Source organism: Octopus sinensis, linkage group LG1 (genome assembly GCF_006345805.1).
Source record: "Octopus sinensis linkage group LG1, ASM634580v1, whole genome shotgun sequence".
NCBI classification, from domain to species: Eukaryota; Metazoa; Mollusca; class Cephalopoda; order Octopoda; family Octopodidae; genus Octopus; species Octopus sinensis.
Genome location: NC_042997.1, coordinates 162,298,046 through 162,370,134, shown reverse-complemented (window position 1 = coordinate 162,370,134; position 72,089 = coordinate 162,298,046). Strand labels below are relative to the sequence as shown.

Below are 72,089 nucleotides of genomic sequence, written 5' to 3'. Positions count from 1 at the left end.
AAAATTAGAGTGCCAGAAAATTAGAATGTCAGAAAATGCGACCGGCCCCTAAGGTAAATGCGACCGGCAAGAGAGGGCACCAGCTGAAACAGTGTGACTTCGGGAATGGGGATGCTTATTTGCTAATATAGGCAGAAACCTTAAATTTAGTGGGAAATTATTTAGTACTAAATTTGTACTCTATTTCATCAATTCTAGATGGAGTAAAATTGATTTAGCCTTGGTGTGATTTGAACTAGGAAAGATGAAAGCGAAAAATATACCAAAAAGGCATTTTGTTCGACGCAGTAATGAGTCTACCAACCTACTAAATACTCCTTTCTATTACAGGCATAAGATGGGTAGAAGGCCTGAAATTTTGTGGGTGGCGGAGCAGTCGATCATATCGGATCCAGTGCTCAACTAGTGCTTATCTTATTGTCCCAAAAGGGATGAACAGCAAAGTGGACCTCAGCGGAATTTGAACCGAGAATGTAAAGTCGGACGAAATATTGCTATGCATTTTGTTTAGCGCGCTAGCAATTCTGCCAGAGCTCACTACCTCTTCTACCCATCTTATTGGTTTTAAATTTTGACACAAGGGCAGCAATTTCACGGAAGACGGTAAGTTGTTTACACCGACCCCGGTGCTCAACTAATACTTAGTTTATCGGCCCCGAATGGGATAAAACGCAAAGTAGACCTCGGCGGAATTTGTACTCAGAACGCAAAGGCAGACGAAATGTCGTTAATCATTTTTGCCCTGCGTGCTAACAATTCTGCCAGCTCGCCACCTTCTACCAAGGGCACAATAAAAATATTTTGTACAATAATCCCCTAAGGTGGTGAGCTGGTAAAATCTTTAACACACCAGGGAAAATGCTTAACGACACGTCTATCTTTACGTTCTGAGTTCAAATGTCGTTGGGGTCGACTTTGTCTTTTATTATTCCGGAATCGATCAAATAAGTACCATTTGAATACCGGGGTCAATGTAATCGACTTACCCCTCTCTCTGAAATTGCAGGCCTTGTGCCAAAATGTGAAACCAGTATAATAATCCTCTGATTACTCTATTCTCTGACAGATACGAAGATTGTTCCTTCTCGAGCCATGCTTGGCTCAATAGTGCCGGTTTCCCGGATTCCTTAGCGTGTAGGTTCCCAACCTGGACGAGACGCCGGTCCGTCGCAGGTGAGTTGCAATATGCAGGAGGAAAGCGTGAGAGAAAGTTGTGGCGAAAGAGTCAGCAGAAGTTCGCCATTACCTTCTGCCGGAGCCGCGTGGAGCTTAGATGTTTCGCTCATAAACACACACATCGCCCAGTCTGAGATTCGAAACCACGGTCCCTCGACCGCGAATCCGCTGCTCTAACCACTAGGCCATGTGCCTCCACGATACGAAGATTATTTCACAAATGTTGCTAGAGCGAAACAGATATTTGCAAACAAAAATTAAACAATAAAGGTAGAATTATCTCACTGAGATAAGAAGAAAGTGCAAAGTACAGTAAGTGTTATGAAGAAGGAAAACCGAGAGAACGGAAACGAATGTAAGTCGCAGCGTTGAATATGGATTCTGAAACAGAATTTTTATGAGCAACGTAGTTTTCCAGTTAGGTGTTTTCTATTCCGTTCAGTGAAGGACCTAATCCTTCGGGTAATATTCCTAAACCCTGACAAAACCAACAAACATAAATGACATGTGACTTAGCTTTGTACACACACATACATACATATATATATATACACACACACACATATACATATATGTACATATATATATATAATATATATATATATATATATATTATATATATATATATATATATAGTTAATCCAAACAAGAAAGCACAAAAAAACACAACAACGCGAGGACGTGGAACAAATATAGTATTATTGGACGCTCAGGAAAGAAGGAAAGAAGGAGGGTTTAACGTTTCGAGCGGAGCTCTTCGTCGGAAACATAGGAGAAGGAAAGATCCAGAGAAGGGAAGACAGAGGAAAACAAATCGCCAACGGTACACACGAGGTCACATTATATATATATATATATATATATATATATATATAATATATATATATATATATATATGATTAGATTCAGACGTGAATATACTAATCGCTGCTTTTAAAGTCAATGCAGAACAAGTTTCAGATCATAGCATATTGGGTTTTTGGGGTTTTTTTTTTAAGTAAGGAGGCATTCAGGCACCGCGCTGTTTCATCATGGTTGTGCCTCTTCAATTGAAGCTATTCGAAGATTAAAGAATGTAAATAAGAATTCTAGATCTTGTTAATACAATTTTGACTGAACAAATCTATGATCAACAGTGATTAGTTCAAGATTCTCTAACTAAATAATATATATCTAGAACTACATTACCCAAGCAAGCTCTTCTTTTGGATAAGGGAGATTTGGCTGTTATTTCTAGCAGGTCAAATGACTTCGTAAAGGCTCTTCCGTTAAGTTTGTTTTATGCACATTAAATCTATTGCTCCCCTATATCGGAAAACAGACTGCGGATTTAATCACCTTTGAATATTTGAAAATTCTACAATATTGACACATTGATTATTATCTGAAAAAAATATCTTTATATATAAAAGTGAAGTTGTGTGTCTGTCTCCTACGATTTAGATTCCTAACTACTCCCACATTTTGCGGTGCAGTTTAACCAAAAGCGGGTATCTTGTAGTCGTGATTCATATCGAGCCCTACTGGGTATTAGCGCGTCTACGACGAGTCTACGATTTTTTAAAAAAATTACCATCATTTTTTCCCATTTTTAATGCATTTTCTTGCTATTATATAAGGGAAGTAACTCTCTAAAAATGCTTATATAGGTATTTCCCTTACAAACCCGAGCAACGCCGGGCGATACTGCTAGTTAATAAATAAAGTAGCGATTAAAACAAGATATAGACTAAAGAAGAAGTCTGTGGTAGCATTGTATTATTGCGAAACATAAATAAATCTGCGAGGAAGATGTGCTGACTTAAGAGAACTTGGAGCAGAAGGTAGTCACAGAGTACTAAAAACTTTGCGTTTTATACTTTCCTTTGCCTATGACAGGACTTAGACAAACTATTTTCAGCTAATTGATTCACGGCAAACAATTTTTTTTTTTTTTTAGCTTTTCCACTTTGAACATTAGCATAAAGTTTGTTCTTGCTTCCTACACGTGAACATATAACAAGTAACCTCCAACTGCAGCCAGCTACCGTCAATATGTGACACAAGGATTTATTGACGGACACAGCAAATAGGAATTTGGCAAAGATATAGGAATGACAAAAATTCCGGTAATCAATACACACACACACACACACACATAAACAATCAAAATAAGCAACAAGGCTATCTTTGCTTATTTTGATTTTAATCACCTTGTTTTGAAATTGTATGGATAATACCGTACTAAATTCTAGTGCTTCAGCTTAAGTACATATTCATGCCCCGCCGCATTGTTTTAATCTTGAAGTAAGAACGCTCATTATGCTCACTCGTAAGCTGGGTCCCATCATGCTTATTTACTGAAATCTGACTAGCAAAAAATCTCATGCTCTACACCATTGAAGTTTCGATACTTACTAGATGTATATATGTATATATACTTACTGGATTATATATATATATTATATATATATATATATATATATATATATATATATATATATACAAAATTTAGAAGACTGACCACTAAAAGTGAACAGCCTATATGCTAAACATAGACGTCAAATCGCCATTTACCACGAAGCATCTCGGCAAAAACCAAAGTGTAAAAGTAAGCAAGACACATGAAAATATACGAAATAAAAAAACGATTACCTATGTACCACTTTTAGTGGTCAGTCCTCTAAATTTTGTAGGTAAAACAATTTTTAATCTTCGGATTTTTTAAAATATACTAAGCCACTGGTTTTAATTGATTAATATCAATTTCTATCCTTATTTAATTTTATATATATGTGTGTGTGTGTGTGTATGTGTATGCGAACGCGTGTGTATATGAATAATGAGAGACACAGAAGCTAGAAGATACGAGAATGTTTATTAATCACTACAATTGTTTCGACCTATCTAGCATCTATCCCTCATGGGTTGGATACTTAACAACTGGTTTAGATGTGGCCCTTCAGGTAACTCCATCTTCCGTCTCTCTCTCATTATTTAAATACCCAACGAACACTGTGAAAGTGAACGAGCATCACTGGTAAGCTTCCAGGTGTATAGCATACGATTTATTATCTAATATATATATATATATATATATTTCTTTATTGCCCACCGGGGCTAAATATAGAAGGGAAAAACAAGGGATTAAGGCGATTACATCGGCCCCAGTGCGAAACTGGTACGCCGAAAGGATGAATGGCGGAATTCGAATTCAGAACGTAACGGCAGTCGAAATACCTATTTCTTTACTACCCACAAGGGGCTAAACGCAGAGGGGACAAACAAGGACAGACACACGGATTAAATCGATTACATCGACCTCCAGTGCGTAACTGGTTCTTAATTTATCGACCCCGAAAGGATGAAAGGCAAAGTCGACCTCGGCGGAATTTTAACTCAGAACGTAACGGCAGACGAAATACCTATTTCTTTACTACCCACAAGGGGCTGAACACAGAATGGACAAACAAGGACAGACAAACGGATTAAGTCGATTATATCGACCCCAGTGCGTAACTGGTACTTAGTTTATCGACCCCGAAAGGATGAAAGGCAAAGTCGACCTCAGCGGAATTTGAACTCAGAACGTAGCGGCAGACGAAATAAGGGCTACGCATTTCACCCGGCGTACAAACGATTCTGCCATCTCACCGCCTTCCACGAACTGTGTAAATTGACGCGTAAAAGTAGTTCTTACCAGGGAGCTGCTGTAAAGCCTTAACGTTGACAATATTAACAGCATTGTTCTTTAGAGCTTATATTGTCTTTTGACTCAGGCGCCCGCAATTCTACTAGTATTCAGAAATGTTTGAAAACAATATTTCTTTCAATTCATGTGGTAAGTAGCTTGCGTACCAACGACATGGTTCCGAGTTCAGTCCCACTGCGTGGCACCTTGGGCAAGTGTCTTCTACTATAGCCTCGAGCCGACCAAAGCCTTGTGAGTGGATTTGGTAGACGGAAACTGAAAGAAGCCCGTCGTATATATGCATGTATGTATATATATATATATATATATATATATTATATATATATATATACATATATATATATATATATGTATGTGTGTGTGTGTGTGTGTGTGTGTGTGTGTGTGTGTGTATCTGTGTTTGTCCCTCCCAACATCTCTTGACAACCGATGCTGGTATGTTTACGTCCCCGTAATTTAGTGGTTCGGCAAAAAGAGACCGATAGAATAAGTACTAGGCTTACAAAGAATAAGTCCTGAGGGTCGATTTGCTCGACTAAAAGGTGGTGCTCCAGCATGGTCGCAGTCAAATGACTGAAACAAGTAAAAGAGTAAAAGAGATGATGCTTATATACAGATTATTTCCATACCAGTTCTTCCTTTCCTATCTAGTTTCACTATTCAATTACCTTATTTTGAAATCGCCTTGAAAATGTATCTCCATCAAAATGAGCTCACGTATTGGTTGAGATGAGTGATTTCCTTATATTTCTCTAAAGATGTGAGAGCGTTAAGGAAATTTTGATCGTATACATCTTGCAAAAATATGCCACGTTTATCTGAAATCTCTGGACAAACCTCAAGAGGATCCTTTCTACTACTTTTTATTTGTTTTAGTCATTAGACTGCGGCCATGCTGGAGTAGCGCCTTGAAGAATTTTACTCGAGCGAATCAAACCTAGTACTTACTTTTGTTTTAAAACCTGGTACTTATTCTACAGAGACGTAAACACACCAACACTGGTTGTTAAGCGGTGGGGGTGGGGGTGGGACGAGCATATATCCATCCATCCATCTACATACATACATACATTCTTACATACATACATACATACATATATATATGTGTGTGTGTGGAGGCGCAATGGCCAAGTTGTTAGGGCAGCAGACTCGCGGTCGCAGGATCGTGGTTTCGATTCCCAGACCGGGCGTTGTGAGTGTTTATTGAGCGAAAACACCTAAAAGCTCCACGAGGCTCCGACAGGGGGGGGGTGATCCCTGCTGTACTCTTTCAACACTCTTTCTCCCACTCTTTCTTCTGTTGGCCTGCTCGCTTAGCCAGCGGGGTGGCGTCATTCGAAGGCTAAAACAATGCGAACGCATTGTGACCAGCGATGTGTAACAACATCTGATGGTCTGGTCGGTCACGTGATCACGTGATATATATACATATATATATATATATATATATATTGATAGAAATGGCAAGACAACAAATGAATGAAAGAGACCGCGATATTATGCAAATAGAGGAATTTATCTGTCAATAGGATATGTGACAATTATTCGGTAGCCATCGGTGTTTTATCATGGCTACCGAATAATTGTTACATATTATATTTACAAATATATATATATATATATATATATATATATATATAATCCGAGCTGGCATGTCGGATCTACTTCTTTAGTTCAAATTTGCCGAGATCATCTTGGTCTCTCAGCCTTTCGGGGGCGATAAAATACCAGTCGAGCACTGGGGTCGATGTAATTGACTAACACCCTCACCAAAATTTCAGGCCTTGTACCTATAGTAGAAATGGTGTGTGTGTGTGTGTATTAGTATGGAGAATTTGTTAAATATCTTAAAACCATATATGATATGTAAAAGTTTTGAGTAAGTACTATAAATTGCTCTACAATGGTCATCCAAGTTGTCATTGTTGTAGTTTAACTGTCACAAAGACAAAATCGGCCTGCGCTAATGAACCAACATGCAATGGGATGACTAACATCATAAGTGTCCAGGAAGAAAAGGAAAAGAAAATGAGAAAACTTCAAGAGGATATCGGCTCACACTGATCATATAATTCTATCTGGTAACCGTTATGTTGCGTACAAGCACTCTTGTTTTCTTTTTTCTGCCTGCTCCTGGCGTGTCCAGAAGCATCACATCGAGACGGAGCTGGTTCTCATTTGTTCTCTCTCTCTCTCTCTCTCTCTCTCTCTCTCTCTCTCTCTCTCTACCAATTTTGAGTCACTTTTCATGTCTCATCGTGAATATAGATTTTGCTGTCAATTTTCACTTACTGACTGAGATCAAAAACTAAAAGATATTTTTAATGGAATAGCAAAGAAATAATACAAAGGAAATTATCTTTAAATTATTATGAAAGAACGAGAAAGTTGGAATAAACTATGAGCAACTATTCGTGGAAAGGGAAAAATAATTTCAAGAAATCATGGATGAAATGTGTAGTGTCACAAAATACATGCTTTTTACATATTGAACAAAAATGACTTAATAAACTGGGAATATATTTTACGACCCGATTAAGAATATTTTAGAAGCGAATTCAAACACATACAGGATGTACAGATAGAAATTAATGTTATAGATATATTCAGTATGGAATGGTAAATAATAACATATATGATTTTGTTGGTGTTCGATTTGTAATTTTTTAGTCAAACGGACATAGACGAAGAACCATATATTCCTAATGAAATTATGAAGGAAAAAGTTACTGATACAAAAAGAAATAAACAAAAATTTGGAGGTATCAACTGAAATTTGAAGTGAGAAATAAATAGTAATGCTTTAAATTAACAACAGAAATATGTATATTTTAGAATGGAGTTGAAACACAGAGTAAATATAGATAAAGCAAAACAGGTGCAATAGAAACAACCAGAGTGAGATTATGAAAGAGAAGAGGATTGCAACTGAAGGAAATAAACAAAAATAAAATTGTCGGTTTGATGGAGATTTGTAACGGCAAGTGATTATGAGTTTTATTACTACTTAAATGGCTAGAAATTGTCCAAGTATTTTAATGAATGATAGGGAAAATAACACAAGAGAAATTATGTTACGAGTGAGAATAAATATTACTGAATCAAGGTGTTTAATTTTTCAGCAGAAGATTAGGAAGAAATATATCTAATGGCAGGTCAGTGTAGGAGTCGAAGGAAACAAATAATTGGACGGAGATTTCATATTTTACCACCGGATTACGAATATCTCTGAATTATAAAACATTGGTGTGTACAAATCCAAATTACTATCAAAGAAATATCCAGTATGAGCTCGTAAGAGATAAGATATGTGCTTGGGTAGGTGTTTGAAGACTTCCATATTTTAAGCATATTAATGACTACAAATCTCGTCATTCTTGTTGTAGGAAGATTTTAGAAGTTATTTATTTCAAGAAAAATGCTAAATTCCTTATTTGCATTCATGATGGTATCAGATTTCTGGGCGGGAAGAAAAGAAACCTCACAATATATGTGAAGTAAAATTGTTCTTGTTGATAATCGAAACCTGCACGTTAGAAACTTTGCGTAGCATTCATTTTAGATTAAGCTGATAATTACAAATGTATTAATATATATGCGTGTGTGTGTATATGTGTGCGTCTGTGTATACGTGTGCGTGTGTATATGAGTATGAGTGTGAGTGTGTGTGTTTAAGTGCAAAGAAATATTTATACATAAATAAATTAATCAATTAAGCAAAATCCCGAATCTTTTACGCCTTATAATTGAATCAGCACAAAACCAGGTAACGGAATGTTCAGAGAATGAAAAGAATGCCAGAGAGTCATTTTCAGGGAAGCTAATTTGAGCAGAATCATTCAGAACAAATATTCCTCACCAGCTTCAGAGACATTCAAAGTAAGAAATAAGTATTGGCCCACATTCCAGATAATCCGCCTATGGTAGGCATAGCGCCTATGGTAGGTTTTGTCTACGTGATAATTTAAATACAACAATGGAGGACAATAAACCATACGTCGACAGGCTTACATCCTAACGACTTAAACAGCTGTGTGAAACAGAATATAAAATTATCAGTTATTGTCTCAGAGTTTAATCAACAATGTGAAAATCATTAAATGTTATAGTTGGCTTTTTACTCGCTTTCTCTCATTAACTTTACATCCTTTTATCCTTTTTGTTTTTTTTATTGCTTTCGGTCATTGAACTGCTGACGTGCTGATGTACAAAATTAATGTTGAAAGCGATCGTACTGATGATATCTTTTCGAATTGATATAATGGACCACATCTCGCCATACTGCTTTATGCCTGTAAACAAGCGCACATACATACATACATACATACATACATACATACATACATACATACATACATACATACATACGTGCATACGTACGTACATACATACAGACACATATACATACATACTCTCAATTAGTGTTTAATACTTGTTTATTTCAATTAGTGCTAAGTCCATATGTTTTAAAAGAAGAAACGGAATTTTGTAATGCCCGTTTCTTTCCTAACTACGTTCATGTATGTAAATGAAGACATAAAAATACTTTTAGCCAGAAATTCTTTTCTACTCTAGGCGCAAGGCCCGAAATTTTGAGGGAAGAGCCAGTCGATTAGATCGACCCCAGGACGCACCTGATACTTAATTTATCGACCCCGAAAGGATGAAAGGCAAAACCACCGAGGTCGACTTTATCTTTCATCCCTTCGGGGTAGATAAATTAAGTACCAGTTGCGTGCTGGAGTCGATCTAATTGACTGACCCTCTCCCCCAAAATTTCGAGCTTTATGTATAGAGTAGGAAAGAAAATTTTCAGCCAGAAATTGAAACAATCACGAGGCAGGTTTAAATAGTTTTTTTTTCTTCCATGTAAAGGATAATTTGTATATAGAATGCGTAGCCATTGTCCGTTTCATTCAAATTGAATCAAAAAAGTGCAAAGGAGTAATGTCTTTCTTCGAAAAAGAATTCTTCTTATAAGGATAAACCTTAATAGTCTCTCTAATAATTAGGAGTAAGTTATACTGTTAAATTTTACAGTCCTTAGATTTTTCCCTTCTCTTCCTGCAGAATTCAATAATTTTCCTGTTAATCAATAGCTATTGTTTATGATCTTACATCGTCTTTTTTAACTCAGCTGCTGCTCTTCCAGTAAGAGGTGTTATCGATATACTGACCTTTGTATATTTTTGGCGAATAGTGTCTATTGCTTTGTAAATTTAGGGGTTTCCTGGTGTATGTGGGTCAATACAGTTTTCTCCTCTCATAATTCTGGTATTGCTTTAATAATTCACAGAGAACTGTTGATACAGGATATGTACTTTAATCAAGAATTTTCAGAAATGTACAGCCAGTTTTGTCTTTCTATTCCAATTCTAATCGTGCGGTTTGACTGCAGAAAGTTTTCATTCTTACCATTTTTTCCATCGTCGATGAAAAAATTTTTCAGTATTTCAGATAACGAATGCGTGTGTGTATATGTGTGCGTCTGTGTATACGTGTGCGTGTGTGTATGAGTGTGAGTGTGTGTGTTTATGTGCAAAGAAATATTTAAACATAAATAAATTAAGCAATTAAGCAAAATCCAGAATCTTTTACGCCTTATAATTGACTGCTTGCTTTTCGGTGCATCTTACTCCGCATGACTTTTACTAAGATATTTAAAGTTTCCTCATTTTTTAATGATATATTTTCTTCATATTTAGTTTTGCTTTTGGTTTTTTTTTTTGGTTTTTTTTTTTAGTTTTTATATAATACTCCTCTCTTTCTCTGTCGCACAGTGAGAATTGCTTCTCCCGGGTTTGCTTTCAATGTTATATAACATGTTTTTCCTACTTTTTGTGGTTTGAGAAGCTTGACTGAAGCAAATCTTATTGTTATAAATGAAACCATTTTTCCTCTACATTATCGTGACTTCAGAATAGATTAAAAGTGTTAACATACACAATGCTGGGAGTTTTAAAAAGTTAACTAGAAATAATTATACGTTGATCTAAAAATAATATTAGTCGTTGACTAATTATTTTAATTATTTCGGCAAGTACGAGTAACAACGCCACGCGTATCGCAGCCACTTCATTGATGATGTACAAACTTTACCATACTTGGCGAAATGGTAATGAGAGAATGACCAAGTAAATGTACAGTATTGCACATTGGCTATGTAGAAAAATTTAATTGTTTATAAAATAAATTACCCTGAGCATCCACATAGAAAACGATTAAGTTAATGCTAATATAATTAATACAGGAGAGTATTAAAAACCTAACAAGATATATTTATGCATTGTGGAAAAAGCAATATTAGTAATTGGCTAATGGTATTTTAATTGCTCTAGCAGATCTGAGAAACATTTCAGAACATGTTTCAATCTTATTATTACTTCATCAGCGAAAGTGAGACTTCACCTTACTTGCCGAACCAGCTCTGAGATAATCACTAAGTGAATGATGCCAATCAGCCTGTTAATGTTCAGGTTTGTTTCTTTGAAGCTAGGGAAATGCTTAGCGGTATTTCGTGCCTCATTACGTTCTGAATTCAACTTCCACCGAGTTAGATTTTGCCTTTCATACTTTCGGGATCGATAAATTAAGTACCAGTTGAGCACTAGTGTCGATGTAATCGACTATCCCATCCCCAAAAACTTTAGTCCTTTTACATATAGTAGAAAGGATAATTTATAGCTTTATGGTCTTCCACATCAAGTACTCCAAAGAAGATATATATTTGTGATTGGAGTCTTTGATATTTTTATATCACTGTTTCATGTTTTTGTTCTTTTTTCTCCAACCTCGCATTTCGTTTCGGTATGATGCCTTTGTCCTTCTCATGTGTGATGCGATATTTCAATGTATTCTGAGGGTTATTATTATTATTATTATTATTATTATTATTATTATTATTATTATTATTATTATATTATTATTATTATTATTATTATTATATTATTATTATTATTATATTATTATTATTATTATTATTATTATTTGCATTATTTTCTTCTATTGTGGGATTTTATGAGAAATTCTTTTAAGCAGCTTACATTGCGTGTGATAATGGGTGGATGGGTATTTGGTTGCATTTTATTATATTTCATAGGTATTCTTTGCATGGGTTCTATTTTTTCTGGGATATTTTTATTGCTGTAAATTCGCAGACATTTGCTAATATATTCAAGTTTAGTTTTATCTTACATTTCCAACTTTTTTTCTCACTAGCTCGTATATGAAGAATATTGTTGCAGTGTAGGATGCGTGTAACACGTTAGAGATATTGTTCTTTAATTCATTAATCCCTTATAGTTTTCGTTTTATCATGGTGGATATTATTTTTTAGAAACGAGACCTTGTTAATATTATTGAATCTTTTCTGTTCATGTAAAAACTTTTCACCGTCCATGCTGTTTCAACACCAATTTGGTTGTTTTTTTCAGTTTGAAACTTTTAACTTTTCGATTATTAGTAAGAGATCGTGACTAACGAAGTGTAGTTCTCCTATAAATCTCCTGAAAGTGGGTGAGAACAGAAAGCCTGATGTGATTCTTTGGTTTCGCTCTCAACTTTCGGGAGCAATTTTATAACAAGAAGGTACTCACTTTAGCATTGAAGAGCATTTGGGGATACGCAGACATTCTATTTTTTTCTGATTAACTGTCATTGTGTTGGGACATAGGAGGTCCGTTCAAAAAGTATTCAACTTTATTTTTCCCGCCAAAATTAATGTTGTGTGGGTAAAATCCTTTGAGTGGATGGTGACGCCACCCTTCCTGCGCATGCGTGAAAAGTTTCGCACCAGTACGTCGCATCAGTTCCCGGCTGTTACGCATGAAGTACAGGCATGTAGTGCGCGCTAGTCGGATTTTCGTTTTCCCGCAAGACGACCCAACGCATCGAACACAGGCTATAAACCCATGTCTTATCATCAGTGATAATGGTCTTCATGAAGTCTGGGTCGTGGTTTGCACAGTCTAGCATGTCCTAAGCGATTTCCATGCAGAGATGCTTCTTTTGCTCCACCAGCACCTTGAAGATGAGTTTCGCCAACGCTCTCCACATGCACAAATCTTTCGTTAAAATGGAATGCACTGATCCTGTACTTATTCCCGCTCCGTGAGCAATATCTTGGACGGTCGTATTTGCCGAACCTTCTGAATCGTCTCCTCGTTTCTACTTGTGAGTAGCATGCCTGGGCGTACCTCACTCCCCACTAGGGTACAGCTATGTTTGAAACGGTTGTACCACTCCATGAACTCTTTCACCAAAAGCCTGTTGAATCTTCTGGATGGCTTGGGCTTGAGTATCACAAAGCTTTTGGCAAAACTTGATGCAATATTTCTGCTCGATGGGTTCGGTGAAAATGAATATCCAACGAAGGTGCACTACACGTCTGTACTTTAGATGCAACGGCCGGAAACTGACACGGCCAGCCAGCGCGAAAATTTTCATACATGTTCAGGAAGGGTGGTGTCACTTTCCGCACAGAAAATTTTACCCCCGCAATATTAGTTTTGGTGGGAAAAAAGTCGGGCACTCATTGAACGCCCCTTGTATGTAATATACTTTTAAATATTTATATATTTGTATATTATTCATTTCGATTCATAAAAATACTGTTAATGTTCTTTTTCTTTTCTTTTTTACTTGGTGTTTAAAGAACAGTTTCTAAAAACCTGTCTTTGCATTTTGCATCATTCATCACCCTATTACAAATAAAGAAACTCTTCTTCTTCTTCTTCTTCTTCTTCTTCTTCTTCTTCTTCTTCTTCTTCTCTTCTTCTTCTTCTTCTTCTTCTTCTTCTTCTCCTTCTTCTTCTTCTTCTTCTTCTTCTTCTTCCTTCTTCTTCTTCTTCTCTTCTTCTTCTTCTTCTTCTTCTTCTTCTTCTTCTTCAGTCTCATCATCAACATCTTAAGAAGAAGCTTCTGTCTGACGGGACATAACCTCTCGAGACAATGATATCTCAGAATCTCTCGTACTAATGAATTGAGTGCGTTATTCGTCAGAAAGAAGTTGCTATCCTATGACAGACACAACAACGATTAGCATATTCACTTGAGAATCTACCAGAACGTATTAAGAATAAGTCAATCATTTTTTTTTAATCTCACCGTTCACTTTGCGTATGACAATCTATCTGGTATATATAAATCACAGTATATGTGTGTATTTTGATTAACGTATGCATTTCCACAATTCTCAACCGATTTTCACCAAATTTTACACACACATCACTTATGTCCCAAGCATGGTCATGCACTATAACCCGCGTAAATGGAAAAAAAAACTGGAAAAACGGTGGTCTACATGGGTTTTTCTCTAATTCGTTGTCAGTGCATAGTTACTTTTTTGGTATTTAGGGTCTCCCATACTTTTTAAATCTATATGTTCGGATATTGGCATTAGAGAATATTTTTAGTGGTTTTCACATTTATTTTATTTTTTATATATTTATATGTTGTAATTGTGTGTTATTACTTTCTGTATTTTTTATATGTATATTGGTGTGTATTTTGTGATTAAGTATTTTGGTTAGAGAATATTATAAAAGTGAAAAGATTTTGTCTATTTATTTATTTCGACTGTTTTCCATACTTTTTTTTATCTATATGGTCGTATATTTGCATTACAGAATACTTTTCAGTTGTTTTCACATTTTTTTTATTTATTATTTGTCTGCCTTACAACGAGACATCTTTTCACTTCGAACTGCTAAAGGTTTAAAGCAGTATTCGTGAACTGAAATCAAAACTCTTCATGTCTTCGTTTTTCGTTACCTGAAGTCATTTTCAGAGTGGTTGTACACTCTACTTTTATGGACATACCAATCATACTTCTCTCCGAAAAAATAGTTCCCTTTGCTGTTGAATAAAATAAACTCGCAGAGAGGAAGTTTCAACGTCTTTCTTCAATTTCCTTACACCATTTATGTGGCTGTTTCTAACAAGAAGTTTCGCTTTCATGTAAAACAACAATATTTTGTAGTCATTATCCGTAATCTACTCCCAAAACACTTCAGTAGCTCTACTTTGCATCGATTGTAAACTTATATGTTCTTTGATCATTAAAGTGCAACGACATCCACAATAACCAGCCTTCAGTTTGGTTTTCTGTTCCTAGGCTAATCGGAAACATAGATTACTGTGCTATTAATAAACTTTCTCGGTAGTTCAATTATTTGGTTTTAAAAAAACCACCAAAGCAACCTAAACCGTCCAAAGGACGAGTGCGTTAGCTAGTTATTATTAAGACAGCTTTCCTTTGCCAGGTAGCTGTGGCGGAAAAACCTGTTTGGTGGAGAAGGCTGAAAGTCATAAGGACAGATACATTCCTCTTTGGTAGAGCTCTCATTGACTTTTTTAAGTTTCACTTGAAAAAAAATCGTGAGTAGAGAGGAAGTGCTGTCCTCGAGTGAGTTTATTGAAAGATGGGTGAAAGTTGCGAAAATGGCAAGAGTAGATGGTACCTGTCTAAGTGTGAGTCGGAGAGAAGGATTTGGTGAGAGCACTTGCTCCTAGGGTTTCAGGGAAATATCGGACAGTGGGGTTCCTCGATTATCCCTAGAGGCGTTCCTGTATCAGGAGGGCCACATCTCTATCATCCTCTCCCCATTTTTTTCTATCTTTGTATGCTATTCCCATGTCCCGTCTTTTCCAGTGTATACCGCCTATACTTTAATTTTTTTCTTTTACTTACTTTTATCATTTCATTATTATATTTAAACCCCGCCCCAACACTTTATGTCTGTCTCTGTATTGTGCCCCCTCATCCGTCGCCCTTGTGGGAAATAAATGAAATCATCATCATTATAATTATTATTATTGAGTGAGAGAGCAGTGCATGCCATCAAAGTGACATTGGAGTGCAAATATACGAAGCCCAGTATGCCCATCACGACTATTCGTCTGATAAGGGTACACTAGGCACGTGCATCACAATCATATGTGCGTGACATGGTGATCTCATATCAAGATAAACAGCGCGTGACCTTGTAGGTGGGGCCCAGTTACGAATTTTTTCAAGTCGAGTAGCCCATCCTGCTCAAAAGGTCCCCGAATAAGGGTTGTTTAAGGATGTTGAACGAACCACCCATGTTTACATATGTGAATTATCCAAACCTCCAAGAATTCCTTTCAACACACAGCTATGATGCTCCCCCACAACTTCTGCTCATGATCAGAGATGCACATATCACCATCCACCAAGGGACATGCTCAACTGATTAAGGACAAACAACTGACAAGCAAATATGTGGTATTGAGCAGAATATTTGCTGTAGCCCATCTTTTATAGCAATACAAAACAATGTACATGATAACACTTCCAATCATTTAAGATCAGAAGCGATGAGAGCCACTGCCTGGTACTGCTTTAAGGCATTACTACTACTACTACTTCAAGGCATTACTACTACTACTACTACTACTACTACTACTACTACTACTACTACTACTACTACTACTACTACTACTATACTACTACTACTACTACTACTACTATTACTACTACTACTACTACTATGAAATACTCTCAGATAGTTCTTAATTACAAGTTATTCTTTACTTGAAAGCAAGCAACAACAAATCACCAAAGGTTTCAAGTAGTGATTACTGTGACTCAAAGAGACCATACTCTCCTTAAAATGAGAGCTGTACCCAACAATGCTGTCTTCTGGATCACCTCGGGCTTGACAGCAGCTCCAATATTCTTTATATGTCTTTCAAAGCCCTTGGAAACTGCTCCTAATGCTCCTACTACCACCGGTATCATCATTACTTTCCTCATGCTCCATAACGTCCCGCCGTGGCTGGTACTTCTCAATCTTTCTGTTTCCTTACATTTCCCCCTCGAGTCGCCTGGTATCTTTACTTCTTTCTCATCTTTATGAATGAGATGATATCTGGTCCTCTCGCCTCTATGACTTGGTCGCACTGCATGTATTCATACCGGCTTGTGTTCATACCATTGTTCGACTCTCTCGAGGTTTGCTTTACTGTGCAACAGCCAGTGGATATATCTGGCCACATTGTCGTATCTCCTTTTATATTTGCGTTGTGCGAGCTTTCAGCACTCACTAACAATATGGCTTATACTTTTTTCCCTTCTCAGAGCACATCCTACACTGTGGCGAGTCAGTGTTTTTATCAATGTGATATTTGGAGTAGTTTGTTCTGAGAGCTTGTTCTTGAGCGCTGCACACTAATGCTTCAGTTGGCCCTTTTACGTCTCCTTTCTGCAGCCATTGTCAGGTTCTATTCTAATTAATCTCATCTTTATTCTTCAAGAACTGACTGTGCATTTTTTTTGTCCTGCCATATTTTCTTCATCTGCTCTCTCTGGTCTCTCTTAAATTGTTTTGGATCTATGGCTTCGTTCACTCTAAAGGTTCCCTGAATTTTCCCTGACATACCAGGCCAGGCTACTCTCCTTTTCCTTTCCACAACCTTCACATCACACTAATTCCCGTCCTCCTTCCCTCCTCTTTACATGTAATCTTATCACATCACTCTTGGGGTGTAGTTCCTTATTCATTGTCATTAATTTACGTGTTCTCCGGTCTATCTCTCGTAATTCATGCTTCTTCCAAGATACTATTCTTTCCACATATCTCATCAAAGCAACTGCCCAATCTTATAGCGGCCATTTAGCTTCGATTGGAGCTGAAGCCGAGTTCTCCTCAAATACTCTTTCCTGTACATTTCCTTCACCTTGTGTTCATTCATCTTATTTCTTTCAATGATACCTAGGTACTTATGTCCTTCCTCTCCGACTTCCCTTATAGTTTCACCATTTTCCAGCTTGATCCCATAGCTTTTACTGATTTTCCCCCTATTGAGGATCATTGTACAACATTTCTCAATCCAAAATTCCATGGCAATATTCTTGCTAATCACCTGCACAGATGTCGTCAAACTCTCAATTTTTTCTCAGTCTTAGCATGTACCCTACACGCAGCTTTCTTAAAACGATCGTTTGTGGCAGTGTGCAGACAACAAATATGAGAGGCTACAGACTGTCCCCTTGAAAAATTCCTCTTTTGATATTTACCTCTCCCAGCTTATCTCTCCATGCTGTGAGTTCAGCGCACCACGTTGTCATTGACTTTTGTATTAGCTTCAGGATATTGTGTGAGACCTTAAGCAGTTTAAGACATTCAATAATCTACGAGTGTGGGACCATGTCATATGCTTTCCTGTAGTCTACCCATGCCATCGCCAATTTTTTGTGTCTCTTCTTGCAATCAGCCAGGATAGTCTTATCGATTAGAAATTGATCCTTTGTTCCTCTGCTCTTACGTATACATCCCTTTTGTTCCATTGGTAGTAGATCGTTCTCATCTAGGTACTTAAAGATGCAGTTTGATATGATGCCCGTCATCAGTTTCAACATCAGTTGCAAATAAGATATTGGTCGGAAATTTCCAACCGCATTCCCTTTACTTGGGTCCTTCTGGCATAGTACCGTTCTTCCTTTTGTCATCCAGGTCGGTACTTGAATGTCACTATTCAGTATTTCAGCTGTCATCAGTTTCAACATCAGTTGCAAATAAGATATTGGTCGGAAATTTCCAACCGCATTCCCTTTACTTGGGTCCTTCTGGCATAGTACCGTTCTTCCTTTTGTCATCCAGGTCGGTACTTGAATGTCACTATTCAGTATATCCAGCTGTCTCACAATTGTCCTGTGCAGAGCTGTCAAGTTTTTAAGCCAAAAGCCCTGAACTACATCTGGGCCAGGCGCTTTCCAGTTAGGAATTTTTCTGCATTGATCTCTAATCATCTCCTCGGTTATTCTTAAATCCTCTAGCTGATACTCTCTACTCTCCTCTTTGAGTGTCTTTAACCGCTCTGCTTCAGTTTCGTGTTGTTTCTCCTGGGACCATATGTTTGACCAGAATCTTTGACCAGAATTTTTTATTATTATTATTAAGTGAGAGAGCAGTGCTTGCCATCAAAGTGACACTGGGGTAAAATATTCGAAGCCCAGTATACCCATCAAGACTACCCGTCTTATAAGGGTACACTAGGCACATGCATCACAACCATATGTGCGCGACATGGTGATCTCATATCAAGATAAATATAATTTATAATAATATAAATATAAATAATAAATATAATAATAACTATATATTATTTTTATCATTATTATTATTATTATTATTATTATTATTATTACTTTTTTTTCTTCTTTCAAATTTGCTTCCATTTCTTGCCGAGTGTCTTCCCGACTCCTAGGGCAAAGAAACTCATAGTATACATTGGTAGGCCATTAAACCAAACTCAGTAGTTCGTTCATTTTTTTTTTTTTTAAAAGTTAAATTAAAATACATGAGCAGCAACAGTTCTCACATCGACAATGCTCTTCTCAATACGTGTGATGTACCAGTTAAGACAATCTTATTATTATTATTATTATTATTATTATTATTATTATTATTATTATTATTATTATTATTATTATTCAGTAGGCTTGTTTTTGTCACGTACTTTCACTGCACTAGCGAGAACAGCTCTATGTCTTGGGTATTCTTATTTTCACTGTATTGAAAGTGTTTTATGTAGGATGTGTGCGGTGCCTAGTAGTGTTATTTTCTGTATGTTACATACACTTGCATTATTAATATTATCATCATTATTATTATTATTATTATTATTATTATTATTATTATTATTATTATTATTATTATTATTAGGCGGCGATCTGGCAGAATCGTTAGCACGCCGGGAAAGATGCTTAGCGGCATTTCATCCGTTTATACGTTCTGGATTCAAATTCCGCCGAGGTCGACTTTGCCTTCCATCCTTTCGAGGTCAACAAAATAACTACCATTCGAACACTGGGGCCGATATAATCGACTTACCCCCTGCCACCAAATTGCTGACCTTGTGCCAAAATTTAAGACCAATATATAACAATGAACTGCGCAGGTATATCATTCCCAAATCTTATTTTTACTACAGATACAAGCCCGGACGTTTGCTGGGGAATGTGAGTTGATTGCATCGACATAAGTACATGCGTAAATGACGTGTACTTTATTTTATCGCGAAAGGATAAAATCCAACCTTGGCTTTGGTGAGATTTGAATTCAGTATGTAAAATGTCGGAAGAAATATCCCAAAGCGTCTTTTCTGATGTATCTCCAAAATTTTGAGCATTTATATGCTAAAATTCGCCTCTCAAAATTGAAATAAGTATTAGGATTGTAAGAAGATATTGGTGGTCTGTGTCAGTAGTTATAAACTGTTAAACAGTGGAATAAATTTATTCAACGTGAGAAAAAGAAGTGCGACTTATCGGGCAGAACCAATCATTTAAGATTGATCCACCCAAGAAAACAACCTTTGTTCACAATTTGAAACAAATTCAGTAAATTCTAAGTCGCCATAATCTCATCACACGAATTCAAAGCAAGAATCTTTCAAACGAATGCAAAAGCGAAACTCTCTCTAGACATAATCTTATCAATCTTCTTAAAATGTAACACGTAAAAGAGGATAAAAAAATAAACAAGGGCATCATACTTCATTACAGATGAAGGTAGCATATTTAGAAAGGTTCATTAAAAGAGCTGAATCGAGGAATTTCTTCAATACTATCTTCGCGTGCTGCTTTAAGCAGACCAATATGCCTAACTAAAAACATACTAGAAATTATGTCGGTTACGCATAAACAGTATTGAATGAGCCTGGTTACAGCAACATAGTAACCTAGAAAATTTGTATCAACATTTTCCAACTTCATATTTCTGATGCTCCACCAAACTAAGAAAAAAAAAGCATATATCCAGTGTTTGAAGTACTGAAAATTCGATTGATCCTAGTGTTGGTTAGAACAAATTCCCGAATATCAAATCTTTTCGATCAGAAATTTTAATCATTATAAATGAGCCAAATACTTGAATGTGTTATGATATGCACAAAAATTTTAATTTAGTCCTACTCTTTGTATATGGTTATCTTAGTCTTTCCCCATGATTTATCTTGTCAGTTTTCCCATTAAAAACACTCACCTTCACATACTGAAATCTGTAAGTCACCCTTCTGATGTTTTTTTTTTTTTTTTGCATGTAAATGTCGACTTAAGAGTCTAAGCAGAACATGATCTTTCATCTATCTCACCAGTCTAGAATGAAATACAATGGTTATGAATAACCATTTCAGAAGGGAGCATAATAGTTGGGAATGTAGTTTCTGTTTTTCAGATTAATAAAAACATTTTCCTTAGTGGGAGAAAAGTAATTTATTGTTCCTTTCGTTGTAAAAGACTGCAAGCTGCCGGAATCGTTAAGAATGCCGGACAATAAATGCACTCTGGCATTTCTTTCATCTCTTTTTTGGTGGGAGTTCAAACTCCACCCAAGTCATCTTTCTCTTTCGTCTTTTTGGGTCGATAAAATAAGTACTATTCGACTGCTAGGGTTGATGAGTTCAACTTACCCTCTCCCTAGGACTTGCTGGCCTTGTTCCAAAATTTGAAATCAAACTTTTTCATTACGTTTAATTTGTCACACCTGCTTTTTTTTTACTTTTGGTGGGTGGGGGATATGAAAAGCGCCAGTTTTCCTTGTGAGAATAAGGATTATTTATTATTTGGGATTTCACTATATATCATAGAATGTGCATCATATTTTTGAAAATTTTGTAATATTGAACGTGGTGATTATCTTACATGAAAAATATCTTAATATTCGGAGCAATTTGAGAAGGTGCGTTTGAGGCAGTGAACTGGCAGAATCGTTATCGCACCGGACAAAATGCTTAATCGCATTTCGTCCATCCGCATGTTCTGAGGTCAAATTCACCTTTCATCCTTTCGAGGTCGATAAAATAAGTACCAGTCGAGCATTGAGATCAATGTAACCGGCTTAACCTCTTTCCCGAAACTGCTGGCCTTGCGCCAAAATTTGAAACCAATATTTAAAAAGTGGTGCTGATTATGTAAGATGGCTATAATTGCCTTATATTACTCTATTATTATGACACTGAATATTTGCTGAGGAGAAAGCAAAATTGTAGAAGAAACATTTTGTTTTTTTAGAAAGATAATCAATTCTGCATCCCGCGCAATGATGTGGTGTAAATGATTTCAGATGAAAAGACTATAGTAACCAATCATATTATTCATATGTCCATCAAACTTCAAAGCCATGTATTAACAGCTATGTTAATTAAAAGACATTGAATAAGGAATTCCAAAAACAATTAATTAAAGATTAAATTCTTGTCATTATTTGTTGATTGTTTCATCAAATTAATTTTCTCCTTACTAAAAATAATTCCTGTTGAAATAACCAGCTGTCCGCTTTTTACTAATTCCTATATAAAGGGATTGTAAGTTAGAAAGTTTGTCTCAGTTGAGAACCACATCTCTGTCCTACTAGCGTAAGCAGAAGCTAAGGTTGTTCTTCAGTCTGTGAGTTTGTTTTAAAAGCAATTCTTCAATTTTTTTCTCCACAAATTTTGTTTCATTTATTTATTTTTATATATATTGCTAAAAAGTTTTAATTCTTGAATTAGGGCATCTCTTGTTTAACTAATTATAAATTGTATTGAACCAACTGAGTAACAGTCGAGGAATAATGTTTGAATTTCAATGCCAATACACATTCTGATACTGCTATTTGAATATTTTTTAAAACTATATTTCTAATAAGGTCCTTTAAAAATTGCCAATTATTCATAAGATGGTTCACATATTGAATGAATATTTGCATATTTATGCAAATGGTCCAAATACAAAATATTTTCACTTTGTACTTGGTGTTAAAAACCATATTCTAACAGTCATAATATTAAAGCGTCTTTGATGTCTAAGGAACATGGTACTATGTAAACCAAAGATACCATCGAGGCATTTGATTCTTGAAATCAATTTTGATTCCTCCAAAATCTAAATACTACATTGTTGTAATTTCAATAATATTTATATATCTTTTTTTACTTTTAAAGCATTCAGTTTCGTCATGATTTACATTTTTTCATTCATCTATTTGTAGTTTCATTTGATAAAGAAATATCATAAACAGAAAGTATTTTTTGTTGAAAATGTAATATATGTTGTTTAATTATATATATTGTATTCTACATATTGTGGTAAAATGATGTTTCTACTAAATCTATACTGATTTTTCTGTGTTAACCGAATGCGATCTGTTACTTCGGCCAAATATAAGAACTGTACGATTAAACACCCTATGACATAACGAAACCCTTGTATTTTACTAGGACGTTATTGTTTCATCAATGTTTCCACAACACATCTATGCAGTGGAATGGCAGAAACACAGAATTTTAATCCTGAGAAAACTGGATAGGTTTCATAAAATGTGTATCTAAAAAAGTACTAGGCTTGATCAAAATCTACTATAGCTTTCCCCTCTTGCTTTATTTAAGGTCATACATTTACTTTAATGAAGGCACGTGGCCTACAGGATAGAGTATTACATGCACGATCGTAAAATTGTGGTTTCGATAAGGCGGCGAGCTGGCAGAAACGTTAGCACGCCGGGCGAAATGCTTAGCGGTATTTCGTCTGCCGTTACGTTCTGAGTTCAAATTCCGCCGAGGTCGATTTTCCCTTTCATCCTTCCGGGATCGATAAATTAAGTACCAGTTGCGTACTGGGGTCGATCTAATCGACTGACCTCTCCCTAAAAATTTCGACCCTTGTGCCTAGAGTAGAAAAGAAAATTGTGGTTTCGATTCCTGGAGTATGCAATGCATTGTGCTCTTGAGTAAAACACTTCCTTTCACGCTGCTCCTGTCCACTCAGCTGTAAATAAGTTCCAACAATAGTTTGGAAGTTAATCCTGCGATGGACCGGTATTCCGTTCAGGAAAGAATATTGCAACCTTATTCAATTATATGCCATGGAACCTAGGCGGTGTTCTGGCTTTATGATTCCTGGGGTTTCTATAAGTTCTAAGTCCATTACGTTGTCTTATTGATGTAGTGTTTATTTTTCATCCCGTTTTTTTTTTCTTGAGGGCGGCCGTTCTTTTGTTGTTTCGGTCCCACATAAGCCCTGATAAGTAGATACACCTATAATACTTTTGGTGACATTAGCTAATGTATCTTCTAATGAGATGGTAAGGGGTGTTTGGGGAAAGTTTAGTTGTCATTTTAACTGGGCGGGTAATAATACAGAAGCTCTCTTTTGGATCGTTTCTTCATGGTTGATGACATAAATAGCAGTATATTACTAATTCATATATTCTGTCTTTTAAGTACAGAATTCGTTTGTTGTTATTGTTGTTGCTGTTGTTGATATTTTGTACCAATGATCAAAGGAATTCTATTCATGACCTGTATGTCGAACTGCTTTACCTAATGGGTTCTCTCTTTCCACAAGTGTTTAGGCTGTGGTTTTAGGAGAATTTTTCTCTGGGTAGGCAATAGACAACAATAGCTCAGAGAAACTTTTGTCTAAATTAGCATGAAACTCCAGGAGTTATTTGTAGTTAAGACAATAAGCATTCGTTCAGCCGCTTATTAGTAAAAAATTGACAAGTGACAACATTATGAGAAATGAGAAGGCCTTGAGTAGAATTCTAGAATCACTGTGCTCTTAATAACATAAAACAACAAAAATATTCAATTATTCACGAATCACAATTTTAATCTTATCTCGTCTTAGTTATCTTGATTCTTAGTTATCTCGAGTGAACACTGTGAAATAACAAATTCTGTTCTTAATAAGCAAGAAACCAGTCCAAGACGTAATTACTTATAAACGTATTTTTTATATGTTTACATGAGCATTTGAAGAAGAAGTACATGAAAATATGTAGTATATGAAAATACTAATGCAACATAACTTTCCTTCTATAAATTGCGACTGTTATTCTAGATAGTTGTTGTTATATATTCCAAACTCTATTCATATAACGAAAGCTTCGTGATTGAATCCTTTAAATGTAAAATATATTAATTTTACTTGTAAGGGACGATTTAACGTTTAAGTTAGTCTCACAGTATAGTTAAATTGTAGCTTTCGTAAGCTTTCAAACCATGATGTAGAAAAACCAAATGCTTTTCTGAATATAATGTCAGTTTTGTATGCTATTTAATTCGAGTTTGGCATTCATGAAATATTTCTCACTTTATAATACAATGAACATCAATCAGTGCAAGTTCGCTATCTCGTTTCAGTTTTCGACTATAATACTTTTAATTACATTTCTTTAGCTGTTAACTTTAGAAAGAGCTTGAAAATCAATCCCAGTATTTATTTATCTATTATATTAAAAAATTTCAGCAAATTAGGGTTAATATATTTTAGGTAAGCTGTTAATTACGACTAGTCAAGTATGTGATACAAACATTTATTGTATAGTTATTATTTCATTAGTTTGTAAAATTAACTTTTTCCATTATTGAAACATCTTTTTTTATATATATTTCAGATCACTACTAATATCCAGTATGAACAGATACATGAGCAGACGAAATAATTTCAGCAGAAGATACCGTGGTATCATGGAACCAATGTCCAGAATGACCATGGACTTCCAAGGCAGATACATGGATTCTTATGGAAGAATGGTAGATCCCAGATGCTACAGCTTCTATGGCAGATATTCTGATAATGATAGATATTATGGTAGATCTATGTACAACTATTACGGTTTCTATGATAACGATAGGTTCCATAGATATGGTAATTTCATGGACTTCCCTGAGAGGTTTATGGATATGTCCGGTTATCAGATGGACATGTATGGAAGATGGATGGACATGCAAGGACACTACTCCAGCCCCCACTGGCAGATGTTCAACTCTTCAAGACATGGTTACTACCCCGGCTACCACTATGGTCGCAACTGGTTCTATCCTGAGAGATTCATGGACATGTCCCACTACCAAATGGACATGAATGGTCGATACATGGACAGATATGGACGTCACTGTAGCCCTTATTACAACTATTACAGGCGTTATATGAATTGTCCATTTATGAATTTCCTTCATATGTACTATCCCGAGAGATTCATGGATATGTCTGGTTATCAGATGGACATGAATGGCCGCTGGATGGATAATTATGGTCGTCACTCTAGCCCCTTCTACAGTTATCATGGCAGATACTACCATAACTACCCTTATTATAACTATAGCTGGGGCCAAAGGTATTACAACTACCCAGAGAGATATTTTGATATGGGAAACTATCAAATGGATTTTGATGGTCGTTGGATGGATACGTATAGCCGTCATTGCACACCTTTCTATAACTACCACGGTAGATTCCAACATAACTCCCCTTATCATAGCTACAGCTGGGGCCAAAGATACTACAACAACCCAGAGAGATATTTCGACATGGGAAACTACCAGATGGATTTTGATGGACGCTGGATGGATAATTATGGCCGTTATTCTAGCCCCTTCAACAGTTATCATGGCAGATTCCACCATAACTATCCTTACTATAACTACAGCTGGGGCCAAAGATATTACAACTACCCAGAAAGATATTTTGATATGGGAAACTACCAGATGGATTTTGAAGGACGTTGGATGGATAATTATGGCCGTTATTCTAGCCCCTTCTACAACTACCATGGCAGATACCACCATAACTATCCTTACTATAACTACAGCTGGGGCCAAAGATATTACAACTACCCAGAGAGATACTTTGATATGGGAAATTATCAGATGGATTTTGAAGGCCGTTGGATGGATAATTATGGCCGTAATTTCCATGGCTATAACTACCATAACAGGCACTATTACAACTCTTACCCAAACTACTACAACTACAACTGGGGACAGAGGTATTACGACTATCCAGAAAGAAACTTTGATATGTTCAATAATCAAATGGATTTCGATGGCCGTTGGATGGATGGTCAGAATTTCTACTCTTCTTGGGATAATTACAACTATTAAACATAGTGCCATTTATCGACCAACTGTTGTTGATGGCAGTCGTTTTCTCGTTTGAAAATTACTCTGAATTCAATACGTAAAGCAGATCATAACTAATAAAAATTACTCTATAACTCTGAATAATTTTTGCAGATATAATGGGCAGTAACATCGTGATGAACAACAAAAAATAGCTTTGATACTTGATGAACAGTGTAATAGTAACAATAATATTGATAGAAAGGACGTTGGTGTGAAAACGCTTTCATTTGTTAAGAAGGATACAACAAATCTTTGTAATGTGAATTGCATACAAATAAATTCGAGTTATCGAGTGAATTGTCTTATATTTTTTATTCTGCTATATTTGTATATTTGCTACTTTCTTTTTCTATTCTTTCATTGGCTTCAATCATTGAACTGTCGTCAGACTGGTGCCCTGTACTCTTTACTCGATCATATGTAACTCACCACTTATTTTAGTCTAGTAATATTTATCAATCTACATTTAATGGATCATGGGGTTAAACATTTTAAGCAATGTCCTGCTTTACACGGGCAAGCACGAACGCAGTCACGATCACAGGTTCGCATACACGTATACACGAACACACATACAGATACACACACTTACGTGTGTGTATTTTCTAATAAGGCAATATCCGTAGCAATGAGCCAACAGATTGCAAAAGCATACTCAGAGAGAACGCGAATAAGAGAGACAGAGAGAGGAAGAAATATCAAGAAGATTTATCAAAAAGTATATTAGAAGCATCTTCATTTAGAGTCGGGAAGAAACAGTAACCTGGTTTAATCCACCATTTTCCATAAAGTTGTCATCAATATATCCTGTAGCATTCTAAATTTAGTAGGATGTTTCCTACCTTCATACAAATATAAAGCGGTTTGAATAACAATAACGTTAAGATCAGCTTTTCCTTTTTTCTTACGTCTGTAAAGAAATGCATAAATACACACAAACACACACATAAATGCATACGCTCTTACGTACATATATTTAAATGTACAAGAGAACAGTACTTAGTACAAACTGCATAATTTATGTATTGAGAGAACGATTCACTCATTCATTACTTAAAGTTTCTTACACACGTGAAATACGTCTGATTGTTCAAATGCGATTAATGAATCATATTCAAATGATAACATGTACTTTACACGTAATTATTATATATACATGTATATAAGAAAATAAGAAAATAGAGAGATATACGGTTTGGAGCCGTACACTCAACTCACTGGAACATGGAAATCTGATGGTATATCTTTAGTCATCTCCGATGAAATTCAGCTTTAAAATGTTTTTAATTATTCTAATTAATTTCTAAAAGTATTGAATTGAAACAGCTGTCAGAGATGATGTCCTTTGTTATAATTCATAAATAATAATCAATTTAATTATCACTCTATTTTCTTATTTTCTTAAATATATATATATAAATCCCGGTGTATCCAGTTACCTTACAGTTGAATATTAATTGTAATATTCAACACTTCTTGTAATAGGTAATAAACCAGTGTATTCTTTTGATCTTATTATCCCTTATTGAGGTTTGTAACCTTTATTTGAACTTTTATTATAGATAGATAGATAGATAGATAGATAGATAGATAGATAGATATACATATACAGATATATATATATATATATACACACACACATTTATTTATATATGTATATATATATGCATACACACATGGACATACTTGCATGCACATCCAGACGCACACATAGAAACACACACTCTCTCTCTCTTTCTTTCTCTCTCCCTCTCTCTCTCTCTCTCTCTCTCATACATACACAAAATCATATTAAACATTATCTCGATTACGCCGCTTCTGTGCAATTTTTTTTACCAACTCAAATTAGTCGTTCTTAGAGGATGTGATATGTAATATCGTTTATATTATCGGTGTGAATTCTTACAAGAATCAAGTTGTAATACTTTGATACATTTAATGAAAGTAACAGTAGCTTGTCTTTCTGATGATACTGGTGAATTATGCGCACAACGAGCGGTCAAGCGAACGAGCGAGCGAGAGAGACAGAGACAGAGACAGAGACAGAGACAGACAGAGAGAGAGACAGAGAGAGAGACAGAGAGAGAGAGACAGACAGAGAGAGAGAGAAAGAGTAAAAGAGAGAGATAGAAAAAGAGAGAGAGAAAAAAAGACAAAGAGAATTTCTTTAATAACCATGAGGTTGAGAAAAAGAGGGGACGATAGGGGGACAGACAAAACAAGTGTGTATGTGTGTGTGTGTGTGTGTGGTGTGTGTGTGTGTGTGTGTGTGTGTGTGTGTGTGTGTGTGCAAGAGAGAGTGATAAAACCACAGACAGAGAGACAATGAAAGTAAACACTTAACCATGTACAACTGGTTATTCGCCATGCAAATTAGCAAATCGCTTACATAAAAAAAAGATAACTACACTCGAGGTGTATCAGCGATAATAACTCACACCAGCATTTTTGATTTGTGTATCAGCAACGGCATTACATCTAGCAATTTGTTAGTGTGGCGAGAACGATACTCATTGCCACATTCTTACGGAAAATGTTTGCTACTATAAAATTGCTTCATTTAGAATTAAAGTTGAAAATTATTATGAACAAAAATAGTTGTGGTAGTTTGCAATCTGCTTAAGATTTGAACTACCCTTAATTGATCAACGACCACATCAGGTGTTTTGAACTGATGAATTGCAGAGTATATATTTCTCTATTGCCCACAAGGGGCTAAACATAGAAGGGACAAACAAGGACAGACATAGGGATTAAGTCGATTACATCGACCGCAGTGCGTAACTGGTACTTTATCTATCAACCCCGAAAGGATGAAAGGCAAAGTCGACCTCGGTGGAATTTGAACTCAAAACGTAACGACAGACGAAATACGGCTACGCATTTCGCCTGGCGCGTTAACGTTTCTGCCAGCGCGCCGCCTTACGAATTGCAGTGTATATTGGTAATGAATTATTTCGCTTTTAAACACATTTGCTTTATGTCATTGCTTTGTTATGTCATGCGATTTCTTTTACATAACTAAAAGAAATTGCCTCTTTGTAGTGTTCCAGCCAATCACAAACTGACGTGTCGTATCTTTGTTATTGACTTAATCTGCTGAGAAGAACACATCTGTTTTTGCAATTTTTACCAGTAAAAACTGTAAATAAACAGAATTCGGATATGCTTTAGAAAAAGTTAATTGACGAGCAAAAGCGGACATAGCAACACCAGAAGCTGTTATGATGCTAATAAGGCAAGATCCACAGCAATGAGCCATGAGATTGCAAAAGCATTTTGCTCTCCGCGACATAAAATAACTACGTTCTGCAACTCAGCTAATTTATAAATTGGCATTCTTCTTCTGATCATGCTCTGAAGAAATCCTTTCCCAGAGTTTCCCTTTCCCCGAGATGAAAGTAATTTGATAAACTTTCCTCATCTCCAGAACAACTGAAAATGTTAAGTTTATCATTACAGAAGTCACCATTCTTTTTAAGCTGCTTGGGCAATTTTTCTAATATATATATATTATACAACTCACACGGTACAATATATATATAAATGCATATGTTTATATATATGGGTCGCGCGCGCACACACGTACACACACATACACACACACACACACACACACACGCACACACATTCTTTTTCCTCTTGTTAAACTTTAACTAGGGTTTGACGCATCTTCTATGATTATATTAGTATAAACTACATTTAATTATTGTTGACTTTCAATGTAGTAGTTAGTAACATGTACCTCTGTATTTCAGTGGTTCCCAACCTAGGGTGCGCGGACCCCTGGTGGTCAGAAAATGTAGTGCTAGGGGTCCGTGAACTAAATTCAAAATTTCACATATATATATATATATATATATAATATATATATATATATATATATACACGCACGCACACACACACACACACACACACACACACACACACACACACACACACACACACACACACACACACACACACACACATAAGGATAAGCATATTAAAAGGGGTCCGTAGGAAAATTCATTTAAATAAAAGGTTTGGGGACCACTGCTGTATTTATTCGATCAAAGTCGAAGTCATCACATAGCTAGAATTAGTTACCAGCTTTCTATTTCAGAGTCCTTCGCATCCCCACAGACTGACGCTTCTTTACCGAACTGTCCTGCAACTGGCTTTGTTGTATGTTGTCTGTAGAACAAGTCAATTAACATTCAAGTATTTTTATCACTAACTCTCGATAACTCTTTTACCAACAGCAGTAAGTTCCGGAATCACCAGCTACGAAGCCTATCGGATACGATACAAACGCTCTCTCCAACTATACGGTTTATGAGTCAATACATGCGTCGACTATTTAATTTCGCTTCACATCTCGACCTTGCAGCAATCACCACAACAACCAACATCTAACCACAACTACATTCGAGTTATACAGTTTGTGAATCATTCGTTTCCATGTATACACTGCGTTACTTCAATAAGTTGCACGAACACTGGTACATGACCGGATGCACAACTTACAGCCGTAAGCCAATTTGCAACGTTCGAAGAAATTACAGACTCGAGTCATTTTGCAATTTATGTATTATATTTATACCACCTTTCATCTATTTCTGATGGAACATTTTCGGGCAGACTCTCTCAAAACTACACGTGTTCTTATCTGAATGAATACTTAAAGCAGTAAATTATTTCTACCATTTCCTATAAAATTATGTAATTTTCGCTCCTTTTCTTTCAAAAGTAAAATATAATTCACTTTCATCCTGTTAGAGTATACTTTCTACAGATGAATCACTTTGTGAAGATTGATACACGAACGTATTAGTAACTCATGAATTGTTGTTTTAATCACTTCGAACTTTTGCTTTATGTAACTCGTAAGTTGTTATTTTATATCACTGTAACAATTATTTTCATCACCGAACAGGTATATGCACTGAAATTGATAAAAATGTAAAAAGAAACTGCAATAAAAATATGTATACATGTACAAATATTACTGTATTTGTTGTATTTTTTGTGCAACCACACAACGCTATGTATTTGATAAGATACTCATTCGCGCGATTCTGATGTGTAGTGGGTTTTGAGGTATAAACACCAATTTCGATACCAAATGCAAAATTTTAGCCATACGAAAACATATAACCAGTTTTCAAGATCTTTTGGTTTATGCCTTTCATAAAAGAGCGAAATTTTATTCAGTCCCAGAGAATAGAAATTCCAGACTCGCATCTCTTTTGAGACTCATAAATTTATTTTAACTAAACATATATAACGTACAATTGTATATTGCATTACAGTAATCTTCTCTATATATAAACGGCAGTTTTTCTGTCTTTGTGTCTGTCAGGTTGTACCCTCACCCTGACCACGGCTTTCAACCGATTCTGATGAGACTTGACACACACATAGCCCAATGTCATAATTCAAAACTAACGCAGCGAAAATTTTGAAAAGTTCCCCCAGTTCTAAAAAAAATTGATAAATTCGACATGGGTCGAGAATCAGAAACACAAACCACAGACTGTCTAGGGAGCTCAACTCGACCTTTTTAACTCTTAACTCCATCAATATCCAGCTACTTGAAGCTATTCCTGGTGATGTCCACGTCTATAAATCTATTGATAGGACAGCAGACCCCGCCGAGCTTGCCGATTATCCTGTTGAATTCCTGAATTCACTTGAACCGCCAGGCCTGCCGCCACACATCCTGAAGTTAAAAGTCGGTGCGGCCATTATGCTCATCAGGAATTTGGTTCCACCTAAACAGTGCAACGGCACACGTCTGGTTGTGAAACATTTGCCACCACATTTAATAACGGCCACAATACTTACCGGTTGTGGGAAGGGAGAGGACGTCTTCATTCCACCCATGCACCTTCAACCGTCGGGCGCTGACCTACCAATCCACTTCAGGCGTTCTCAGGTTCCTGTTAAACTCTGCTTCGCAATGTCCATCAATAAATCCCAAGGCCAAACGCTACAAGTCGCTGGGTTACAGTTGGGCGAACAGTGCTTCGCCCACGGTCAACTCTACGTGGGCTGTTCACGCGTTGGGAGGCGCAATGATGTTTTCATGTTTTCGCCCAAAGGGACAGCTAGGAACATCGTATACACAGAAGTATTCGAGTGAAGAGAAGACATTGCAACCTACACATGCGCCTTCGTTCCCTAGAGGGAAAGGACTAGATTGGGATTAGTCGTTGCCTACTAGGAGCTCTTACATACCCGGGCAACGCCGGGCTATGCTGCTAGTAAGACAATAAAATTGCTTTCAACTTGCTCAGTACATCACAATATCCGCGCTGCTTCTATGAATTTGTATCCCTTTATATAATTTTATACAGATACACTGTTATATGCAGCTTTCACATATCCAAATTATATGAAAATAAGGGAACGTTCTACTTTATATCACAACAGCCGAACGAGCCGAGAAGCAAAACTCAGAGTTGCACTAGGGAAGTTTCAACTTATGCAAAATTTGCTGTCACTCAACTGTTCGTATTAAGTACTTTTACCTCGTATGTACATGTATTATATTATATCATATTATATTATATTATATTATATTATATTATATTATATTATATTATATTATATTATACTAACATATCCGTATGTATATATGCGGGTGTATGTATGTACGAGGGGTGCTGAAAAGTCCTTGACTTTGAGTAAAAGAAAATACAGGAGGATCAGTTAATTATGATTTTATTCTCAGATTCATACTTACTGAAGCGGTCCTTCGATTTCTCCAAGCCCTGCTAAAGAACTCGGAATGCTAGGCCTCCAATCAGGCCTTTCGCAATACCCTTGAAGACAAGAATTTTTCAACATCCCTTCGTATGTATCTCCCTATACATTCATACATACATACATATATACATACATACATACATACATACATACATACATACATACATATACATACATATATATATATATATATATATGGGTGAATGTATGTATATAATTCCAAGAAAGTTAGAGGTTGTGAATCCAACCAACTAAGGGATAATATCTATCCAATATACTGCTGGTAGAATACCCAATTATTAATACACAAGTGCTTTTTCATTGCATGGCATTTACATTACCGAGTGTAATAAATGGGTGAGGGCAAAGAGTTATTTTACCATTAATTGATATATATATATATATATATATATATATATATATATATATATATATATATATATATAAAACAATAAGGAGCAAATATTCAGGAGTGAATATTTATGTAGATATTATTATTGTTATTATTATCCACGGTAAACTACATAGTTCATAATAACAACAGCAATAATATAAGTGGCTGCAGGCCATATATATTATTGGAGTTAAAGAGGAGTTAAAACCCTCATTTAAACCACCAATAATAACACTGAAAAATACGAAAGAAAAACAGCAGTAGTCGGGCGAACGGACAAAAGAAAATCTTTCACATACCTATATAGTGCAATGCTATATATTTCTTGGTAAAGAGGGTTTTAGCTCCTCTCTCTAGCACGTAGGCGCCTTTGTGTGCCCTTATGATTGAATTTGAATTCTATAGCTATCTAATGCTATTTTAGGCCTGCAACCACTTATATTATTGTTGTTGTTATTATCAACGATTTATATCACCGTGGATAATTATAACAATACTAATATCTATGTAAATATTCACTCCTGAATATTTGCTCCTTATTGGTATATTTACACTGAGGCTGTTCTGATTTTGGAGCAAAACAATTCAGATCACCGGCAGACTTCAACGTGATGGGTTAAAAAGGATTTTCAACCAATAATACATGCTTAGGAAGGTGAGGCTGTTTGCCAAATCAGAAACCATGGTACATGTATATCCAAATACCAAGAAATATATAGCATTGGGCTATATAGGTAAGTGAAAGATTTTTTTCTTTTGGCCTGTTCGCCCGACTTCTGTTGTTTTTCTGTTGTATATTTCAGTGTTATTATTGGTGGTTAAAATGAGGATTTTAACTCCTCTTTCTAGCAGGTAGGCACCTTTGTGTGCCCTTATGATATATATATATATATAATATATATATATATATATATATATATATATATATATATATATATATATATATATATACATATACATTCACACATACATATATTGTTTAGTGTACACTGTATATAATTATGAGCCCCTAATAGTTACATACATTGGTGATGTTGTCTAGGCAGGTTTTAATAACACGCTTAATGTCTTCAAGCGATTTTCCAAATCTGAGCACACGGTCTATACAAGTTACAAGTCAAGACAATAGAACAAGAGAAATCATGAGAAAAAATGAACAGCTGGAGGACACAAAAAATGGAAGGGTGAAAAAAAAGGAAAGAAGTGAGAGAATCAGAGTTATGTCCCCTTTCACTGTAAAGCCATAAAGCGAGTTAGTGTAGAACCAATAGCAGAGTTCTAAAGTGTGCGATACAGCTGTTCAATCCGGAGAAAGCGATATTCTCAAATTCGCCTAAAGAAGCTTGTCCATATGCATTTGCAGAAAATTTCTCATCTAGAATTCAGCAGTACGGTGGAATTCTTAGAACTAAAAAGAATATGCTATCTTTCATCTACACATAACTTGCATTTTTTTAGATCCATTAACATATGGCATGGATTTTTCTACGATTTTCCACTTGATTGTGTGTGGCATGTAGTTGGTCTTCAAGCCTAAGTTATCCAAATTAGTGGCTTTACTTTTGTCCATGTGCCGGAAGGAAGATTGGTGGTTAACATAGAGTCCTTTGAAATCACCTTCGCATAGCCCGATTAGAATTATCATGTAGCGTTGCTGTAACATCTGCCTTATATACGACGGAGTTTATCATGCACACCTTGTCAAGTAGGCAATCTCCAGGGTTTAGACAGTTACAATTGGAAGTGGGCACTTGGTGGTACTAACGGGTAATGATGCTCTTCATATTAGGGCAGCAGCTATATAATTTAATTGAGCGTCTGTTAAACAGAACAATAACCAACAAAATGCGGGAGAAATGACATCGATACATCACCACTGCTGTCGCCCCCACCACTAACACACAAACGGGAACATGAAACCTCATGTGTTAGATACTAATATACATTTATCCCGGAATGAGATCAATGAACAAGTCGCCAATCAATGGACAACTTGTGTAGTCGATGAGATCAACCGTTCTCCTCTTTCTTCTAATTCTCAACTCTGTGTCTATGTAGGAGTTATTCCTACATACTTATAAGATTATAGATGTAGATTCATAAGCATAAATGGTAATCAGAACTGGCAACGACTCCTCTGCCATCATATGGATACATGTGCTCCAGCACCACTAGGATAGACACATACATATCTGGGCGTGTTTAAGTGCAAATGTGTGTGCAGACGTACATGCGTGCGTGTTTGTGTGTATGTATGTGTGTATATATATATATATATATATATGTGTGTGTGTGTGTATGTATGTATGTATGTATGTATATAACAATTGCAGCGTGGAAGGTGTTTATAAGCCATTTAAGAAACACTTGGCTTATAAACACCTTCGATGCTGCAATTGTTTTCGTTCCAGCACACGATCTCAGATCAGGTCACATGCTATGCAAGTACATCACCGTAATACATATATATATATATAATATATATATATATATATATGTGTGTGTGTGTATGTATGTATGTATGTATATAACAATTGCAGCGTGGAAGGTGTTTATAAGCCATTTAAGAAACACTTGGCTTATAAACACCTTCGATGCTGCAATTGTTTTCGTTCCAGCACACGATCTCAGATCAGGTCACATGCTATGCAAGTACATCACCGTAATACATATATATATATATATATATATATATATATATATATATATATACGTGTGTGAGAGTGCGTGTGTGTGTTGTATATGTGGGTGTGTGTCAGGATGTGGGCGAAGGTGTCTATATATGGATAAATGTATGTATGAATAAGTACGTTTGTAGATGAGCAAAGAATTTGGGAACAGAACAAAACAAAAACACCAAGGCACAGAACGGAATAAAAGAATATACACCCAGAAAAACGGTATGCATTTTCAAAAATATATAGCTAGGAAATAAATCATTCAACAATGGAGGTTCCAACGCATTTACGAAAATAAATGTATTCAAGGCTCTACCGACGCCTCCCACTGTGTCCATGACGACATTTCCCAATCAGTCCTTGGGACCTTAGGTCTTTGGTCAGTTCCTCCGCGAACCTACTTGCATATGTATATGTGTGTGTGTGTGAGTGTGTGTGTGTGTGTGTGTGTGTTTGTGCGTGTGTGCGTGAGTGTGTGTGTTGTATCAGTATGCTTGTGTATATGTACATATATATATGTGTATACATATATATGTACATATATGTATGTGTATACATATATATGTATATATATATATAAATATATATATGTATGTATATGACTAGGCAGTTCTATATTTAAGAGATGAGGAATTATGTGCATTGTTTACATTATTTACATTTGGCAGATATTTGTCATCTTGGTTGTTGTTAATACGTTTCGGCTGATATACCCACCCGCCTTCATCGGGTATCTTGGGGAAATTTCGAACCTGGGTTCTCATTCCTAAGGTATTTATCGATGTTGTTGTTATTATTATTATTATTATTATTATTATTATTATTATTATTATTATTATTATTATTATTATGCCCACAGGCATAGGCGTAGTGGTTAAGAGCGCGGGCTACTAACTCCAAGATTCCGAGTTCGATTCCAGGCAGTGACCTCAATAATAATAATAATAATAATAATATAATAATAATAATAATAATAATAATAATAATAATAATAATAACAACAACAACATCGAAAAATACCTTAGGAATGAGAACCCAGGTTCGAAATTTCTCCAAGACACCTGAAGAAGGCTGGAGAGTATATCAGCCGAAATTTTGTGTTAGCAACAAACAAGATGAGGACAAATATCCCTCAAATGTAAATAATGTAAATAATGCGTATATATATGTATGTGTACGTATATGTGTGTGTATGTATTCATGTATATATATATATATATATATATATATGAGGTCGACTTTGCCTTTCATCCTTCCGGGGTCGATAAATTAAGTACCAGTTACGCACTGGGGTCGATGTAATCGACTTAATCCGTTTGTCTGTCCTTGTTTGTTTCCTCTGTGTTTAGCCCCTTGTGGGTAGTAAAGAAATATATATTATATATATATATATATATGTGTGTGTGTGTGTGTGTGTGTGTGTGTGTGTGTGTGTGTGTGTGTGTGTGTAAGTGCGTGTGTGTGTATATGTATGTATATATATATATATATATCCTCTGTGTGAAAAGTCTGGCTTGCATGCACGTTAGCATATGTCAGGTGCATACAATTGACAACACGTGGAATTAGCAGAATCATCATTAACTTTAGATGGCTCGCAGGCGAGGGAACAAATTAGTGAGAGAGATAGACTGGCAATACTTCTACGCTACCAGCAAATTAAAGATGGGTTCGCAAATGAAGCAGTGAGGGATCTTTGCAATGCCTTTCAATTAGACCGCAATATACCAGCGCGAATTTATAAAAATGCAACTCTTCGTGGAGCAATACAGCCAAAACAGCGTTCTGTGCGACCAAGCCTTGTTAAAAATGCTGCTATGCAAGAAAGAATGGTCAATGCTATTCGTGAAAGGCGTACTGCAACCAGTAGACAACTTGGTAGAAACAACATCAAAATCGTGTTCGACGTCAAATAGTTGACTGTCGTGGTGGTAACAGATTCGTGTAATAAATTTTGTTTATATTTTTGTTTTATAATGTATATTTTTTCGGATGCAGCCAGACTTTTCACACAGAGGTACATACATATACATATATATATATTTCTTTACTACCCACAAGGGGCTAAACACAGAGGGGACAAACAAGGACAGACAAACGGATTAAGTCGATTACATCGATCCCAGTGCGTAACTGGTACTTAATTTATCGACCCCGAAAGGATGAAAGGCAAAGTCGACCTCGACGGAATTTGCACTCGGAACGTAACGGCAGACGAAATACGGCTACGCATTTCGCCTGGCGTGCTAACGTTTCTGCCAGCTCGCCGCCTTGTATATATGTATATATATATTAATTGATTAGTTAATTAATTAATTAATTAATTTAACCCTTTTATTAAAAATATATATATATATATATTGGCGATTTTTTTCCTCTGTCTTCCCTTCTCTGGATCTTTCCTTCTCCTATGTTTCCGACGAAGAGCTCCGCTCGAAACGTTAAAACCTCCTTCTTTCCTTCTTTCCTGAGCGTCCAATAATACTATATTTGTTCCACGTTCTCGCGTTGTTGTGTTTTTTTTGTGTTTTCTTGTTTGGATTAACTATATATATATATATATATATATACATACATACTACTCCGTAGGACGACACTTATGAATGGATTATTTCTCTACTGTTATGATTGCATCTGAGAAAGGAAAATTTTTTCATATAGAATTAGAAATGTTTGTATTAAAGAGGCTGGGCGTTATTTTCTCTCGGATTTGTTCAAGAATAAGTGCTTATGAATATACGATACGATTCAACATGCCGCTTCCCTGCCACCTGTTTATGTTGAAGTATTTTCTGTTCTTGGCGAAGAAACAACTTTTGACATAGAGTTTTTTGTATTGGAATCATTTTAAATTGGTGCCAAATTTTGGCACGAGGCCAGCAATTTCGGGGGAGAGGATAAGTCGATTACATCGTCCCTAATGTTCATATGGTACTTATTTTATCGACGCTGAAAGTACGAAAGGCAAAGTCGACCCCGGCGATGTTTGAACTCAGAACACAAAGTTGGAAGAAATGTCACTAAGAATTTTGTCCAGTGCAGTAACGATTCTGCTAAGCTCGCCGCCTAAAGGAAGTATTTTAAATTAAAAAGGTGTATGATCAGAATATCTTGGAATGACGATGAACTGGAGGCGCATGGCTTAGTGGTTAGAGTGTTGAACTCATGATTATATGATTATGGTTTCGATTCCTAGAGCGGGCGATGTTCTCGTTCGGCTGTTGTGATATAAACACTCCATTTCACATTGCTCCAGTCTACTCAGCTGGCAAAAATGAGTAATCCTGCGATAGATTAGCGTCCCGTCCTGGAGTCAAATATATACGTCACAGAATCCAGGAAATCGCCGAAGGCTTGTGAAGGACCTTTGATCTTTTTTTTCTTTTTTTTTTAGTTATGCTGATAAAATGTTATAGTTTTTCTTTAACAATATGCGCTTTGACGCTGTTGACGGGTTTAAGTTCCGAGAACACATTTCAAAAATTATTTTCCATCATTTTACCGAAAATCTAAATAGTAGGAATGGGTAGTTTACTTCAGTACAGAGAATCCCGTCGATCTATTTAGGTTGTCATTAGAATTCATCTCTTTTGAGATATATCTAGTTAATAAAATCGGGTTTAGAGGAGATTTTGAGAATACACGCAGCCATGGAGTATCCTCAAAGAAGGCGTCCTTTCCAATTACGAACAGAGACCATTGCCAGCAATTTAATTGGAAGGTGATAAGGGTTTTATTAACCAATGAGGGATTGATGTCACTTTACTTTCTTTGTGGTACCCGGGCAGATAACCTACTTTCATTAGTTTCCAGCTCATTTTCATAATGATGACGTTACACAGAAATATACACTTATGGATATGAACGAAGTTCATACAGTCTCATTTGTACGGACACACAATTTATGCGGTTTCACTTATATGGACTCCCAAACACGCACATCCACCCTCACACAAATCCTTTCCTGCTTTACACTTCTGCGGATTATTTCTTGTAGAAAAACGCAGCTTTCCACTTATTGTCTGCTATGAATTATTTCATAAACATTTTAATATCTTTTGAATCGCATGGCTTGCTTCGCCAGCATTACCATTCAGTTGAAATAGATACTTTTGTACCATCTACGGCATTTTTGATATTCGGGTTGCTCACAATGAATACAAGTGAAATATACATTCCAGTCGGTATTTTATACAGATTGCAATGACCTTATAAGTCTGCAAGCGCATTATCTTTAATCATAGCCACCGCTGTACATTAGTACTTTCTGTATCAGACATATCTTCTATAGCAGATTGTCAATTTTTTACAGCTTAAAGCAAGATTCACTACATATATCGCTAAAAACTTTACTTCCTTACCTTTGCAGATTTCAGTAAAAATATAATTAAGCTTCAATTATCAGAAAATCTTTTGATTATAATATGAGAAGCCTTTGCTAACCGTCCGATTATATTAATTGCCCATAGACAAGACAACAGCTTTTGGACTATCAAGATAGCTCCTGTATCAACTGAAATGATCACTGATATACTGGCTTTCCTCCATTACAAAGCAAATACGTAATACGTGTGACTAAATATGTCTAAATACAACATTAAACTTGTTTTTTACCTTTTATCTGATATGATATTTTGAAGTAATATGATATATATTTTCACCCCCATAAACAAAGTTCAGCTCCAACCACAACCAACAGACTTACTTTAAGTGTGGTCTATGAATGATGCCATTTTATATACACACACTCACACACACACACACACACAGAGAAACACACACATACACATGCTTATATATGTTTGTATCTATGTACATATATATACATATATATATGTGTGTATAGATAGATAGATAGATAGATAGATAGATAGATAGATAGATAGATAGATAGATAGATAGATAGATAGATAGATAGATAGATATATAGATAGATAGATAGATAGATAGATAGATAGATAGATAGATAGATAGATAGATAGATAGATAGATATCACTTCAGTCAATATCCAGAAGATGATCAAAAGCTCAATGCTAGTAAATTAATTTTAGAGTATTTATTACATTTCGTAACTTTTATCCCAAATATAAACCAAATTTATCAGTTCGTTTCTATTTTATATACAACTACAGTAAAAAGCGACGATGTGACTATGACGCCCTTTCAAATTTAATAACACTTATTCAGATATTCTTTACTGTGATTTTATCACACCATTATTCTTACTTGCTAGAATTGCTTTTTCATTTCATTGTATTATCATTGCAGTAACTCTGTTGTATTTTTTGAATGACTCTAAAATTGCTGCATTTTATTTGTTAAAACACATTGGTAAAAAAAATGGTCATACCTTTCAATAATCAGCAAAAAGGTGTAGAAAGTTTAAAAAGTCACAACGTATGCCTTCAATTTCTAAAGGTAAAGGAGTTCAAGCAGCAATTAAACATTTCAAATTAATCTAAGTCTGTCACCTGCGGTTGCAAACTAATGGCAATACAATTTATATATCGTATAAAACTATAGTTTCTTTACTTAAATATAGTGGTAACAAATTGGATAGGAAGGAAACTTGAATTACCTTAATAAATATAATTCTAATAAGTTTATGAAAGCAGTCAGTCTTACATTGATTATTTTTTATTTTACGAATTAAACAAAATTGTAAAGAAAATATTGAAACACAACACAAGATATTCATATATTGCAACAAAATTTTATTGATATAAATTTAAATGTGTCCGAATACTGAGGACGTTAAAAAAATGTGTCAAGTTTCCAATTAACATTAGCCAGTAGAATTTCCGAAAAGTTTTGTCGTTTGTCTGATTACAAAATTAAAATCTGTGCATGTTCATCCAGCGCCCATTGAAGTCCATCTCGTAGTGAGACATATCAAAGAATCTTTCTGGGTAGTCGTGGAACCTATGTCCCCAGTTGTAGTTATAGTGGGGATAATAGTTATAGTAATGGCTCCCTCTTTGGTAATGGTTATAACCAAAGAAAGGATAGGAGTATTGATTGTACATGTCCATCCAGTTACCGTCGAAATCCATTTGGTAATGGGACATATCATTGAACATGTCGTAATAGTTGTGGTACCTATGTCCCCAACTGTAACTGTTACCCGAATGATGATAACCGTTGGAGCCATTGAATGAATGGAAAGGTTGATAGCCATGACCATACATGTTCATCCAGTGACCATTGAAGTCCATCTGGTAGTGGGACATATCAAAGTATCTTTCTGGGTAGTTGTAAAATCTATGTCCCCAGCTGTAGTTAGAGTGGGGATAATAATTGTGGTAGTAGTGGCTCCCCCTATAGTAATGGTTGTGACCAAAGAAAGGATGGGAGTAATGATTATACATGTCCATCCAATGACCATTAAAATCCATCTGGTAATGGGACATATCCATGGATCTCTCGGGATGGTACATATGAAGGAAATTCATATAACGCCTGTAATAGTTGTTATATGGGCTACAGTGACGTCCGTTTCTGTCCATATATCGGCCATTCATGTCCATTTGGTAGTGGGACATGTCCATGAATCTCTCTGGATAGAACCCGTAACGACCATAGTAGTAGCTAGTGTTGTAGCCATGTCTTGAAGAATTGAACATGTAGGAGTAGGGGCTAGAGTAGTGTCCGTGCATGTCCATCCACCTTCCATACATGTCCATCTGATAACCGGACATATCCATAAACATATCTGGGAAATCCATGAAATAATCAAATCTATGGAACCTATTGAAATCATGGAAACCGTGATAGTTGTACATAGATCTACCATAGTACCTGTCTTGGTCATGATATCTGCCAGAGAAGCCATAGGATCTGGGATCAACCATTCTTCCATAAGAATCCATGTATCTGCCTTGGAAGTCCATTGACATCATGTGCATTGGTTCCATTCTACCGTTGTATCCGTGCCCGTACATGATGGAAGAGAATTGGTTACCAAACTCTGTGTCTGAAATTGAAGGATAAATGCAGGAATTAGTGAAAAGTACAATAGGATATTTATTTTCTGAAGGTTTTCTGTGAGTGTAAATACTTATACAATACTTATGCTCAAATACATCTATTTCACCTCGCTTTGTAATATTTTGTTACCTATGCAAATGCTACCATCTACCATTATACTTGCTTTTTCAACATTAGATTGTTATAAGAATTCTACCAACAAGAAATTTAAATATTAAAACTTCATTTCTTGTAACTTTTACATCCAAAGCAAATTACTACCTGATCATGCTGACTTTTTAATGAGGTATCACTGCTAAATAAACCTTAGAAATGAAGCTTTGATCACTGGTTAAATAAACTAGTCAACTCTAATATCATAACAAATATATACACATATATATTCATGTATGTGTATGCGTGTGCATATATCTCTATATATACATATATATGTATAAATATATATATACATGTATGTGTATATTTATGTATGTATGAATGTATCTACCCATCTATATATCTATTTCTCTCTCTCTCTCTCTCTCTCTCTCTCTCTCTCTCTCTCAATATATATATATATATATATATATCCAAACAATTGCAGCGTGGATGGTGTTTATAAGCCATTTAAGAAACACACAAAAACCATTAGATTCACTTTAACATTTAAATTTAAATTGTGTGTTTCTTAAATGGCTTATAAACACCTCTCACGCTGCAATTGTTTTCGTTCCAGCACACGATCTCAGATCAGGTCACTTGCTATGCAAATACATCTCCGTCATATATGTATGTATGTATGTATGTATGTATGTATGTATGTATGTATGTATGTATGTATGTATGTATGTATGTATGTATGTATGTATGTGTATGTATACACACATACACACATACAAAAAAGAAATCACCAACAGATGAAGTTGGCTATAGTGTGACCGATAGATTAAAAGAATATTGGTGAAACTTAAAAATTAAAGCAGCCACCAAATAAAAACACAACCGAACACATATCGTTGTATGGGACCACGATGAAATAACATGCTCTGGAAATTAGCTGCCTCTGGATATCAGTGTGGTTAGTAAGATACAAAAGAAAGAGGACATTTATGAATCATTAATAAGGGATTTACAAATCCAATACCCAAAGTACACTTTAAGTTTTATACTTATTATTCGGAGACCCCTTTTGGTCACGAATGACGTGGGGTTGCACCTAGAAAGTTATCCTCCGAGGCATAATTCCGGGCAAGGTTGTTTATGGAAGACCAGCAGTCGCCCATGCATACCAACCGCCCCTCTCCGCGCCACCGATGTTATCCAAGGGAAAGGCAAAAACTGATACAGCTTGGTACCTGTGACGTCGCAACTCATTTCTACAGCTGAGTGAACTGGAGCAACGTGAAATAAAGTGTTTTGCTCAAGAATACAACACGCAGCCCGGTCCAGGATTCGAACTCACAACCTCACGGTCGTGAGTTCGACGCTCTAACCACTGAGCCATGAGCCTTCCACATACTTTTTTTGTTATTGCAGCAATAATTTACGTATCAATCTCTCTAGAGCAAAGTATGGCTCAACTGGTTCTCGGGGAGAGAACACAACTTCTTCATACACTACAAATGATCACAATATCTGGGACTATAAAATTTTGCAAGGCCTTCTTAAGATTTAAAGATAATAAACAAAACAAGACGCTTTCCTTCACAACTTTGCTACCAAGCAAGTAGCCAGTCAGAATTAACTCAGAATTAAAAAAGAGAAAGGGAACATACATGCACACATTTAGCCAATAAAAACACACGCACTATATATTTGGTGTTATTTTGCTTCAGTGTTATTTATTTTTACATTAATCTTAATCTTATTTCGGCCAGAGTTCTTTCGTCACACTCCTGTGACCGCATCAGTGGTCCTTTGTTTTCTTCTTTCTTATTTGTGTCTCTCCTTACTAACCGTCAGCCATTTTGTATTTCTATTGTATGTCTTCATTTGCGCATGCTTATATCTCTATGTGCGTCTATGTTTATTTAGTGTTTGTATGTGGGGGGATGCCTGTAATATTTGTATCTTCTGTTTATATATGTTCATGTAATTTTCATGTAATTTGTATTTTGTTTTTTTGTTTTTGTTGTTTTTCTTTATTCTTATTTTGTTCATGTGTTTACATCCATTTATTATTATCATTACATATGCTTGTATGTATGTATGTATGTATGTATGTATGTATGTATGTATAACAACAATACTAGTAATAATAATAATAAATCGACTCGAAAAAAATATATATATATACATATATATATACATTATATATATATATATATATATATATATATATATATAATATATATATATAATATATATATATATATATAGTTATTTATTTCTATTAGTTTATTTATCTGTTTATTTATTATGTTTTCAGCATCCTCTATCGTCATATGTTGTGGTGTGTGTTAGTGCTCCTTTCTAGTTTTCTATTCAGGCTAGGTTTATTTTCTATTATGTGTGTAGCTTCTGTAATTTGTCTAATTGTTGCATCTGATCTATGTGTGGATAATATTTTAATTTCTATGTTATTGATTGATCCCCCGTGTTCCTGTTCGGCGTGTAGGTACAGAATCGAAGAGCTTTTACCTTACTTGAGTTGTCTCCAATGCTCATTTACCCGCTCTCCTATGCTTGCTTTATTTTGAGATTGCTAGTGTTAACAATACTCGCAAAAATACAGACTGGAGTTGTAGTGCTCCAAGTGAACTATATTTCACTTCTTAATTTGAACGGAGGTAATGCAAGCGGAAACTAGAGGAACATAATTAAGACCAACACTCGAAGACCAAATAGATACATATATTCATATATTCTTCCACATTTACAAAACGGATGTATAAATTCCAGATATAAAGATATAAAAATATATATAAATAGATATAAGTCAATGTTATACACAAAACACCGTGAATTTACATTTTAAAAGTTATAAAATATTGGTATAATTAAAAATTTGGGATGATGAAACATTAAAAGGACGTATTAAAAACCTCCGAAAATAACAAAAATTTAAAGATTTAGAGTTTAAAGATTTAAAGATTTAGAGTTTCAGAGATGTGTCAGATATATTTCATGTTATCAAAATTGAAACTCCCCTCATCAGGATGTTTTTTACACACACTATACGGACAAGTTGTTTTGAGAAAATTTAATTTAAATGTTTGACAACTCAGCACCGTCCATTGGACGGGGGGGGGGGCGTTTTGCTCGTACATATATATACAGGTATCTCATATTTTCCGCTTGTTGTCGTTTTATTTAATGTATGTATGTATGTATGTATGTATGTATGTATGTATGTATGCATGTATGTATGTATGTATGTATGTATGTATGCATGCGTGCATGCATGTATGTATGCATGTATGTATGTATGCATTCATGCATGCATGTATGCATGCATGTATGTATGTATGTATGTAAGTATGTATGTATGTATGCCTGCATGCATGTATGTATGTATGTATGTATGTATGTATGTATGTATGTATGTATGTATGTGTGTGTGTATACGACAGGTGTCTTTCAGTTTCTATCCACTCACAAGACTTTGGTCGGCCTGAAGCTACAATAGCAGACACCCAAAGTGCAAAGCCGAAAACATGTGGTTGGGAAGCAAACGAGAAAGTAAATGATATTTTTGTGGTCGTATATTAATGAAGTAGTATAAAATATGCTGAATAATTTAAGTTTTTCATTTTTCAAATACTATGGAAATGTTAAACTACATGTAAGAAATCTCTCTCTCTCTCTCTCTCTCTCTCACTCACTCACTCTCTCTTCCCTTCTCTTCTCTATTGCTGAACAATTCACGATATAGAATGAAGAAAAAACTCAAATATCTCTTTTAAACTATGACCTATCTTTACTCGATGATATACATCACTTCGTAAAATGTTAAATTTAGCTTAATTTATTTGTCTCAAGTTATGCTGTGTTGACAATTCCAAAGGAGGATGAAATAATTCTAAATATAGCTATCAATGCAGTTCTATATCATTATTTACATTCGACGGATATTTGTCCTCATCTTGTTTGTTGCTAACACAACGTTTCGGCTTATATACCCTCCAGCCTTCTTCAGGTGTCTTGGGGAAATTTCGAACCTGGGTGCTCATTCCTAAACTATTTTTCGATGTTATTGTTGTTGTTATTTTTATTATTATTGTTGTTGTTGTTGTTGTTCAGGTCACTGCTTGGAATCGAACTCGGAATCTTGGGGTTAGTAACCCGCGCTCTTAACCACTACGCCATAAGCCCACAGCTATGCTTAGCAAGTCATTATATTAAATGACTTGCTAAACATAGTAATTTTAATTACTTTGATGGTATCAAAAAACCACTATGCCATATGCCCGTGGACATATGGCATAGTGGTTAAAAGCGCGGGCTACTAACTGCACGATTCCGAGTTCGATTCCAAGCAGTGACATGAACAACAACAACAACAATAATAATAATAATAATAATTATAATAATAATAATAATAACAACAACAATAATAATAACATCGAAAAATAGCTTAGGAATGAGAACCCAGGTTCGAAATTTCCCCCAAGACACCTCAAGAAGGCAGAAGGGTATATCAGACGAAACGTTGTGTTAACAACAAACAAAATGAGGACAAATATCCGTCGAATGTAAATAATATAGCTATCAATGAGTAGATACTTTAAGAAATTATAATGTCTAGAAAGCAAATTAAATGTATATGCTTTGTACCCTTCTTTATTTTTTTATTCTAAATTCCAAACTTTCAAACTTGGCTCAACTTAGTTTAATCTAGTATGAATTATCCCCACTATAATAATTAGCGTCTATGAGCGCATCACGTGTTTAGATAATATCAAAATTATCTGTTAATTTGTGTGTTAAAAGTCACTAAAATGCATTATTATTGAATAGGAATCAATTACAAACTAGCGACTATGAAATTGAGTTGAAAACAAACTAATGTAAGAGAGAAGTTAATTTATGAAAGGAAACATGCATGATTAGAATGTACTGGACCTTATATTTGCAAAATGTAAAGAATAAAATATATTCATATAGAATTCTTGCAATTCCACCCAATAAAAGTTTAAAAGAATATGTTTTATCATTTAAAATTCAAATACAAAGAGATAGATATGAATTAACATCGAAACGATAAAATATAGAAAATATCGATCATTTACTAAATGAAGGAATTTAGCTATGCTTCGATAAATTGTTTTGTAGAATAATAATAAATTTGTCTCACCTTAACAAACAAGGTTTGAAGCGAGCGAAGAACAGGCAAGAACGGTTGTTCTCGAAAGTAATAATTTACAGTTGAAACTTACCACTTTATATACTTTTGTATGATAATTAACAAGATGTGGTAATTTAATTAGTTAATTGTAGGAGAAGTATTTAACGAATGTATATTAAATGACTTGCTAAACATAGTAATTTTAATTACTTTAATGGTATCAAAAACATCTTTATTTTATATAGATTACTAAGTATGTGGTATTTACGTATATAGTAAAAGTCATTTCAATTTCGCCTGTATGATTCATCATTCTTTATTAAGTGATCCCCTTTGCCTGTTGCTGGAATGAAGTTATTTTCCATTGATATAACTGGTTTTGCAATTAGTGTTATCCACTTGAAATATTTCAAACCCATGCCGAAGAGACAAATAGATTATTTTGTAATTTAGCAGTTACTTATCATCGCATACTCGGAAATAATTTCAATTAGTTTCAACACAATAAATTTAATTTTTAAAGAGATAATATATCGGTTTATCTTATTTCTCAACCTAGTTTCGTTCACGGAAAAAATGTTTGTGGCAGTTTTTACTGTTGAAATATTGACACGTTGTAGTATCCGAGTCCATAAAATATATTCCACTTATGATTGGACAATACACCTGCATATGATATCCTAAAAGTTATATTTTTATTGATCTACAAGAAGTAATAGTAGACTACCAATATAAACAACAATATTTCTTTTTATCAAATTTTATAAAGAACAAGACTAAAATACTAAATTTAAACTAAATCTAAGATAACATTTTAACCACAAACATTATTTCACCGTCTTCAAAACTACAAAATATACTTTCAAACAAATTAAAGCTTCAAAGAAAAGAAAGTCAAAATATTATACAAAATATTATAGAACATGTAATTTTATTTACTAATTTTTAGTATTTTGCATAACATCTTAAGTAATATATTGCACATCTGTTCTAAAATACCAAATCTCTTGTTATTATTTATCAGCGATCTGGCAGAATCGTTAGCACACCGGGCGCAATGCTTAGCAGCATTTCGTCTGTCCTCATGCTCTGAGTTCAAATTACGCCATGGTCGACCTTACCTTTCATTCCTCCGGGATTGATAAAATAAGTGCCAGTTGAGAACTGGGGTTGACTCAACTCCTTCCCCGAAATTGTTGGCATTGTTCCTAAAATTTAAAACCATTATATTTCTTTTCAAACAAGAATGCAACGAAGGGAGAATATATGAATATTCTAAGGTCTTTTATGTCAAATGCACAATCTATGGGGTATCTGTAGGACAGAAATGAAAAGGCGACAGTGAAAAAGGTTTTGTACTTCATGTCATTATCATTGTTGCAACTTGGTAGAATCGTTAGCGGTATTTGGCCCCTCTTTACGTTGTGAGTTCAAATTCCGCAGGGGTCGACTTTGCCTTTCATCCTTTCGGGGTTGATAAGTTAAGGACCAGTCAAGTACTGGGTTCGATGTGATCAACTTACCCCCCACTACCTATTGTAGACAGGATTATTGACACTATCATGAGCTGGTGACGGCGTCATCGGCAGCAATACTGACATAGGAGTACTATTAGGAAGGCAGTTGACTTTTCTGTGTTCGTCCGCCTTTTGACAGTTTGCTTTTCTTTTCCTGCTTGATGTCCAAATAGAAAGAAAAATATCCTCCTCATAGAACATTTTCTATGGGATTGCCGGTTTAGTCGCCGATGGTGAGATTTTAATGGATATTGATTTGACATCACCAATCCCACCGTTACGATTTCTCACTTTTTGTCACAGTGAGGGTAGAGAGGCGAATATTAGGCAAATATGAGGCATGTGAGAAAAGAAAGTATGGATTTTCAAAATGTTATCTGAATGCCACATAATTGGCTATAGTCGAGGATCTGGGTGGGTGGGGTGGTTGTATCGGTGGAGAGAAGTGGTGAAATTTATCGTTCTATGTGTTAGAAAACAAAAGCAAAAACATAATAGCAAAACAACAGCAACCTCATCATCATCGTCATCATCAGAAACGACCACGTGTGTAGAATAAAAGACAACGGTTATGGCTAACAAGAGGGAAACTATAAGAAAACGTAACTTCTGCAGATTCTGGGATGGTAATGTAGTCGATTAACAAGTGTTATAATTTCAAGAAAGCCTTTAAAAGTAACTACCAGTTAACCGAGAAAAGGGAGCGCAGTGTGGAAAAGTGGTTAAGTCTATACATTCGAAATATGGGGGATGCTTGTATGCGTATAGATAATTAAACCAAACGCAAACCTCGAGAATAGAAACTGATATAACAACAGACTGGATAACTTACGTAATTATAGGAACCGTCAAAGCTACACTCTGGAAGACCAATTCTTAAGAAAAAATATAGTTTATAAAATAGTGCGTGATAACACATAAAAAAATGTTATTATATGGGTGCTTGTTACACATAATTTAAGTCAAGATGACATAACCATACACCTGCCTTTAAGTACACAAGGAAAGAAAACGTGAGATCACTGGGCATATTTGAAACCTCAATGAGAATAATATCAAATTCTAGAGAATGGTTAGTAGGCGCTCTAAGTTATAATAGAGGGAATTCCAAATGCATATTATGCTCAAAGAAATGCTGCAGATTCTCAAATGCAACCCTAACTCATTAAATAAACATGGTTAATAAATATAATTAGCGTACCCCTGATAAGAACAGATAAATTCAATTTCCTTTGTTACTTTCCTATTAGCAATATCGAGTAACATATTACATTGTACGTAATCGTCTATAAATTAACATGTATTAGAAGTAGATAATAAGATAATGTATCATATTTCATTGATCCTTCCACCTCATTTTTGCTTTACTCAATAATTAAGCCCACTCCACTCCTTTCTTAAAAGTGTTTAAAATTCACTATAAGATCATATCTTATCCGGAATTTCCTAAAGTAAAATAGCATATTTATTATTCGGTCTAATACTTCACTTTTGAATATATGTAGATATATGTGTACGTATCTATGTACATGTCTCCACTGTAATTTTTTTGTTCCCAACTTTGACCCTCCATAATTCCTAAATTCTATTTGAGAATTTATGGGAGCAACTGTCTTTGAAGACACATATTGTCGTTGAATGCTCGAAATGAGGAGTAGATAGACAGCCGACAACTGATGAAGGGTCCTTTCTCTGTGTTTATTTGTCCTGTTTTCCGATTTTTCCCGTTATGTATTTCAATCGTTTTTCACTCGTTTGTTTACGTATTTCATGTTATTTGCACCGTTCGTAACGCCCTGTGTCCATCTATGCATATATATATATAGATAGATAGATAGATATATATCATATATTATGTATTATTTATTATTTCATTGAACGTGACGCATCCATTTGATGTATGTATGTATGTATGTATGTATGTATGTATGTATATACATACATACATACATGCATACATACATACATACATAAATACATACATACATACATACATAAATACATACATACATACATACATACATACATACATACATACATACATACATACATACATACATACATACAGGGTGCGGTGAATAAACTATTGTCTAAATTACGCAAAACTGAAAATAACACTGTCATCTCATTTTAACAGCTACATTTACCAAAATTACATAAAAATATCTTGAAATACTAAAGAGTAAATTTATTCAATGAAATCGCCATTGGCTACAACAACGGCCTTCGGACGACTTCGGAATCTCCTGCTACTCTTCTGGACGGTCTTCTTGCCTTCAGTTCATATTTGGTGTTACAAAGAGTTTTGTTGATCTCTCGCTCAACTGCACCCCACACATAATAATCAAGAGTGTTGCAGTCTGGGGAGTTAAGTGGCCAGATATTAGAGGTGATGTGGTCATAGAAATTATCTGGCGGTCATGACTGTATACTCCTGCTTGTGTGGTGTGGTGCAACGTTCAGCCAAACATAGGATCTTCCAGCAGCCACCCTCTTGACTGAGGGCAGTATTACCTCGTCCTGGCACTTGATGTAGGCTTCCGTGTTGAGTCTGAGGCCGTGTGGGAAGATAAATAGAGGCATAACGTCGCCATCACTACTGATCACGCCAGGCACCTTCGTAATCACCATTAAACTCATCCAACTCTTTCTGAATCCACTGCACTGTCCTTATATTGACACCAAAACACTCTCAAATGTTCGTATTGGAGTTTCTGGTGCAAATACAAACAGTACAGCATGTCGTTTCTAAATTTCTGGCAGAGTGAATTACGTCAGAGCGCTGTTTTCCTCACAGACAGTGCCCATCTGACCCTACTATACTGAGTAGTTGACAAAATCAAAAGCAATTCGCATGCACGAAATAAAAAAATATAAAAGGGCGACAATTTATCCATCGCATCCTGTGTATATGTATGTCTGCATATACATACACACACACTCACACACACACATATATATATACATGTGGATGCGCAATGGCCCGGTGGTTAGGGTAGCGGACTCGCGGTCGTAGGATCACGGTTTCGATTCCCAGACCGGGCGTTGTGAGTGTTTATTGAACGAAAACACCTAAAGCTCCAGGAGGCTCCGGTAGGGGCGGGGGGACGATCCCTGCTGTACTCCTTCGCCACAACTTTCTCTCACTTTTTCCTCTGTGAGCCTGCTCGCTTTGCTAGCGGGGTGGCGTCATTTGAAGGCTAAAACAATACGAAGCGCATTGTGACCAACGATGTGTACCAACATCTGATAGCCTGATCGGTCACGCTGATACATATATATATATAAAATTGTGAAGCATGACTGTCAACACTACTACATGAACCCGAAGATTGCAGAATTCAATGCATGAAAGTACTAGTTCAATCAGAATGAACATTTAACATTCTACTATTTCATTTTATTTTATTCAATTATAATATATTATCTTATAATATATCATTATAAGATTGTAAATAAAACGTGAAAATCAGACAAGGTTGGAATTCTTTTTATTAATATATTCTTCTATACACAATCACTCACACCCATATATATATATATATATATATATATATATATATATATATATATATATATATATATCACCTATATATCACCTATCGACACCTATATATACATATATATATATATATATATATTATATATATATACATACATACATACATACATACATACATACATACATACATACATACATACATACATACATACATACATATAGGCATTCAGGAAGATAAACATAAATTTGGCTTGATATGTATGTTTACATGCAGCTCCAAAAATATAGAACAAAGAAAGCTATGATATATAAAGAAATTATAAAGCATTACATAATTTCTTTATATATATTCTTTTACATTTATATATTTAAGAGATGAGGAATTATGTACATTATTTACATCATTTACATTTGACGGATAGTTGTCCTCATCTTGTTTGTTGTTAGCACAACGTTTCGGCTAATATACCCCCCAGCCTTCATCAGATGTCTTGTGGAAATTTCGAACCTGGGTTCTCATTCCTAAGGTATTTTTCGATGTTATTATTATTATTATTATTATTATATTATTATTATTATTATATTATTATTATTATTATTATTATTATATTATTATTATTATTGCTATCATTATTATCATCATCATCATCTCATCATCATCATCATCATCCTCATCATCATCATCATCATCATCATTATTATTATTATTATTATTATTATTATTATATTATTATTATTATTATTATTATTATTATTATTATTATCATTATCATTATTATTATTATTATTGCTATCATTATTATCATCATCATCATCATCATCATCATCATCATCCTCATCATCATCATCATCATTATTATTATTATTATTATTATTATTATTATTATTATTAGTAGTAGTAGTAGTAGTAGTAGTAGTAGTAGTAGTAGTAGTAGTAGTCAGTTCACTGCCTGGAATCAAACTCGGAATCCTTGGGGTTAGTAGCCCGCGCTCTTTACCGCGGGCATATAGCGTAGTGGTTGCTGCTGTTGCTGTTGCAGCTATTGTTGCTGCTTAAGCAGATCTATAATCAAAGGTATTCAGACCATCATCATTCCGCCATTTTACTATGTGCAGGGAACCCAGAACAACATTATTTAAAGTGTCATTTTTTTCTTTTTTCTCTCTTTTTTTTTCAAGACGATAAGGTGATGCAGATTTGTCTGTTATTTCTAACCGGTCGAGCATTCACATTGAGGCGCTAACACTGACTTGTAATAGTAATATTCTATAGTGTTTCATATGTATTTGGTTGTTTGGAAATGACATTTCATCTGGTTGCAGGTTTTGTAAGGTTTAAATTTTGCTGCGGCGACAAAATCTATTCCACATACGTTCAACCTGTGATAATGTAAAGTGTGTCGTTTTATATTATTGCGGTTTATTGTGGTTTACTGTGGAGAGATTGGAGGCCAAACAGGGCTAGTAAAATCTGTTAACGATCTAATTTATTGCTTGTTTTCATTGTTAATATGGTCTCTGCTTCTATACTTTCAAACAATAGGTATGCCTGAATAAATGTAACAATTTTTTGTAAAAATGCAAAATCTTACCATTTCAACTCGTAGACAAATAATTTGGTCTCAGAGTTCTTATGGGACATCTTGGAAAGATATTCCTTCAGTTAACATATTCAAGATATTTTTATTCCTTATCTTGTGATTGGTACCTACTCTCAGCTAGAGCAGAATTACGAAAATCTTACCTGCATCAGGTAACTCTAAGATACCTGATGCTGGTATCTTACTCAAAGGAAATGATGTGACTTTTTCAACTGCTTAGTCTAATTTCTCACACGTTCAACATTTCTCTTACCTCTATAGTCCACTTAGTTCATCCAATAGTTTACAGTTGATAGACTTACTGATACGATCAAACTCTCTCAAACAGCATTCTTTACAGTGTTGCACAATGGTTACGTACACGTCACTGTTTAAATAATTTTACCATATCGGTAAATATTAAGGCAGAAACGTTAGCACGCCGGGCGAAATGCTTAGCGGTATTTCGTCTGCCGTTACGTTGTGAGTTCAAATTCCGCCGAGGTCGACTTTGCCTTTCATCCTTTCGGGGTCGATAAATTAAGTACCAGTTACGCACTGGGGTCGATGTAATCGACTTAATACCTATGTCTGTCCTTGTTTGTCCTCTCTGTGTTTATCCCCTTGTGGGTAATTAAGAAATAGGTAAATATTAATTTCAAATTTTGGCACAAGATCAGCAAGTTCGGGGAACGGACAAGTCGATTACATCTACCCAAGTGTTCAGCTGGTACTTACTTCATCCGAAAGGATGAAAATGCAAAGTCGACCTCGGCGGAATTAAATCTCTAAATTAAATGCTAAGCATTTTGTCCGGCGTGCTAACGATTCGAGCACATTGCCGTCTTAATATCGATAAATATTAAATCTGATTACTACTTCATCACATTTCAAACTCTGACAAAATATCAAAGAAGTCCGATACTTAGATGTTTGTCAAATGTATGAAAGTCACTCATGACAGAAAATATATTTCATTTGCAAAGAGATATTGAAAAGTTCTTGGCTTTGGGTAAGAGAAAAGTATGATTTTATTGAACATATTCCCCTCTCAGATTCATTCACTTGTTACAAAGGTCCTTCGGTTTTTCTAATCCTTGAACAAGAATTCGGAAGATTGGGCCTCCGACCAGGCCTTTTATGACACATTTAAAGCCTGGAAATTTTCAGCACTCCTCGAACATCCAGCATAAGCAATTGAAGCAATCTTTCTCAATATGTCACTGAACATCAAACACCACTACAAGGCTCACAAACTAAATAATTTTGGAATAATTTACTGAAAGTTCATCTCTACCGTAAAAGCAATAAAATAGACAACTAAAAAAAGCAATAATATAGACAACAACTAAAAAAAAAAAGCCATCGTCTTCATCTTGAGGATTTCACCCGCAAACAAAATTTATATGAAATGACCATCAAGAGAATACACAAGTGTTGTGGATCAACTCTTTCTATTTGATGTCATGTAATCGGACGATTTCTACCAAGAATGTCAACGAATATTACTACCTCTTCCTATTTCCTAATCTTTAATCCCCAAATCTTTGAATTCTGCATCCTTATTTGCAGTTTTGCTTTAATTCCGTAGGAATTAACAATCATTCATCTCCTCTCTATTTAACAATAAACATTGCTAAATTTATTCAAATTTCAACCATTTTGCAATTAACACAAAGCAAAACTCACCATGTATATAACCAATATCATATACATTCATTAGGCGGCGAGCTGGCAGAAACGTTAGCACGCTGGGCGAAATGCGCAGCCGTATTTTGTCTGCCGTTACGTTCTGAGTTCAAATTCTGCCGAGGTCGACTTTGCCTTTCATCCTTTCGGGGTCGATTAAATAAGTACCAGTTACGCACTGGTGTCGATATAATCAACTTAATCCGTTTGTTTGTCCTCTTTGTGTTTAGTCCCTTGTGGGTAGTAAAGAAATAGGTATTTCGTCTGCCGCTACGTTCTGAGTTCAAATTCCGCCGAGGTCGACTTTGCCTTCCATCCTTTCGGGGCCGATTAAATAAGTACCAGTTACGCACTGGTGTCGATATAATCGACTTAATCCGTTTGTCTGTCCTTGTTTGTTCCTTCTGTGTTTAGCACCTTGTGGGTAGTAAAGAAATAGGTATTTCGTCCGTCTTTACGTTCTGAGTTCAAATTCCGCCGAAGTCGACTCTGCCTTTCATCCTTTCGGGGTCGATAAATTAAGTACCAGTTGCGCACTGGGGTCGGTGTAATCGACTGGCCCCCTCCCCCAAAATTTCAAGCCTTGTGCTTAGGGTAGAAAAGAACATTTTCAAATTCTACAAAAAATCTGTATGTGATGGTACGTAGTGTTCAATGAGTGATTGTGTTAGTCTTGCCGATTTCAATCAGACAAAAACAATGAAAAAATGTAAATCAAGACCGTTTTAAGTTTTAAAATCTGGAGAGAAATCAATAGCAACGCGTATATTACTTCATGCAAAAATACATAACTTCTCGAGGTGTAATCAATAACAACAAACAAATCCTATTACATTCAGTCAATATTCTCTCAGAAATAGAGATAATACAAGTGAATATTATTGTTAGATTCAGCAACCAAACATTTATGCAATCCTTTTTTCTACTTCATTCTACTTTGTGATTAATTCTGAGTCACCAAACTTTGATGTGTAACAACTGACGCATTTCTTTACTTCTACATTCTTCAGGAGTAATAAATATTATCATATAGGAGTAAGTCTTCCAAAATACATTTTATTTTTCGATTTGAACGACCACATGAATAACAAAGACTACTTTTACCCCAATATTTACAACTGGATATTTAATGTTCTGGAAACTCTGTGTACGATAGCAGTAATATCTGATTTTGCGATAACCAAATAGCCAAAACTGCTAATAAACAAGTTCTTTTTCAAAGAATATGATGGGTGCTGAAAAGTTCCTGGCTTTAAGGGTGTCGCGAAAGGCCTGGTTAGAGCCTCAACCTTCTGAGTTCTTTCACAGGGCTTAGAAAAATTGAAAACCACTGCAATAAATGTGTGAATCTGGGAGGGGAATATGTTTAATAAAATCATAATTAATTGATCCTCCTGTATTTTCTTTCACTCAAAGCCAGGAACTTTTCAGTATCCCCTCGTATGTGTAAACGGTGGTGTCATGTTGAAATGTTTTCAGAGTAGCAGCTGTTACGATATTTTAGTTTGTCCTGTTTTATTCTTTCTACATTGTTGGATTATGTTATGGACATGACCACATCTTGTAAACAGATTATTAGTGTCCGACGACTGTTGTATAAGTAATGCAAAGATACGTGCTTATCTTCAGAAAGTGATCTTTTGATATAGCTGAGCAATTGATTGTATTATACTGTTTGTATTGCAAGCCTACACAGTCCTCACGTCTCCTGTATAATTGCTCTAATGACTGCTCTTTTTTTACTATGACATTTGACATTTATTTTTTCAGTTCCCTTTTATGTTTTTGCAAGAAGCTGTTGTTTGCAAATGTTATGGATATATCCATTTATTGTCTTACGAAGAATACCACTGTGAAATAAATGGTTATTTATTGGTTTCAACGATGAATATCTAGTTGTTCGATCGGCAGAACCATCTACTCTTTGAATTGCAGTTCAATTGACCAAACTTTAAATCTTCTACAGACTCCTGTATTTCTAACGTACTTCTTGGGCAGAAACAGGATGATGGACTGTAGACTTCCATATGGTTTTGCCTATATAATTTCGCTCATAAGACTTGGTTTCAATTCGAGACTGTAGAAAAAGGCATTTTCCCAAAATGTCACATAATCAGACCCGGGTCTTCGAGGTAACTGAGTGAACTCCTTAAACATTCGACAATTAAGCCACAATATGCTCCTTCCAAATGTCCTTTCTAAACTCCACGGTTGTAGTTAAGCCACATCTATGACACACTGACAAACAAGCTATGTTTGGTCACTTATCAGTGTTAACTCTTCCTTGATAACATCAGTATGCAAAGTCTTTGACTACGTGCATCATCTTCTCACCGTGTGCCTCTGAAATTTCAGATCAGATATCTCCATTGTACCTCATTGTATTGGCATGACTATATTGTCTGCCTGCTTGCTGTGTGGTTGTGCAGGTGAGCCATGTTTACAACATGGATATTCATGTTTGTGTTATATTCCTGTCACATGTGTTCAATAATGTATTCTAATCCGGTCAGTTATTTATTAACTCAGTAACTATTCTTGACTTAAAAGTAGTGGGATTCCATTTCATTCATTAAAATGCCCAATAACAGAAATTAGTAGTTATGATTCACAAGTCTTCATTTTTAAATGAAGTAAACGATATTTGTCTACTTATAGGTGATTCTGAACCATTTGCTAACGCTGATTTCAAATATGCTTTTAGTTTTTGCCTATCACGTACAGAGTTTGTACAAATGGCTGCCAAAGACATGATTTTTCTTGCCATTCATTCTATTTAGTAGCAAACTTTTAGATAAAGGTATGATGAAGTTAAGAACAAATGATATAGAACAATAATAAAAAAGATATGAGTAGTATGTAGGCCTATATATTGACTAAATATATTTTTTAATGCACATACCATGGCTTTAAATTATTTTTACTATTTTTCAAACTTCTTTTACTTTCATTTTCTTCCAGCTTTTGGTAGTTGCTTGCAGTCTCTCTTTATGGTCTAGCAGCACTCCACCATAATGTTTACATTCCACCCCCTTGGTACCTCCGTTCCATTTCTTTAATGTCCTAGTGAAATCTCTCACCGTGCTCTTCACTTAGATTACCAAGGTACTCCGAGAAATAGTCAAGGTGTGAGTGAAGAAAGTGCATTTTAACATTCATGTTGCACTCAAATTTTGTAACATTGTATCAACTATGACTTTGTAATTTGGACACTTATTGTTTCCCAAAAAAGTTCTCGACAACATACTTGAAGCTCACCCATGCCTGTTTTTGAGATTCATTCATAGATTTCTCATAATCTGGACCCACAAATATTTCTGCTTTAATTTTCTCACTGGTTGTATTTGGGAATTTTTTGATAGATACTGCAAACATGGTCCGTCTGCAGGCAAAGATTTAACGAACTGTTTCATCAAACCCAGTTTGATGTGCAAAGGTGGTCGCAGTACTTTTGTAGATTCAATCAATGGCTCATGCTGACTGCTTTTGGATCCAGGTAACAAACTTTTCCTTTGTGGCCAGTTTTTAACCATCCAGTGCTTTTCTTTAGCTCTGCTGTCCCATTTACATGGGAGGAATCAGTGAATAGCCGCCGTTCTGAGGGATTGCTCTCGATCTCAAAATAGTTTAGCAGGGTTGGAATATTATAGCAAAGCACTACTGATTCATCCTCAGCAAAGAATGGTAACAATTCATGTTCCCTGTGATGATACCAAGAGAAGAAGGTTCCCGGTAACAAAAGCTTTTTTTCATTTTTTAGTCTAGAACCAAGAAGTTCCGCTGCATCCTTTGCTAAGTTCAAATCTCTCCCCAAATCATTGAGCTCTTCCTGTTAAATAACTTCGGACTTTCGATTTTGTCAGGAGTGCAGTCATTACCTTCTTCGATACTATCTGATGTGACATTCTTCAAAGCAAGTGGAGGAGAGGAACTGGAATGTCAACCCCATGTGCTATATGCCGTATAACTGAAGGAATACTATAATACACTATCTTATGTTTATTTTTTGCACTATACGCATCAACTTTACTAATGTAGAAATAACAATCGTCAGCGTGGTTACTCGGCTCTCGCCACACTATCGGTATGCCAAAGGGCATTTCTTTTTTCTTACCGGCTTTTCAGAATCTCAGCCCTTCCACACAAATGTGATATACTTTGTGTGGATCCCAAGGTTTGTCTTCATCACCGAGTTTACACCCAAATAAGCAAAATATAGATTTTTTACAAGATCAGTTGTGTTTTGTTTCTGCTTGATGACAACATATCTGCCACTAATATAGCAGAATATGTCTGGATTATATCTATATGCATTCATTTTAAATGGAGTTTATAAGTAAATATCACCAACGACTTACCTCTAGAACTACTAAAACAAAACTAAAGCATGAGTTAGCAATCGTGTACACAGCTTTTCAAGGCCCACGTCGTCTGTCAGAGTTGCCAACAACTGTTTAATAAACTTTACATTGGCTGCTATTTTACTTTTACTAATATTTGGTCAGCATTGGTTTATCGCGATCTATTTTGTTGAGCAAAATAAATCAGATAGTCACTGTCATCTGATTCTCTGATACCATAATTTCAAAAAAAAACTTTATTACTGAAAAACTAGATGTGATGGGAAAAAATCTAATAACAGAGCCGAAATCAGCTTTAAAAACTTATGTAGACATTTAAACATAAAAAGGCATGCAAACTTGCTTTATGTATTTAATAAGATTTCGTAAAATATCTAAGCTTCTTATGTTTTGTTTGAAAGTATATTTGTTTGCCTGTGTTGGTAACACACAACTATTTCTTGACCACTGATAAGTATATCTGTTATCAATGTAAAATTCACCCTATTATTTAAAGGTGTATAAACTAGTCATAACTATTTTGTATGTCAGATACTAATTGGAACAATGTTACAACAGTTACAATTTCAGTTGAAACCATTTTTCTTCTATGAATGAAGCCGGTCCAGAAGAAGCATAAAGTGGTTAAAAATCATATCTTTAATATAATTTATTTCCATAAAATGTTGAATATTATGCATTGTAAAAGCAAGACGAATGTATTTCTTAGGATACTATGATTGTATTGCAACTAAATTGGAAAATAAACCTATTATTCTCTTTGTCTTATATTTTTTTTATTTTATTTTATTTTTTATTTTATCTAGTTTCAGCTTACGGGCTGTGGCCATGCTGGGGCACCGCCATTTTGTACAACAGGGATCGCCACTACCCCCTGCCGGAGCCTCACGGAGTTTTAGGTGCTTTCGTTCAATAAACCCACACAACGCCCGGTCTGGGAATCGAAACCGCGATCTTCCGAATATTGATAAGGATACAGTTATTTTTTTTACCTTAATACAAACATGATTAGTTAAGGTATATTTTCGAGTTTTTTTGTTTTATTTTATCTGGTTTCAGCTCACGAGCTGTGGCCATGCTGCGGCATTGCCATTTTGTACAACAGGGGTCGCCACTACTCCCTGTCGGAGCCTCACGGAGTTTTAGGTGCTTTCGTTCAATAAACCCACACAACGCCCGGTCTGGGAATCGAAACCGCGGTCTTCCGAATATTGATAAGGATACAGTTATTTTTTTTACCTTAATACAAACATGATTAGTTAAGGTATATTTTTGAGTTTTTTTTTTTAATTTTATCTAGTTTCAGCTCACGAGCTGTGGCCATGCTGGAGCATTGCCATTTTGTACAACAGGTGTCACCACTACCCCCTGCCGGAGCCTCGTGGAGTTTTAGGTGTTTTCGCTCAATAAACCCACACAACGCCCGGTCTGGGAATCGAAACTACGATCCTCCGTAAATATGTGAAATATTTAAAGTGGATGACACTAATTGTAAAACCAGTTATATCAATAAGAACGATCTATTTCAGCAATAAAGATTACTAAATAAAATATGAAACATTCAACGTTCAGAATAAAAACTGAAAATATCTTTGCCATTTACAAAAAATACAGCGTTCTTTGTAATATTTAAAAAAAAACTATTTTGTTTCATTTTTTATGAAAGTTAATCAAATTACTAAGTTTAGCTAGTCATTAAACATACACTTGTTAAATACTTCTTATATAATTAACTAATTAATCTGCCACAGCATTTTAATTATCGTTGTAAAGATATATAAAGTGGAAAATATCTTTCCTAAATCATTCCAAGAACAAGTGTTCTGTTACTCGTCATCTCGATTGAGAAACTTCGGCTCTTCTTAAGGTGAGACAATTTGATTACAATTACTAATAGTAATACAGTGCTAATTGTTCCAAATGTTTCTTCTCTTAGTAACTGATATATATTTTCTATGTTTTACCGTTTCTGTGCTAGTTTATATCTATCTTTTGTCTTTGATTATATTATAAAGCATATTCCTTTATTTTGTTATTAATTCAGTTACAATAATTCAGTATAAATTATTATATTCTTTACATTTTGCAAATATTCAGTTCTAATTTGCATTTTTTTTCATACATAGCTGTTCTCCAGTTTCAATTCATTTTCATTTCAGATTAATTTCATAGCTACTAATTTATAACTATGTGCTATTCATTAATTATACACGTTAGCCACTTAAACATACAAGAATAATAATAGGTAAAATCTCTAATCTTTACAAAATACAAATATATGAAAGCTTAGAACGTGTTCGGTGATTTCTATATTCATTCTTTAACGTATTGCGTATTGGAGCTTTATATTTTTGCCTTCTAATGTGCAATGTTGATGGTGTGGACCCAGAAGAGGTGAAGATTTTGCTAAACAGTATTTACTTTCGTATTGGCATCAAATCTCATTTTCCTTGTGTTTCTTTAATTTTACAAACTTCCTTTCAATTCACAGTAGAAAACACGCAGAAGACAATTAAGAAATAATTGCAATAAATTGACATATTAGCTGACCAAGTCGTACTATCGAATGCTTTCTTTAGAGTTTTTGTTTCTTTCTCTGTGTGTGTATGTGTGTGTGTGTGTGTGGTTCGTGGAGGTAATTATAACTTTATTATCATAAATAATTATATGCAAAAATGTCGGAATTTCATTGGCCCAATGAATATCCTGTTGGAAGCATGTAACTAGTGACACTATTTTTCACCAATTGCAATATAAAATAAAATATTCCTCCTGCCATTTTAATATTTCAGTTAACATTCAAATTGTCCCTGGTATCATAATCTATAGCAGAAATGGGCGAGTTTTAGATACGAGACATATGTGGCATTTTTTTGTACTTAAAATCCACAAAAATATTTCTTAAATTATATTTAGGAAAAGAATATATATGACTACAATCTTACTTAAGTATATTGATTAATGATTGCTCATTGAAGGGGTCCTGTTGTTGTTCGTTGTAGATCTTTCTTCGGTGAGTCACCAATCTTTATAATCTTTATGGGAACGAGTTGTCGTGAGAAAGATTGATGTTGTATCTTTATTAACTGAATGTAAGATCAGACTGGCTGCATATATGTCCACAAAAGCAAACTCGCAAATGTTTAACAACATATTTTTATTAAGAGAAGATTGTACACGTATCGTACATAAATTATCAATGTTTCACTGGTTATCCGAATAATATGTAAGAACTGACTTAACTGCGTTTGTTCGGCTATTTGCTATCTGAAAAACCAATGACAAAAGATGTGTGTCCGCCGCACGTTAAGATGAAAACCGATTTTTGTCCTGGCTGAATACCAACAACGCTCTACTGTGATAGGCCAACCTGCTAAAGTAGGAAAAAACATTCGAGAACATTCGAGATGCTGTTCACACGATAGCTTCAAGCTGATTGGTCGATTTTTAGGTTGTTCTTGTGAAAGTTGTATGATGCGATTGTGGCTTAATCAAGTCCGTGAACTGCTTTTTTCGCGTTTGGACTCCTAATCACTGCAAAGGCTTCTATCAAGTCTTCAGTTCCACAGCTGGCAGGATGTCAAGGCTGCTTTAGGAAAAGTAACACTGAAAGCCAAAATCATCTCGGGAACCACACATAATAAGTTTGAGGATCGCGTTTCAAATTCTTTTGATCTACAGTATATCGTTGTAGGCAATATTGTCTAATGTAAACCAGTCCGTGAATGTAGCCTTAAAAACCTATATAAATTATTTGCAATTAATTCGATCGATTTTCATAGGGTAATGGTCATTTTTAGAGCTATAGTTATAGATAATCATTATGTTTTTATGATATTGTGTGCATATTTATTTAACAAAGCTTATTGTTGTTTTAGTAATTTAAATTTGAGTGACGTTTCATACACAAAAGATGCATCCATTTTTTTTTATGATTTGGTTTGTATTTTGAGTTTGTGCAGTTTCTATTTTGAACGAAAGATATTTTAAAATTTTATTTAAAATGAACTAGACACATTTGCTTTCTTTTGCTGCATTTTGATATATGCACATGCACGTTCACACACCCCTCCACACACACACACACACACACAATAAATACACATACGCAGGAAGGAGAAATTATGTTTGGTCGTTGATATCAGCAGATATCAACGTGTGAACATCTTATCCCTAATCAGTGACAAGGAGAATATTTGTAGGCAACTGCTTCAAAACTTGCAACTTCTCAAACCTTATTATAAATTCACATTTACATCGTATAATCATTATTGGTGCATTTGGTTATGTTAGTAAATGTTTCATTCTTGAAAACTATCATTTTCAGGTAAACAAAGTAACCAATTAGCATGCACCTTACAAACACAATGTGTAAACAGAGCAGTAAACATATGCAAGAATTTTCTAGAGTTCAGCGTTTAGCACCTTTCTGGGTATCCAATTCCAGCGATTAAGCTTTCTTTCTTTGTCAGAACTAACTTCTTAGTGGGAAGAATTAAAACCGAAAATACTGCACATACATACGTACATACATGCATACATACATACATACATACATACATACATATACATACATACATACATACATACATACATACATACATATACATACGTACGCACATACATACATACATACATACATGCATACATACATACATACATACATACATACATATATACATACGTACGTACATACATACATACATACATGCATACATGCATACATACATACATACATACATACATACATACATACATACATACATACAAAAATACCCTGTTGTTGATGCTGAAATTCTAATGAAGGAGCCTTGGATCTAGGTTAGAAACCAGTTCTTTCTCTATTGGCAAGAAATCCTGAAATAAACTGAATATTCACATACATGCACGCTCACATACATACATACAGACAGACAGACAGACAGACAGACAGACATGTATGCATGCATACATTCATACATACATATATACATATATACATACATACATGCCTACATACACACACACACATACACACACACATACATACATACATACATACATATACATACGTACGCACATACATACATGCATACATACATACATACATACATACATACATATATACATACGTACGTACATACATACATACATACATGCATACATGCATACATACATACATACATACATACATACATACATACATACATACATACATACATACATACATACATACATACATACAAAAATACCCTGTTGTTGATGCTGAAATTCTAATGAAGGAGCCTTGGATCTAGGTTAGAAACCAGTTCTTTCTCTATTGGCAAGAAATCCTGAAATAAACTGAATATTCACATACATGCACGCTCACATACATACATACAGACAGACAGACAGACAGACAGACAGACATGTATGCATGCATACATTCATACATACATATATACATATATACATACATACCTACATACACACACACATACACACACACATACATACATACATGCATACATACATACATACATACATACATACATACATACATACATACATACATACATACATACATACATACATACATACGTACATACATATGGTGAATTAAAAAGGAACTTACAACACTTGTACCCTGACTGGCTACGTACCAACAAATTACAAGAAAAAAAAAGAAATACAAGGTTTTTTTTTTTAAGAAAATGCAAAAGAAGCTGGCGTGGATTCTCCGAATCCAATCTATTAGTGGTACAGTGAATATTTGTAAGATATTCCAAAGATTTCCAGCTGAGATTCTTTAGATGAATATATGCACCCACTTGGGTGTATGCATCGATAGTTGACCAACACACCAACTCAACCACATATTTACAAACAGCGGGAACTCTCTTAACTCAAACAATCTTGTCGCTTTGTTAGCGACTGGCTTGAACTCTCTAAAGAAGGACTTAAAACTCAATGAAATATCATGCATACATACATAATACATACATACATACGTACATACATACATACATACATACATACATACATACATACATAAATAATACATACATACATAAATAATACATACATACATACATACATACATACATACATACATACATACATACATACATACATACATACATACATACATACGTACGTACGTAAGTACGTACGTACATAAATTTGTGCGAAGTTATACGTTATCTGTGTGTTATCTGTTTGCCTGTATAGATACGTAGATTTGTAAAGAGCACATTGACGGGAATAAAATGCAAACCATAAAATTTTTCAGATATATATTGTGTAATTTTTCAGTAACTCACTCACATATTTTCTAATTTCAGCTTGAATTGAACTTACAGAGATTGGTAACCAGTTTTTGTATTCCATCATGTACGGACACAGATACAACGGTAGAATGGAACCAATGCACATGATGTCAATGGACTTCCATGGCAGATACATGGATTCTTATGGAAGAATGGTTGACCCCAGATCCTACGGCTTCGATGGGAGATATCATGACCAAGACAGGTACTATGGTAGATCTATGTACAACTATCACGGTTTCCATGATTTCGATAGGTTCCATAGATTTGATTATTTCATGGATTTCCCAGATATGTTTATGGATATGTCCGGTTATCAGATGGACATGTATGGAAGGTGGATGGACATGCACGGACACTACTCTAGCCCCTACTCCTACATGTTCAATTCTTCAAGACATGGCTACAACTCTAGCTACTACAATGGTCGTTACGGGTTCTATCCTGAGAGATACATGGACATGTCCCACTACCAAATGGACATGAATGGCCGATATATGGACAGATACGGACGTCACTGTAGTCCATATGACAACTATTACAGGCGTTATATGAATTGTCCATATATGAATTCCTTTCATATGTACCATCCCGAGAGATTCATGGATATGTCCCACTACCAAATGGACATGAATGGCCAATATATGGACAGATACGGACGTCACTGTAGTCCATATGACAACTATTACAGGCGTTATATGAATTGTCCATATATGAATTTCCTGCATATGTACCATCCCGAGAGATCCATGGATATGTCCCATTACCAGATGGATTTTAATGGTCATTGGATGGATATGTATAATCATTACTCCCATCCTTTCTTTGGTCACAACCATTACTATAGGGGGAGCCACTACCACAATTATTATCCCCACTCTAACTACAGCTGGGGACATAGATTTTACAACTACCCAGAAAGATACTTTGATATGTCCCACTACCAGATGGACTTCAATGGTCACTGGATGAACATGTATGGTCATGGCTATCAACCTTTCCATTCATTCAATGGCTCCAACGGTTATCATCATTCGGGTAACAGTTACAGTTGGGGACATAGGTACCACAACTATTACGACATGTTCAATGATATGTCCCATTACCAAATGGATTTCGACGGTAACTGGATGGACATGTACAATCAATACTCCTATCCTTTCTTTGGTTATAACCATTACCACAGAGGGAGCCACTACTATAATTATTATCCCCACTATAACTACAACTGGGGACATAGGTTCCACGACTACCCAGAAAGATTCTTTGATATGTCTCACTACGAGATGGACTTCAATGGGCGCTGGATGAACATGCACAGATTTTAATTTTGTAATCAGACAAACGACAAAACTTTTCGGAAATTCTACTGGCTAATGTTAATTGGAAACTTGACACATTTTTTTAACGTCCTCAGTATTCGGACACATTTAAATTTATATCAATAAAATTTTGTTGCAGCATATGATGTCTTATATTGTATTTTAAAGTTATCTTTACAATATTTCGTTTTTGGATTTGGTTTGCAAGATTCTTTATATGAGTTCGTGTGTTGAAGCATATTCTGTTGTGTCTGGGGAGAGTCATTTTCTTTTTGTGCCTTATAATGTAACACACTCACCGGTAAAATTTCCACTTATTTCTTATTTTTATTTTCCCTATAATTTCCGTTGCGTCTGCAACCTTTTCAATAGTATTGACTCTCTAAGAGTCTCTGAGAGTCAACGAAAAGTTTAGGAAAATAAAATTAAGAAAAAAGTGGAAATTTTACCGGTGAGTATGTTACTTTATAAGGCATAAAAAAAAACGACTCTCCCCAGACACAACAGAATTTACAATATTTCTTTATCTCTCATAAAATATTATGAAGCAATACCCGTAACACTTTTTGTTTTCATCATCATTCGCAATATTTCTCTTCTCTTTTATTAGTATTGATAAATTCAAGATGTTTTATAGCATTTTGTGAGTAATCACATAGGGTCACTCATAGTCATTAACATACAATCTATGGTTATGCCTTAGCAATAACTACTTTTCAGTGATTTAAGCAGAATTGTAATAACATCCTTTCCACAACTGACATTGATCTTTGAAAATATACATTCCTTTATTATTATACTAATTTAATTACTTCAACACTTCTCCCATATTCTATTTGTTTCCACTGTATGAAAAAGTGGTTATATGTGATACAGAAAATAGGAGCAATAGGTAATAGAATTAAATTGATGGCATAGGATTATATGCATTTTGACACTTTTTATGATTAGAAATTGATGCTACACATTCAACATTTGAAATTTTCCACATTGTTTGCTGCTCTTTGAAATATATAAATTTGTCTTTATTAATAAATTTTGCAGAATGAAATACTAAAATGTTAGTGCCAATCAAGAATTACGAAAAAGAATTAGGGTTTAGTAATGATGATAATACAGGTAACTGTATTACACAGTTTTTACACTGACATAAATTCACAAATGAGAGAACAATCGATTATATCGATCCCAATATTTGCTTTGTACTTATTTTATCAGCTCCCCCTACCCCAGAACGTTAAAAAAAACAAGGTCGACTCAGAAAGGATTTGAACTGATAGCTTAATGAACCATATCTAAGAATCACAAAGCATTTTGTTCGACACTCCAGCGGTTCTTTCAAGGAGGTGCTAAAATAATTCTTTCTAATTTTGACGGAAGCTCAACATTTTCGAGGGGAAAAAGAAAACCGGTCCCAGTACTTACTTTATCGATTTCGAAAGAGAAGAAAGACAAAGTCGACAGTGATGGAATTTGAACTCAAAAGTTAAAGAGCTAGATGAGATATCACTACCGACTTTGTCCGGCGTGCAAACGATTCTGCTGGCTCGTTGCCTTAAATGTAGAACTAAAAATAATAGTAATTAACATGAAGTCACAGTAGAAATAACATCACAATAAAGAATATCTGAGACCACCTTCGGTCATGACTGGCCATGGGATTGCAGCTAGAAAGTTACTCTCCGAGGCACAAGTCCGGGCAAGGTTGTTTGTGGAAGGCCAGCAGTTGCCCATGCATACCAGCCTCCCCTCTCCACACCACTGATCTTATCCAAGGGAAAGGCAAAGGCCGATACAGCTTTGGCACCTGTGACGTCGCAACTCATTTCTACAGCTGAGTAAACTGGAGCAACGTGAAATAAAGTGTCTTGCTTAAGAACACAACACGCAGTCCGGTCCGGGATTCGAACTCACAACCTCGACGCTCTAACCACTGAGCCATGTGCCTTCATAATAAAGAATATACAAACAAGATTTATGAAGTTTGGAAATATACCATTGCCTTATCGTTACTTATTAATACAGTGGCGTATGAAATAGAAACGTAGTGCTATATTCCATAAATTAGTAGTTTTACGACGAAGAATTTAGTGATATTTTAGTCTTTGATTATCTTCTGAATATTGATTAAAAACTATATAAATTGATGTCACTAATAGACCATACCGAAAGAATGTCATGTTACTTGTTATTGAGACTGGATAAGAATAAACGTAGTTTGGGTGGGTAATAAATAAATATGACAAATCTTCAAAGTATGATGTTAGGTAAAAGAGAGAACGAAAACAGTTTCACAATGATAACTAAAATATCAATAAAGTCATTAACAATATAGGTTTCTACAAATAGCATATTTGTATGAAGTCACAGTGTTTAAGTATGGTAATTGTGATGTTGACCTGTGAGCTAAAAATAATGTCTTTTTATATAAGAATACACACTGCATAGTATAATGCTTGGCTAATTAATATTGAGATTTTTTTGTGCCATAATCAAGACATGATAAAACAATTTTCTTCCTTTTATATTAAACTTTAATTCATCTAATGAAAACATATAGTAGTCTGAGCCAAAAGAAAGATAATACTGTTTTCGTAGCCACAGTTATTAACACAATGAGAAACAAAACGTCAAATATAAAAAATATCAAAACCTTCACAATACTGATCTAATAAAATGTAAACTTATTTTTACATATAGTTGTGAAATAAACAAAATTGTGATTGAAACGGTCAAAATGCAAAATGGAAAAAAAAATAGATGAAATAAAAATTGCGACATTGTGTGAGTGCCTAGAAAATCACTCACTTGGAAGAATATATTGCTTTCAAATTTTGGCACAAGTTTGGGGGAGGGGCCAAGTTGCTTAAATCGACCCCAATGTTCAACAGGTACTTATTTTATCGACCTCGAAAGGATGAAAGGCAAAGTCGATCCCGGTGGAATTTGAACTCAGAACGTAAAGGC

The 72,089-nt window shown here is 35.1% G+C and overlaps 3 protein-coding genes across 5 annotated transcripts; 2 read left to right on the top strand and 1 right to left on the bottom strand.

Moving 5' to 3' along the window:
* Positions 1–22,143: 22,143 nt before the first annotated feature.
* On the top strand, positions 22,144–27,079 carry LOC115219002 (probable serine/threonine-protein kinase clkA). Its single transcript, XM_029789043.2, has 2 exons — positions 22,144–22,280; positions 25,273–27,079. The coding sequence occupies exon 2, from the start codon at positions 25,292–25,294 to the stop codon at positions 26,759–26,761; it is 1,470 nt and encodes a 489-aa protein (XP_029644903.1). The 5' UTR covers positions 22,144–22,280; positions 25,273–25,291; the 3' UTR covers positions 26,762–27,079.
* Positions 27,080–42,301: 15,222 nt separating this feature from the next.
* Positions 42,302–48,966, bottom strand: LOC115218548. The gene is made up of 2 exons (XM_029788432.2): positions 48,871–48,966; positions 42,302–43,581 (listed from the first exon to the last, which is right to left on the bottom strand). Exon 2 carries the CDS (start codon positions 43,547–43,549, stop codon positions 42,443–42,445), a length of 1,107 nt encoding a protein of 368 aa, XP_029644292.1. The 5' UTR covers positions 43,550–43,581; positions 48,871–48,966; the 3' UTR covers positions 42,302–42,442.
* Positions 48,967–63,240: 14,274 nt separating this feature from the next.
* LOC115218541 (histidine-rich glycoprotein-like) lies at positions 63,241–69,268 on the top strand. Of its 3 annotated transcripts, none has more exons than XM_036506101.1 (3): positions 63,241–63,377; positions 67,816–68,295; positions 68,443–69,268. In XM_036506101.1, the coding sequence occupies exons 2-3, from the start codon at positions 67,863–67,865 to the stop codon at positions 69,126–69,128; spliced, it is 1,119 nt and encodes a 372-aa protein (XP_036361994.1). In that variant the 5' UTR covers positions 63,241–63,377; positions 67,816–67,862; the 3' UTR covers positions 69,129–69,268. The 3 variants fall into 3 exon arrangements, with proteins under 3 accessions (XP_036361994.1, XP_036361996.1, XP_029644280.1); XM_036506103.1 differs by having other exon boundaries at positions 67,816–68,305; positions 68,453–69,268; XM_029788420.2 differs by having other exon boundaries at positions 67,816–69,268.
* Positions 69,269–72,089: the final 2,821 nt, after the last annotated feature.

Excerpts from the sequence above, each read along its gene's own strand:
- LOC115218548 (XM_029788432.2), bottom strand. The coding sequence starts at position 43,549 with ATGTACGGGCACGGATACAACGGTAGAATGGAACCAATGCACATGATG.
- LOC115219002 (XM_029789043.2), top strand. The coding sequence starts at position 25,292 with ATGAACAGATACATGAGCAGACGAAATAATTTCAGCAGAAGATACCGT.
- LOC115218541 (XM_029788420.2), top strand. The coding sequence starts at position 67,863 with ATGTACGGACACAGATACAACGGTAGAATGGAACCAATGCACATGATG.